The sequence below is a fragment of the Molossus molossus genome, unplaced genomic scaffold (assembly GCF_014108415.1).
Source record: "Molossus molossus isolate mMolMol1 unplaced genomic scaffold, mMolMol1.p scaffold_m16_p_20, whole genome shotgun sequence".
NCBI classification, from domain to species: domain Eukaryota; kingdom Metazoa; phylum Chordata; class Mammalia; order Chiroptera; family Molossidae; genus Molossus; species Molossus molossus.
Genome location: NW_023425356.1, coordinates 45,267,175 through 45,338,490, shown reverse-complemented (window position 1 = coordinate 45,338,490; position 71,316 = coordinate 45,267,175). Strand labels below are relative to the sequence as shown.

General features: G+C 47.2%; 1 protein-coding gene across 1 annotated transcript; it reads left to right on the top strand.

Annotated features, from left to right (window-relative positions):
* The first annotated feature begins 31,682 nt into the window (after positions 1 to 31,682).
* Positions 31,683 to 70,762, top strand: FAM20B (FAM20B glycosaminoglycan xylosylkinase). Its single transcript, XM_036273322.1, has 8 exons — positions 31,683 to 31,805; positions 45,025 to 45,536; positions 53,674 to 53,760; positions 58,831 to 58,940; positions 62,820 to 62,991; positions 63,167 to 63,358; positions 65,213 to 65,272; positions 67,042 to 70,762. Exons 2-8 carry the CDS (start codon positions 45,160 to 45,162, stop codon positions 67,271 to 67,273), a joined length of 1,230 nt encoding a protein of 409 aa, XP_036129215.1. The 5' UTR covers positions 31,683 to 31,805; positions 45,025 to 45,159; the 3' UTR covers positions 67,274 to 70,762.
* Positions 70,763 to 71,316: the final 554 nt, after the last annotated feature.

The window sequence follows — 71,316 nt, the reverse complement described above, 5'->3', positions numbered from 1 at the left end:
ACAGTGGCCACCACACTTTCCTGGGCTCCTCCTGTGGGCCCCATACTCGGGGGTCAAGAGGAAAATGAGAGATGGCGCCCTGGAGAAGACAGGCGGATCAGGCTCAATCCAGACTGTGGTGTAGGTGACAAGGGCAGGAAGCAAGTCACTGAGGTCTCAGAAGAGGAGGATTTTGACACAGGAAGAAGAGCTCAGAGCGAACTGAGTGACCTGGGTGAGGCCCATGTAGGGAGGCAGGATGCTCTAGAAGAGAAAACACGGATTTTGCAACCTGGGTGTAGATCCCAGCGCCATCACTTACTACCCAGGAGCAAGCTGTTAACTTCCCCATACCGTAGTGTTCTCATCTGCGAAATGGGCATTAATGATCCCAACCTGAGCATTCATTCTTCGGAGGCCAAGGAGCAGTGTCCGCCCATGGCAGGCATTGACCAAGTATTGGTTTCCAACGTGTTGATGGAGCCGGAGGGGAACCCAGGGCCCATGATGCTCCCCCTGAACCACAGGATGGGAGGGACAGAAAGAGGCTTGGAAACCCCAGGCAGTTTGCAGGGTGTGTGCGGCCCAGAAACCCTCTCTGGGTATGGTTCTAAATTTTTACTGTGGAGTAGTTCCCATCTTATCGTCACCATCTGTATCGGTCTCAGTATCACGACATCTCTAAATCTGCCCCCATGGTGTTGGGGTGAGTCTCTCAGGACTTTGCCCTTTGGGTTTGATAAAGGTCAGGGGAGGGGAGCGTGCTCCATGCAAGCTTTCTGATCAAAATCAAGATGACCTGTAACCTCTCCACCAAAGGTGCTGATCTAACAGCTGAACTGTGACACGAATGTCTGGGAGGTGTCTCCTTGTGTGTTGTCTACTTGCTGTGATAGAAAGGGCATCGAATTAGGACTTGGGACCCTGGAGCTGGGTTCCCATCACGTCCTTAGGCAAGTGCCTTGACCTCTGGGGCTGCAGGTTCCTCGCAGGCAAAATGAGGACTTGGGGCTTGATCAGAGCTCCCATCCCCACGCACAGCAGGACCCTCAGGGGATCTGTCAGAATCAGCCCAGGTACCCAGAGTCAAAGTGGAACTGTTTGGCTGGAGGCTGGGGCATGGCGATTTCTTCCACATTCCCTAGATCACCTTTTCCAACGCGGCTGCCCTTGGAGTCACCCGGGCGTTTGAAGACCACTGATGGAGTCTTCACCCCCGACTCCTCTGACGGAGCTGCCGTGGGCTGAAACCTGCGCACTGGCAGTTTCAAAGCTCCCCAGGTGGTCCCACCATGCAGCCAAAGCACATCTCACCTGAGCCATCTGCGCAGGAAGCTGGCATTGGGCTGGCGCGCTTGGGCGGCTTTGTCAGACTTGATTCCTGCTCGGAGGGGCCTGGTGGGCGTGGGCTCAGAGACAGAGGGGCCAGCGGCGCTGAGGTCCCCACCATGGGCAGACAGCCCAGGCCAGGTGAGTGTGCTGGCCGTCAGAGGTGGTGGGGGGCCATGTGTCTGTGGCCTCATCCCTCTGGGAACAACCACAGAAACCCAGGAGAGAAGGGCAGGAGCTCCAAACGCAGCCCATGCTGCAGACCTGGGCTTTGGGTCTTGGTTTGAACACTGGGGGGATTCCTGGGGAGCCCCTCACGCTGTCCAGTAGTCATTTTTTCATACATGTTTTCCACCACCTGTGAAGCACTCTGCTGGGCCCTGAAAAGAAAGGATGAATTGGTGTGGGGCCAGGAGCAGGAAAGGCTTGGGGGTGGGGGAGACATTGTGGCAGGGGCCACAGGGGCAGAGGCTTGGGCTGTAGGGGGTGGGACCCAGCCACGCCTCATGAGCCCTGCTGTGGAGCCCCGGCCTTGCCCTGGTGACCTTGCCTCCCATGCACCGAGCCTCAGCACGCCAAGTAGCATCATGGTCACAGGGGGAACAGTGCTGCTCTCTCTGCCTCCGCCTGCCATCAGGGGACCCCCACTTCTAGGTACCAGAATTCTGGGAGTCCTCGGGGTGTCTCTGTGGGCTAAGATAGCAGTGTGGGCCCGCCCCACTCTACATGCCTTTCTCCCAGCCCCTGTGCAGCCAGCCACCGCCAGGGTTTCCCAGAGCCCGGGAGGGGACCCAGGGTCACCATGGGTGGGGTCTCCCTACAGCACCTGATCACGTGGACCTCTGTTGGAGTGGCTGGTCCTTCCGGTCTGATGGACTGTAGGGACATCGCTCCATCACCTCGAGTCTATGGGCCTTCCTGCTAGGACGCCACCCCAAGTGCCTCCTACCCTTTATTCCATGGGGCGAGTTCTCCCAGGGAGGATCCACAGGCCGCCCTAGCGTCCAGAATTCCAGGACCCACAGGCGCTGCTGGTAACGGGAGCATCCAGGACAGGAAAGTAAGCCAGAGGTGCCATCTACTTTCTGTTGTAGGAAAAACACCGAAAACTGAAAATTCCTTCGACATTGTAGGGCAGGGGTGGGCTATTGAGCATCAAGACTTGAGCGTGGGCCCTGGCTAGTTTGGCTCAGCGGTTAGAGCTTCCGCGCTCGGACCAAAGGGTCTCTGGTTCGATTTCAGGTCAAGGGCATGTACCTGGGTTGCAGGTTCAATACCCGGCCTGGTCAGGGTTGTGTGGGAGGCAACCAACCGATGTCTCTCTCACATCAATGCTTCTCTCTCCCTGTCCCCCCTCCCTCTCTCCCTCTCTCCCGTTCCCCCTCCCTCCCTCTCTACCTAAAAAAACCAACGGGAAAATATCCTCAGGTGACGCCCTGGCCGGTTTGGCTCAGCGGTTAGAGCCTCGGCCTGCGGTCGGGAGAGACCCGGGTTCGGTTCCCGCTAAGGGCACGTACCTTGGTTGCAGTTTGTCCGCGGCCCTGGTTGGGTCGTGTGGATGGCAACCACTCGATGTGTCACTTTCACGTCGATGTTTCTCTCTCTCTCTCCCTCCCACTCTATCTGAACAAAATATCGAAAAATGTCCTCGGGTGAGGATTAAAAAAAAAAAAAAAAAAAAAAATCCTCAGGTGAGGATTAACAAAAAGAAAAAAGACGAATGTGGGTGAGATGAGGTGTCAGCCCCGCGACCCCACCCCGTTAGCGCTCTGTGGTTTACAAGTGTGTTCGCTGTGTTTGTCAGGAGGCTCACAACTAGCGTGGAGGCAGGGGTCATGCCTGTCTCCATTTCCCACAGAGTAATTCGAGGCTCAGAGAGGGTTGGTGAGTGCCCAGGGTTGCGCAGCTAGAACAAAGAATCCCAATCCGCGTGCTCTGGCTCCAAAAACACTGGCTCCACCAAACTGCTGACAGCATTTCTTAAACTATGAAGTGTTACACAATGTCAGGCATTAATAATTATCACTTCCACCACGAGGAGCTTGGCTCCCCGCCCCAGCGCCGCCTGTGCTCCAGCCCCGCTGCACTGCATGCTCCCCTCCAGGCTCCTGAGGTCTAGCCCCGCAGCACCGCACGCTCCCCTCCCCGCCCCTGAGCTCCAGCCTGCAGCACCGCATGCTCCCGTCCCCGCCCCTGAGCTCCAGCCCTGCAGCACCGCACACTCCCCTCCCGGCTCCTGAGCTCCAGCCCTGCCCCACCGCACGCTCCCCTCCCGCCCCTGAGCTTCAGCCTGCAGCACCGCACGCTCCCCTCCCCGCCCCTGAGCTCCAGCCCTGCCCCACCGCACGCTCCCCTCCCCGCCCCTGAGCTCCAGCCTGCAGCACCGCACGCTCCCCTCCCCTCTCCTGAGCTCCAGCCCTGCCCCACCGCACGCTCCCCTCCCCGCCCCTGAGCTCCAGCCCCGCCCCACCGCACGCTCCCCTCCCGGCCCCTGAGCTTCAGCCCCGCAGCACCGCACGCTCCCCTCCGCAGCACCGCACGCTCCGGCCCCTGAGCTCCAGCCCTGCCCCACCACACGTGCTCCCCGCCCCACTCCCTGTCCCTCGTCCCTCACTGGCCAATGAAAAGCCCCCATCAGGAGTGAGCCATCTTGGGACTCAAGTCCAAGGCCCTGTTGGAGTCCCATGTGGTTTCACATAGTCTCTACTGCCTGGCTATCCGGTCTCCCAGGGGGTGAAGAGATGCTGAGGTCCTGCCCGCTGCCTCCGCTGTTCCAGACGCAATGCTCAGGGCCTGGGACCCGCGGAGAGCATGGCAGCCTGTCTGAGCGTGAGGCCGAGGTGACAGGCTTGGGGGTGCCCACAGGCATCTGGGGGCTCAGAGCCATGCAGGCATCTCGGGTATAGCCTTCGTGCTTCCCTCAGGGTTTGCTTTTGCTGAAACACGACTTCCTGTTTGTCAAGTGCTGGGAGAGCTGGGTACCGTGGAAGACAGGGAGCGTGGGGGAGGCTCTGAGGTCCGGGAAGTCAGATACTTCCCGGAAACATTGCAATGTATAGAAGCCGAGGAACGCATGGACCCAGTTTTTCCAGAGTACACATGGGCTGAGCAATTAAAGGGCAGGGATGGGGGTTGATATTTTTTTTTTATAATTGGGTGTTTCTCTCCCAAAGCATATTGGGGGGAATTTTACTGGCAACCAAACCACTTCAAACATCCTGAGATAGGAAGCAGACATGGACCCATCCCAGTGACCTCTCGCCCAGCTTGGCAGGTTAGCTAGTTGCCTGCCCCTCTCAGTTTCTGAACACTCATTCCCACCTCGGTCACCCGGGACCGCACGTATATGAGGACATGATGATGGCAGGTATTCCCACGTCGGTCACCCGGGACCGCACGTATATGAGGACATGATGATGGCAGGTATTCCCACGTCGGTCACCCGGGACCGCACGTATATGAGGACATCATGATGGCAGTGTTCCCTGCCCACTGGCCCTCTCTGGCTATGGCCTATTGGGCCTGGGTTCATCCACCATGAGCGGGAACCAGCAGGTCTGGCCTTAACCTCTCTGATAAATGGGAATAATAAGAGCACTTAGCCCATAGTAAACTATGGAGAAGTAAATGTAAAATCTATCAGTAAAATGTACCAATACAAGAATAAACAAGGCAGTCACTGCCCTTCAGAAGCCTGGAGGACAGTAGGAAAGACCATGTGTGAGCAGATACACGTGAAAGTGATCTTGATCGTTACAAAGCACAAGAGGGGCCTGAACTCCGGGGTTCCCGGCTGCCCCTGGAGCACCGTTAAGGCGGTGCAAAGATGACACTTGAATGAAATCTGAAAGAATGTTTCTCAAATAGACAAAGGAAGGGGGCCGTCTAGGCAGTGGGAATAGTTCCAAGATGAAAGACACAGGGTACAACAGAAAGGCAGCGGAGGGGTATTTTGGGCTCCTCCTAGGAACCAGGCACTCTGCTGAGATTCTGCTAGCTGCCCTGTGAGCTGCCCTTGTCATTAATTCAAATGTCGAACAGGAGAAGGCCGGGCCATGCATCCTGTGGATGTTAGGTATGTGCTGATCCCTGCAGCACCCCGGCATAGAACCCCATTAATAAACACCTTCCCAGGACTTCTGTTGAACCCGCTCAGACTGTCTTAACAAAACTCCAAGGGCTGGTGGCTGACACCACAGACTTTGTTTTTTTCTCATTCTGGAGACTGGCGGTCCAAGGCCAGGGTGCCCGCCTGGTCTGGTTCAGGTGAGAGCCACCTTTCTGGCTTGCCACCTCCTCTGTCCCCTCACATGGTGGAGAGAGGGCTCCAGTGTCTCTGCCTGTTCTCGTGAGAATGCCAATGCCATCCCAAGGGCCCTCCCTCCTAACCAGACCATCTAACCCTAATCGCCTCCCAAAGGCTCCATCCAGCTCCATAAGGGTTTCGACATAGGAATTTGGGGCGGAAACACCCAGTCCAGAACACCATCTACTGAGGTTATCATCTGGATGACATTTCTCCGTCTTGACCTTGAGGCTATAATGAGAATCTTCATTATAGATCATGTTTCAATCCAGAGGATAGCATGCCATTGTCCCCGCACCTGGTGCCCCCATTGTTAAAGCTCACGAGACCATGTCCTCCACTAAAAGCTTACAAATTACGCGTTTAACAGTCTTTTCAAAGGTTTTTATCAAGGTTCAGGTCTGCCAAACTAGAAATTCCATTTGGTTGTCTCTTTCTGGCATTGGCTGAAGAGATTATGATAAGTTTTTTTTTCTTTATTGGTTTTAGAGAGAGAGGGAGGGAGAGGGACAGAGAGATAGAAACATTGATGAGAGAGAACATCGACTGGCCACCTCCTGCATGCCCCCCACTGGGGATCGGGCCCACAACCTGGGCATGTGCCCTGACCGGGAATCAAACTGGCAACCTCTTGGTGCATGGGTCGACGCTCAACCACTGAGCCACACCGGCCAGGCAATTATGATAAGTATCTTTAACAGCAACTGGGAAAATTACAGAATTCCCATTAATGGAAGGGGGCGGGAGCAGAACTGGGTAGTGCTGAGGAAGTGGTCAGAGCTGGGTCACTGGCTGTGTGGTGACCTTGGAGAAGCTAGGGCACAGGGACCAGGGTGCCCCACTTCAGCAACAGTTTCCACCCCCCATGCATGGCTTTGAAACAGAGAGGAACTTCAAGGGACCACTCTGAGTTCAGACCAGGAGGGTATCAGCCACACCCATAGTGACCTAGAGCTGTGTGACCTTGGGGGGAAGTTCCCTCATCTGTAAGTTGGGGGCACTCCTATTCCTTGTCTCAGAGTTGTTAGGAGGACGAGTGAGTTCATAGATGTCAGTGTTAGAACAGCGCCTGGCCTGAGGTTGTGCTGATGGTGATGATAACAACGGATTGTTCCAAGTGTGGCCCCTGAATTCTGGGGAAAGGACAAGCCAGGGTAATAATTTAAAGTGTTTCCTGCCAAGGTGGCAGGGTAGGAACTTGGAGTCAAGTTGAAGTCAGTTGGAAGAAAATAGAGAAGCATGACCAAGATTTCTTGCCCACTAGAATTCGGGCCTGAGATGTTTATCATCTGCTATATGATCTCACCCCAGGGCAGGCAGCAATTCCCTCTTCCAATGGTCCGATTGTCCCTTAATGGAGCAGATAGCATCTGAGTGAGCTCTGGCATCCACTAACATTTACCACCTTCCCCAGGCAGGGGGTCTGCCCCCTTCTTATTCATCTTTTTTATTAATCTTCCAGATAAAACGAAAATAAAAACTGTGACAGAATGGCCCCCAAACTGTGACATCCTAGTCCCCAGAATCTGGGAATGTGTCCTGTTGCATGACAACGAAGATGTAGATGAATTAGGGTTGTTAATCAGCTGCCCTTAAAATAGGGGGATGAGTCTGTGTTGTCCAGATGGCCCAGGATCATCACACGGGTTCTTAAAGGGGAAGCAGGATAGAAGAGGCCACTGATTTGATAGAAGCAGGACCCCACCAGCCATTGCTGGCTTTGAAGATGAGGGGAGGAGGGATGTGGGTGCCTTCTAGATGTGGGAAAAGCAAGGAAAAGAATTCTCCCCGAATGTCCCCAGAAAGAAACAAACTCTTTAGAGACCTCAATTCTAGTCCAACGAGACCCGTGTCAGACTTCTGATCTCACAAGATTATGAATTTGTGTTCTTCTAAGCCACTGAATTTGTGGTACTTTTTTTATAGCAATAATAGGAATATACAAACAAACAACAATGCTGAATAAAAAACAATCAAACACAAACACTTGCTTCTTGCAAAGCTCGGCTTGAGCTTCCTGGCACTCTTCAGAGGTGTTCGTTCCTGCCCCTCTCTCGAGCTCATGCTGTTTCTCTGCCCCTCATCCCAGGACCGGTGCGTGTTCTTTTACAAAGAGCACCTTGTTCCATCTCTGCAGACACGTCTCTCATCCTCAGCGAGGTTATTCTTGATTTCATACTCAGAATTTCCCTTTCGAGCATCCTATTTCTTTTTCACGTCTCTGGGCCATGCCTGCCTTTCCTCTGGACTTGCTGAAATCCTTTCCTAAGACCTGGTACATGTGACTGACTCATTAAGACGCTGTGCCAGGTGCCGAGAACGCCAAGATGCAAAGTCACAAGCAGCTCATATTCTAATGGCTGGGACCATATGAAATTGTCATTTTTTTTTTTTTTTAGATCTAAACAAGTCAAGGTCAGTAATAATTCCATACAGTTAAACTGAAGGAGAGGGAAGAGTGTAAATAGGTACCGGTGTGAGAAATACACAAGAAGCAGAAACGAGGGGAAGAGGAGTCCTGGTGCAGGGGGACAAAGAAATAAGAAAACAGGAACAAGAAGCACTGTGAAGACAACAGCCCTGTCCTGGAGGGCTCCCGGGCGCCGCTTAGATTGGGTGGCCGGGGAAGGTTCCAGTGTGCCTGGCGCAGGAACCAGGACAGGACCGGGGGCGGGGACCTCACTGCACCTGCTCCCTCTGAAGGGAGTGCAGCGAGGTGGCAGGGGACAGTCGAGGAGCCTGGTCGGTTAGAGGGGTGCCCGTGGTAGCCCAGGGAAGGGATGGTGGTGACCTGGAGAAAGACCGTAACAATGGGCTGGGGAAGAGTGGAGATGTTTAGGCTACAGAACAGGCAAAATTTGGTTGATGCGGTAGGTGGGGGGAGGGGCACGGGAAGATCAGGGAAGAGTCTGGGTTGTGTTAGGCGACTGGATGGTTGCCACGGCTCAAGGAACCCAAGAAGAAGGGCAGAATGGGCAGCCAGACACGTGGGTAGAGGAGAATGGCTTAATGCAACCCTTTGGGGTTGGCTTCACAGGTGCCTTGTGTAGGGAACACCTGGAACTCATCCTTCAAGGTAAAAGGTTTTCAGGCCATTGCTGGCCACCCACACGCACCTTCATAGGCATAGACAAGTGTCCAAGCATGTGCCCCCTCCACGCTCCAAGGCCTTGCATGCTTCTTCACACGTTCAGATATCTTTTCGCTCCCTTCCACATTTGGGTTCTTGAGTACAAGGTCAGACGTTACGGACAGTCATCATGGAGCAGATGACAGTCAGCCAAGGGTAGTCTGTCTGGCTGCCCTGGACCCTCAGCAAGCCTGAGCGCTGGGAGGAAGAGGTGCCAACCCAGGCAGAACGTTCGGGGCACTGGGCTCATTGGGAGGGCCTTCACAAGCCTCAACGTTCAGGCCGCTTCTCGTGCCAAGTACACCAATGTCTGGCCAAATAACTCTAGTAAAAGACCTACAGGGTGTGGCCCTGGCCAGTTTGGCTCAGCGGTTAGAGTGTTGACCCGCAGACCAGAGAGACCTACCTCGGTTGCAGTTTGTCCCCGGTTGAGGTCGTGTGGGCGATGTGAGATGTTTTTCTCTTTCGATGTTTCTCTTTCTTCCTCCCCTCTCTCCCTCCCTCTCTATCTGAAGATAAATGCAAAAATGTCCTTGGGTGAGAATAATAAAAAATTTTTTAAAAGATCTATAGGGTGTGGATGAGGGGTGAGCCCAAGGAACTAGAGCCCCCAAGGAGGTCTTCAGGTGGGAAGGGGGGAAAGGGTTCCACATGGGAACAGTTTGCAGTAACAGACACACAGTGTAAGGGCACAGTGAAGGGGACCCCTTTGGCCTGGCCTGTGTCTGCAGCCTGTGTCTGTTGGTGAGTTAGCTGATGGACGCTTGTGTCTTGTGTTCTGGGCTCCTTGTGTCCCAGGAGCTCTCCAGGTTTGGCCACGCTTGGCTCCCGCAGTGAATCCTGGGACGCGCTCAGACAGACCCCGCCTCACGCAGGGTCACACAAGTGGAGGCAGTAAATCACTGGCTGCACAGGCAGCGCCTGCAGCTGCAGGAAACCTGGAGGTGTGGATGACACTTCTGTTCAACTTCCAGGAGATGGCTTCGCATCTCGTGTGCATGTGCGTGTACGCGTGCACGAGTGTGTGCACTCCAACGTGCACCCTGGGAGAAGCCCACCTCGACCTCGAGATGGTGTCAAGTGAGACTGGGGGCGGGGCGGTGAGGTGCAGGGAGGGCTGCCGACCTGAGGCTGAAGAGAAACGGGGACACAGCGCTGCCCTCAGCTCTGGCAGGCCGCCTTCACCTCTGGAAACGATGCCGAAATATTCAAGCCTCGCTCTCCTAGGGCTTCCTGTTTCCTATTTGGTCTCTGGTCTCCAGGCAACCCGTGAATACCCCTGAACTCCTGAATCGGCGGGGTCTCCAAGTGTCCCTCTGACTCTGAAGCTCACATCTGTAATGAGTTTCCCATCTGCAGGGTCTCCCAGGGCGACCCATCTATTCTGCTCGCTCCAGAGGACGATAGCAATTGTGAGGATGCCTTGTGGTTTGGGGGGGGGTCCCCCTTTGTAGCTTAGGCTCCTCCAGTTGAAGAAATCCTGCAAAGTCAGTTTGGCTGGACCTGGGGAGGGGGTGGGGCAGGAGATTTAGGGTTTATTGCTTTGATTTAGTGAAGAACCAGGTCTTGGCAGGAGCCCAGCAGCTGGGGGGCGGGGGATTCCAGCAGAGCTTGACCCGCTGGTGTGCTGTCGGCTGGACTGCTTTCTCTCACAGAGGAGCACAGGGGTGCTTTTGCAAGTCTGGTGGTCTTTGGGGGGACATGAACCTCTTCCTTAGATGCCTGGAAACCTGGTTTCTGAGTGCAGAGGGCCTGCGGGGGTGCAGTATAAAATTGAAGGGGGCAGAGATTTGGGGAATTGCCATTCATTTTTGCTTTTAGCATAATAATATAGGATACATGGTTTTCAAAGTTAAATAGTACTTCAAGGCCTCTAACCAAAAACAGGAGCCCTCTCCCATTGCCCTCCAAGTCCCAACCCCAAGGCAACCACCGTATTTCCTTTAGCTGGTCTTAAAATTTTACCTCCATATTTAAAAGGCTATTCCTTAATTTCTTTTTTATTTTGTTGTATTTATTTATTTTTTTCATTTTGTTTGTTTATTGATTTCAGAGAGAGAGGAAGGGAGAGGGAGAGAGAGAGAAAAACATGGATGAGAGAGAACATCGATTGGCTGCCTCCTGCATGCCCCCGGCACTAGGGATCAGGCCCAGAGCCTGGGCATGTGCCCTCTTGGTGTATGGGTTGATGCTCAACCACTGAGCCATACCGGCCAGGCAATTTCTTTTTCATTTTAGACATACTTATTGACTTCTACCATGAGAGACAGGGTTTATTTATCTTACACTTCATACACACGTGTGCGCACACACACACACACACACACACTTCTAGTCTCCCACTTCACAGTAAGTTGTGTGGCAAGATTTAACAACCAGGACTCAGTATCTGCATTAGTTCGGGTGAATGCTCCTCCCAGCGGCCTCCTCGCCAGGATTGCATGGCCTCTGCTATTCCTTCTTCCCTCTGCCCACCCCCACCTGAGAACTGCCTTTCTGGTTTGCTTTATTCTCCAGGTACCTATCATTAATTTCCCTCCCAAATCCCTTCTCTGTGTGACCTGACGCTGAGTAATGGGACATTTTTGTTTTTCTCTGGGCCCTCTGTCCCCGCTCTCGGCTCCCTCCTGCTCTGTCTGGGCCCCAGAGCCCAGGGCTGTCACCCTGGGTGGCCCTTCCATCTCCTGGAGCGTCCTCCTCCTGAGTTACTTGTAGCCCCTGACTTTCTCTTTCTTGGTTTATTCCCTCTTTTTTTGTGGAGCTGCTGCTCCAGTAGCTTCCTGAGAAAAGGGAAATGGGAGGTCCATTGTCTGAAAGTCATGCATGTCCGAAATGCCTTTGGTCGGTCCTCCTCCAGGGATTTAGTTTGGCTGGAAACAGAACTGGAGAGGGGGGGGGGTTGGGGGGGGGGTTGGGGGCGTTTCTCCCATGACTTGGAAGGTGTCCTTCCTGGTCTCTCAGCCCCCCGGCTGCTGGTGAGAAACCTCATCCCCAGCAGTGCTGGTCTCGGCCTGTGACTGCCCCTCTGCCTCACGGGCTGATAGGATCTCCTCCCCAGGCTTGGCCGGCTGACCACTGGAGACACAGTGCCTGGGTGGGGGTCAGTTTCTTCTCCTGCTGGTCCTCCGGGTTCTCTCAGCCAGTGATTTACGGCCTCAGTGCTGAGAACGTTTCTTGCATCCGTTTATTGATTATGGCCTCTTCTCAATTTCTCTGGTCTCTCCCAGTGAAACTTCTTTAGTGTATTCGACTTTGTTTTCCATCTTTCTGTCTTTTTTTTTTTTTTTTTAATCCTCATCCGAGGACATTTTTCCATTTTTTGTACAGACAGTGTGGGAGGGAGAGAGAGGAAGAGAGAGAGAGGGAAACATCGATGTGAAAGGGACACATCGAGTGGCCGCCACCCGCACGACCAACCAGGGCCGGGGACAAACTGCAACCAAGGTACATGCCCTTAGCGGGAACCGAACCCGGGTCTCTCCGGACCGCAGGCGGACGCTCTAACCGCTGAGCCAAACCGGCCAGGGCCATCTTTCTGTCTTTTTGTTCTATTTGGGGGAAAGTTCCAAGAATTTGTGTTCCATCCCCCCCACTGAGTTTATTTTGACTATCAAATGTTAAATTTCCAACAGCTGTTTCTTTTTCTCTTGGGGTTTGTTCCTTTATATGTAGCATCTTCTTCTTTTAAAAATTCAACGTGATTTCTCAGAAGATCATTGTAAATGTTCGTTTTCTTCAGCACCTTACATTTTCCTTGTTTCCTGAATTTCTTTTTTTTTTCCTGTTTATTTTTGTTGGCTTATTTTGATCTCTGTCTTTAATGTTGCGGGTTGTCTGGTATGAATAAAAAAAAATACATGAGCAGAAAAAAAAATATGAACAAAATCTAATGACAATATATAAGCTACCTTCTTAAGGAAAAAAATCAGGGCGGGGTCTTTTGTTTTCTTTTTAGTCCTCACCTGAGGATACTTTTATTTTTCTTTTATTTATCTTCAGATACAGTGAGAGGCAGAGACAGAGAAACATCGACGTGAGGGCCGGGGAAAAACCACAACCGAGGTACATGCCCTTGGCCTGAATCGAACCCCCGATTCATTGGTCTGAGGGCCGACGCTCTACTGTTGAGCCAAAGCTGCCAGGGCTTGTTTTTTATTTTTTTCCAGTAAAATGCTCACTGGTATAAAATTTAAAATCCCAGCTCTGGCCGGTTTGGCTCAGCAGTTAGAGCGTCGGCCTGCGGTCCAGAGAGACCTTGGTTCGGTTCCCGCGAAGGGCACGTATCTCCGTTACAGTTTATCCCCAGCCCTGGTTGGGTCGTGTGGGTGGCAGCCACTCAATGTGTCCCTTTCACGTCGATGTTTCTCTCTATCTCTCTCCCTCCCACTCTATCTGAACAAAAAATGGAAAAATGTCCTTGGGTGAGGATTAAAAAAAAAAAAAAAACCCAAATCACATTGCATATACTATACGCTGTTTTTCTCTGTTCTTAAAAACTCCTGACACCCAAGGAATAAAGAGTAAGAAATTTCATTTCCATTAAAACTTGTTTTTTTTTTATCCTCACCCAAGGACATTTTTCCATTTTTTTGTTCAGATAGAGTGGGAGGAAGAGAGAGAGAGAAACATCGACGTGAAAGGGACACATAGATTGGTTGCCACCCGCACAACCCAACCAGGGCTGGGGATGAACTGTAACCGAGGTACATGCCCTTAGTGGGCACCGAACCCAGGTCTCTCTGGACCGCAGGCCGACACTCTAACCGCTGAGCCAAACCGGCGAGGGCGAAACTTATTTTTAATAAAACAAATGCATAGTAAACATCCCTGTTCTTGAAATAGTTACCTGTTTTTAATAAAACAAATGAATAGTAAACATCCCCGTTCTTGAAATAGTTACCAGATATGTGAAAACTTATTGATCATTGCATTCGTCATAAGTCGGCAGCTATGTGAATATTAGTGATTCAGATGATGTAAGCCCTTTTTCATTAAGAGCATGGTTTTTAAAACTCAGTGCAAACTCCTAGCAGATAAGAATTCTACTTATTTTAGAGCTATGGTAGAGCAGTGGTGGTTTTGGTGTTTTCTGAGCATTTTCCCTAAAACATGAGCAGAAGGCAAAGTCTGTCTTTGTTACTAGTGATTTTCTCCCACTCTGGTGACCCTGGGCTGTCTGTGGGTGGTTGGTGGGGCCCCTCTGAGTGTAGGGCCAGGGTATGGACTTGCTTATTTTGTTGGGGTGACCCAAATTTCAGTAGCTATAAGTCTTTTCTCTTTGGGCTGGTCAGTTTTGTTTTTTTTTTCTTTACTGATTTTAGAGAGAGAGAAAGGGAGAGAGAGAGCGCGCGAGAGAAACATCAATGAGAGAGAACATCGATCACCTCCTGCTTACTCCCCACTGGGGATCGGGCCTACAGCCTGGGCATATGCCCTGACCAGGAATCGAACCGGCGACCTCTTGGTGCATGGGTCGACATTCAACCACTGAAGCACACCAGCCGGACTAGGCTGATCAGCTTTTCTAGAGAAGAATCTTCAATCTCCCCCCTAGAAAGTCGCAGCCACGCTGCTTGGAACAGATGGAGGAGGGATCCTGAGTCTCAGGGCACAGGCTGGGGACTTGCACTCAATGGTCTGATTTCACTGTGTGTCACCCCCCGAACCCACACTTCCCACCCTCCCCGGGCCTGCTGACTGGGCTCCTGTTTCTGCAGAAAATGACCTCTCAGAGGAGGGAAGAGGAGGGGATCCCCACTGGCCCTGTTCTCTGTCCCACCTCTTCCCTCCTTCTGAGGAAGCTGGGGTCTGCTGCTGCCTCTGCCTGCTCCACCCTGACAGTCTGGTTCAACAGCTGTTGACATCTCTTATCTTTGTCCTTGGGAATTCACACCTTTTAAATTGCTTAATGAAATTTCATTAAGTGGAGTTTGGGGAGGGAGGAGAGAGGTTTTCAGTCTGTCTTGCTTAACCAAGAGTTCTCATTTTTCTCTTGTGATGACCAGAGATTGTGCCTCCCGGGGGCCAGCTCCTTCCCAACTGCTCATTTATTCACGTATCTATGTATTTAGGTAACTAGTGTTTTGTTTTATCCTCACCCGAAAGTATTTTTCCATTTATCTTCAGATAGAGTGGGAGGGAGGGAGAGAGAGAGAGCGAGCAAGAAATATCAATGTGAGAAAGACACATCAACTGGCTGCCTCCCTAAGGACCCTAACCAGGGCCCAGACGAACCACAACTGAGGTACGAACCCTTGACCAGAATTGAACCTGAGACTCTTTGGTCCACAGGCCAACGCTCTAACCGCTGAGCCAAACTGGCCAGGCTGCTAACCAGTGTTTTTCAGTGCCCCAGCCGGGCCCCAGCCTGGTGGGATGCTCCTGTACACAGACCATCAGAGACCAGCATGATCGGCTTGTAACTGACAGATGCGGGACTCAAATGCGGGGGTTTTGAACCAGACTCAGAGCTGTTTGCACAGGAGAAGCCAAGTTAAAGAATCATATGCAGACGGTCCCCAACTTAGGATGGTTTGAGTTACAATTGTTTTTCCTTTCATGATGGTGTGAAAGTGATGCACGTTGAGTAGAAACCGTACCCAGTCCAGTGATACGCGGCAGGATGCTCTCGCAATGCTGACAGTGGTAGCCAGCGCAAGTCCTGGCCAGCCACATGATCAGGAGGGCAAACGACACTCTACAGTGTATCCATTGTGGGCGATGATTCAAAAACCCAGACTTGAGTCCCACCTGTGTCAATTATAGCCACTCAGACACAATGCAACCTTTATTATTCCCCGGGGAAGGGGGCCTACCGGGGAGCAGTTGGGTCCCCCAACTCCATTCTGTTGTTTATAGTCAGCATTTGTTGAGCACCAGCTAGATCCCAAGAACTATGCTAAGTGCAGGGATCAAGTGGGTAAATAAGACACAGCCTCTGCCCTCAAGAGACCTGGTCTCATCCAGGGAACCACTCAGCATAGAGTCTGGAGGGACCAGGGGGAGGAGGCGGTGACCCTAGCTTCAGCCACCGCTGCCCAGTCATACCCATCTTGCCAACCCCACCTCCAGGGATCAAAGGCCCAGGATATCCCCAATCTGTTTTCCTCAGAAACGTCATTATTCACTTCTACCTTCTGACCCCAACTAAAGGTGCATCATGGACCCCTGTGTGGGACTTTGTCTCTCTGGGACACCCAGGTGGCAGGAAGGTAAAGGTATATTAGAAGAATCTGTTTCAATCCCTATGTCTGAGCCGCTAGCCGGCAAATCAGTGGAGAGCTTAGAAGGGCCGTGTGTCTGCTGGAAGGAAGGGCGAGGTCCAGAGAGGCTGGGGACGGAGACCTGCTCCATCTTCCATCCAGAAGGGGAAGGAATCTCTCCCACCGGAAGTAACAAGCTGGAAGAGGAGCTAAGCAAGCCAGTTCCGGGAGAGGGAGGAAGGACAGATGGGAAAAGAGGGAGGGGTCCCAGGCAAGGGTGGATTTAAAATGAAGCTAATGAAGCATAGGCTTCAGGACCCCTTGCTGGCAAAAGTCTCAGCCAGGTTCCTGGGAGAGGCCCTTAGCAATTGCTTAAAATTCATAGAAGTTGGGCAAGTGAGATATATTAACTCTAATCGATTAAGACTGGTCTCCCCCTCTGATAGCCCTTGGTCAATCACATTTCCTTTCATGTTGGTGCTGGGAGGGGCTGTGGGCATTTTTAGCATCTGCTAAGAGGAAATTGATTGAGTACATTTGTAAGTGGGGTTTGCTATCACTTCTAGTAAAATCATCCCAGCGCCCTTGCCCCATTGTAGAAATGGCTTCTAGGAATATCCCTGCAGTGTGAGTGTGGCCTGCGGCACCTGGCACCAGAAGTAGTGGCGGCTGGGAGAGAAACAAGGTCGGAAAGGCAGAAGCAGAAGTTGTTTGTGGGCGATTCTTTCCGTCCTCGTGAATGTAAAAGGCAGGGTTTGGTTCGATGTCCAAGCTCTCTTCTGCCGGGAGGTTCTCTCCCGTCAGGAATAGACAATGTTGCAGCGTATACCATCATAAGCGCACCCTATTTTTTCCCTCTTTGTCGGGATTGACAGAATAGAATGAATGTTCCTGACGGGCATGACACCCCATCTTCGTAAACTTGCCTAATTCAGACTTCTCCCCTGTCTGGCGGACATTCCTGCCAACCCCTGTCAGTCCCGATGAGTGCACTGGGGTTTGAATGAGTCAGCCTGGAGCCAGCGGTGCGGGGCATCTGGGCAGGGCCCGGGGCTGCTCTCAGCGAAGCAGTGTGTGACTCTGCAAGTGATCCACTGTTCTTCCTCAGCCGGACCATTGGGTCCCTCTGGCCTAACAGCCACGTGGCTCCCAGCCTTGGGGAAGTTTTTTCACAATCAAACAGAACTCTGCAGGACTCGGCAGGGAGACCACTGGGGGCCTGCTGCACCAACCGAAGCATGAAGGGACACTGACCCCGTGTGGCCGCTTATGGAGGTGCAGCACCAGGAGAGGAATGTTGGGCACCAATGTGGTCCCCTGACCCTTTGAACTTGGCCAAATTGCCCCTTCAGGCCCTCCCTGATCAGCCCAGCTCTGTCCCTCCTCACAGCACAGGACCTGTGGGGAGGGATATGGTCCCTTTAGAATCTCCTGACTTCTCCTCTGGTGACCTGCCCCCATCAGGTACCCTCAACTCCGTGCTGTTATTGGGCTGTGGCTTCTGGACCACCTGAGCTCAGCGTGGGCATGAGCCCACAGAGCAGGAAGGATTTGAGGGGAGGAGAGTGCTGTTCTTCACCCATCCTCGGGCCCCCAGAGCATAGAGCACAGGGTCCCAAATACAGTGAGCGCTCACCTGGCAATGCAGACTAACCAGATGTGCACACACCTGCATTCCCGGTGAGGGAAAGGGCCTGAGCAGACCCAGCAGGCAGCCACGGGACACGCACGGAGGGCTGGGCAGTGGGCCTGCCTCTCGGCGAACATTCCAGATTCAGTGGAGCCCTGAATTGAATTCTCTAGACTCTGAGTCCCCACCTCCAGTTCGGTGCTCTTTTCCTGACAACAGAATTTTCTGGAAGGGAAGGGGCCTGAAGGCTGCAACCTGGGCGAGAGGCAGGAGTAGGAGCATAGCCAGGCAGTTGTGGCATTTCTGATTCCATTTAGGTTCTCTCTCTAGACATTCATTCTTCATTGCCACTGTGATCAAGGTCCCATATAAAAAGTGCTGTGTGGGGGACAGACGAGGACAGAGAGGCTCAGAAAAGTTGGTTATGTGTCAGATCAAAGCCACTCGGTTTGTAAGAAGCCACACTGGGGTTTGAATAATACAATAAAAATGCAACGCGGGCCAGGCTGTGGGGCTCCAGGGCCACGCCCAGCCCCTGCACCCTGTAGCTTCTAAGGGAACAAAAGCCCCGCTAGTCTCCGAGGCACCGTCTCCCCATCTCAGTCCACTCTCTCCACCACAGCCCAGTTGCCGTCCAAAAGGCAAATCCGGTCACATCACGCCCTGCTCAGAACTGTCATGGCTCTTCTCTGTGTGCAGGTGAAGCCAGAGCATTTGTCTCGTCTTTGCAGGCCTTCCTAATCTTGTCCCTTGCTCGGGCCACATCACTACACCTTTCTCTCCCCATCCCTCCCCCGTCACCTTTACCTGGCTGCTCACCCTACTCCTCCAGGCCTCAGTTTAGGTGTCACAGCCCCCAGGAAGCCCTCCTGCCCCATTCGAGACTGGCTGGGGCATGCCTCCTCTGTTAGAACCGCAAAGAGACGTCTGAAATGGGCGAAATGATCGTGCTGGGGTTGGTTTTCACATGCTCAAGGAGAAGACGGCACAGGAGATGGCTGGCATAAGGGCAGAATGTTGTTATCAGTAGTTGAAATTGGGTGATGGATACCTGAGGGTGTGTTGTACTATCCTCTCGACATTTGTATGTTTGGAAGGTTCCAGGAGAAAAGGTTTTAAAAACAAAGCCTGGGAGAGGAGCCTCTGCCAGGTGCCTCCTTAGCGCTGTCCCTGCGTGTCCCCTCCCTCACTCTGTCACCTACCACCTGCTTTGAGCTGCATAACCAAAGGGCTGAGACTGGCCTGTGTTTTGTTCACTTCCGTACGCTGGCCTCCAGCACAGTAACTGGCACAGGGTAAATCTCAACGTTCTTTGTGCACGATAGAATGAAAATCTCTGCAGGTTGCATTAGGGCGCAGAAAAGCAACATTGAGAATGTGTGTTGAAACAGAACAATGCACATTGTCCTGCCACGTAGAGCCGTGCTGCGTCTCCTCCTGGGATTCTCTAGGAGGGCCCTGTGTCCGAGAAAGGTTTAATGGCACTCGAGAAAATCGATTTAAACGGTGAAGAAGAAAGCAAATTTAGACACTGGGACCTCTTCAGCGTATGAGAGAGAAGGGAGAATGGGTATGATTTAAAGCCATTGGAGCGTAAATACTGTAGATTCATTCATTCAGTCACCAAGTGTTAGGGTTCAGTGCCTGAGTGCCGTGCTGGAGACACCGCTTCTCCAGAGGGCTTCTTGCGTGAGCTTATATGAATGAAAATGTTAAACAAAAACATAAAATGCAACTGAGTAATTTTTAAAGATCTTTTTGGCTTTATTCGAGCATCCGATGTGGCAGCTAGAAAGGAGCTCTGAGGAGCTGTACAAAACAAAATACCTTTATAGGCAGGAGGGAGCAGGAACAAGGAATTTGTACTAGGCCAAAAAATGGGGTAGTTATTGCGAAATTACTTTCCTTTAGGGGATGGCAGGGCCGGCAGGCAGATGACCTAACTAGTGTTGATTAGGCGATTCCTGATTGACCGGTTTAAGATTCCATTTCTGGGAGAACTGAAACTGTAATTTATGTAAGTCTCGGTTGGTGATGTCAGGCTTAGCATAAGCAACTCCATTTTGAGCCTGTCTCCTTGTTTTAACAGAAGCTGTGTTTGTTGGCCAAATGAAAGATGCAGAGTGGTTTTACACTTAAGATGTTGCGCTTAAGATGACATGTACGTTATACTTTAGTAAACTTTTAAAAGAAAGAAAGAAGAAACAGAAGAAGGAACGTATAAATGAAAGGAAGATCAACCAAACTCTACCCTCTCAAATGCAAAATCGTACAGCCATTCTGGAAAACTCAGGCAAGTTCTTAAAAAGTTAAACTTTCACCTACCATGTGACCCAAGAATCCACTTTAGAGATTTAGCCTAGAGAAATGAAAACTTATTTTACACAAAAACCTGTATACAAATGTTTACACCAGCGTTATTCATAATGGCTCCAAACTGGAAACAACCCAAATGTCTTTGAATGGTGGAGGGATAAGCTGTTAGACCTATGCAACGGAATACTACTCGGTAATGAAAAGGAACGGGCCACTGATCCACACACAGTCTGGTGAAATCTCAGGTGCATTATAGAGCAAAACCCCAGTCTCGAAAGTTTACAGACTACATGATTCTGTTTATATCACATTCTGGAAAAGACAAAAATATAGGAAGAGATAACAGACTGGTAGTTGCCAGAGTTTAGGGCAGGAAGAAAGGTCGGAATACAAAAGGGGCAGCATGAGAGAAATCTTTGGGGTATAAGAATTGTTCTGTCTTGTCTGAGGCAGTGGCTACAAGAATCTGTATGTGTCACTCCTCAGGACATGTACTTCTTTGAGCCCCTACTCCAGTGCCATCTCCTCTGTGACACCTTCCCTTCCCACCATGCCCTCCTTCCACCTCCCCAGGAACATCCACTGAGTCACACGCAGTGACTGCACACCCGCCTAGGAGGGGCTCCATTCTCCTGGGCGAGACTGTCATTGCAGGGAAGCTGGGGTGCAGGGCTGCTCACGGAGGCCTCGACAAGGAGATGCCACTTCAACAGGCACCTGAAGGAAGTCCTTCTCCCTCCATGTTCCTCAGTACTTTGCATCCTCCTAGGAAGGGTAGCCAGACATTGCCAATCAAAATACTGCATAAGACATACTAAAAACGTGTGTTTTCTCTTTCTGAAGTTCCAGTTTAACTGGCCATCCTGTATTTAATCAGGCAACCTCTACCCCGAGGGTCTCCCTGCCTGATGAGTTCCGGGAACAAGAACTCTCATGCTCTCAGGCCCCAGGACTGTGGCTAGCTCACAGTAGGTGCTCAATAAACAATGAAAGAATGACTCAGAAAATCGATTAATGAGTAGCACTCATCACCTTGTATTGCTTTTATTTTTATTCCTCACCTGAGAATGTTTTTCCACCTATTATCAGATAGAGTGGGAGGGAGGGAAGGAGGGAGAGAGACAGAGAGAAACATCGATGTGATAGAGCCACATCGACTGGTTGCCTCCCACACGACCCCACCAGAGCTGGGGATGAATTGCAACCAAGATACATGCCCTTGACTGAATCGAACCCGCAACTCATTGGTCTGAGGGCCGATGTTCTATCCACTGAGACAAACCGGCTGGAGCATTGTATTGCATTTTAAAAATTTGTTTGGTGACTCCGTGACACAGCAACGTCCTCCACAACAGGGACAGTATTGGATGCCACTCTTGGTGCCTAATGTGGGGCCTGGCTAGAGACAGCCCGAGGGGGTGGCTTGGAAGAGGCTTTCGCTGCCTCCTACAATTCCACCAGCAACTCCCCCGCCTCCCCACATAGTAAAATAAAGACATTTTTAAGTGTACCTAAATATGTAATATGGAAAACATATTTTCTCAATCTCATGCACATGAATAAGAGCATCTTTGGAAATTTTTGCTTTAGTTATTAGGGTGCAATCTAAGAAGACACTGCTCCATCCAGTTCCTTGGCTACCTTCTCCTAACCAAAGGGGCTCCCCTAAGCCCCCCTTCTGTTTGACTGGTGCAAATAGCTGGCAGGTTGGTGTTTGTTATCGGAGCCCGTGACATGAGAAAGTCTCGTGATTCTGAGCGCGAGTGTGTCTCCTCACGGGACTGGTGCCTGTCCCCAGGCCTGGCCCATGGCAGCGTCTTGGGGAACGTAGGGTGAAGCCTATGGAGAGTGACAGAGCCCCTGACTTAAAAGCTCTCAGCTCGGGGCTCCTCCTGAGGAAGGCGGCTTCAGAAGCAGACCCCACACTGCCCCCTAGAGGTCAGCGACCCCATCAGGGCCCGCCCGAGCCCTGGTTCTCACGCAGAGGCCCAGAAAGGGTGTGGTCTGCAGCCCAGCAAGTCCATGAATGAGCCCAGTCTTCACTCGCAGTCATGAAAGGAGCACTGTCCCCCGCCTCAGCCCGTCGGTTTCAGCTCAGAAGGAGAATGTTGTTGCTTGAGCCTCTTTGGAGTTTTCAAAGGACAAGGAAAGGCACTGTATAGAGTGCTTTACTTCTGACTTTTTTTTTTTCATTACTCCGAACGGTTGGATGTTGAAAACCTTGCATTGACTTGTGAACTGCCGGTCTGTGTTTGTGTACAGAGGCGGGAAGGTCCAGGTTCTCTGCACGCTCCCTGCACGTTTCTCCAGAACTCAGCTTTCTGCTGAGCAGCCTCTATTTATTTCGGTGTCCTTATGCCATTATTTGGGGCGTTTTATAACCGGAGATGCCGAAAGCTTGTCCCCCACTCATGGGCTGACGTCAGATGAGCCGAGATGGTGGAAGGGCAGCCCCCAAAGCGCCGGCCTCATTCATCGGTGGCAGGCGGCATTGTCTGAGCACACTGGTTCCACTGGGCCCACACACACTGTGTGCCATGGTGTCAGAGACCAACTCAGGGACAGAAAGTGAATTAGCACACCCCTTGCTGACATGCAAGGGAAGCCAGTGATCGGTTCATTTCATATATTGAAGGCAAAGTTAGGAGTTAAATTCAAAATAGGGGAGAAGAAAAAACTGAAGACACGTTGAAAATAATGAACTCTGCTTTCTTGGGTCAGCTGCCACTTAGGAGCGAGTTGGAAGGCGGCGAGGACGCTCCGCCCTTGGCAGCTGGATGGGGCATCAAAGAAGATAAACCCAGTGGTTTGTGGGTTCCCCAGACTGTGTATGTGACAACCTGCCTGTTGACACTGGTCTGCCCATGACCCTTATATAAATTTCTCAGTGGCAAATGAATACAAACACCCTAAATGTCCAACAAAGGGAAATATGCTACATAAACTACAGTAGATCTTCAGCATAGAACACCAAAGAGCTTTGTAAATGTGGCAGTAGTTTAAAAAAATGTTGTTGTAAAAGAGTAAGTAGTAAAGGGGGAAGTTGTTCAAATAAACATGTGTGCTTTTTTGGTTTCTCCCCAAGCCCCACTGAACTGACAGTAAAAAGACTTTATTCCTAAATAAAATAATTTCTTTATTGGAACCTTAATAAATACAGATTCTCCACAAAGGATAACAAGTTAATGAAAAGTTGCTTTAGAGCAAGACTAAAGAAACATAAACCTGGGCCTATAACTAGGGCCTCAGAGGTTTTGTTTTGTTTTGTTTTGTTTTGAATCATCACCTGAGGATATTTTTTCCTTTTATCTTCAGATAGAGTGGGAGGGGGAGAGACAGAGAGAGAGAGAAATATTGAAGCGAGAGAGACACATCGACTGGCTGCCTCCTGCACGACCCCAATCAGCGCCGGGGACCGAACTGCAACTGAGGCACATGCCCTTGACCAGAATCAAACCCATGACTCTTTGGTCTGTGGGCCAACACTCTAACCACAGAGCCAAACCAGCCAGGGCTCAAAGGGTATTATTTTACTTAATTTTTTTTAGGGAGAGACAGAAACATCAATGTGAGAGAATCAGCTGCCTCCCGCAGGCCCCCCACTGGGGATCGAGCCTGCAATCCAGGTCTGTGCCCTGACCAGGCATCAAACTGGGACCTCTCAGTCCATGGGACAATGCTCAACCCACTGAGCCACACCAGCCGGGCTCAAAGGGTATTTTTTAAAGAAAGAAAGAGGAGACAAAAACAACAAACTTTAGAAGCACGTGGATGACTGATGCACACAGGAGAGTCCAAGGAGATCTCCACCGTGATGTGAAGGGCAGACCAGGTATGAAGGGCAAAAAGGTCTGTAGGGAGCAAGTCGGAAAGCTCCAAGGAAGGATTTCGTAAAGAAGGTGAAACTGTTGGAAATAATATGTTTCAGTGTGTGGAGAGGAGATAGGGTCAACTGGCAGAGCTTTTTGTACTGCAATAATAATAACAGAGAAAACTAAACAAATAGAAAAGAAAACCAATAAATGGGCCCGGCCGTTGTGGCTCAGTGGTTGAGCATCGACCCACGCACCAGGAGGTGGCCAGTTCCATTCCCGGTCAGGGCACATGCCCAGGTTGTGGGCCCGATCCCCAGTGGGGGGCATGCAGGAGGCGGCCAATCGATGTTCTCTCTCATTGATGTTTCTATCTCTCTCTCTCCCTCGCCCTTCCTCTCACTCTAAAATCAATAAAGAAAAAAAAAAGATAATCAGAAAAGGACTGTATCCATCAGGGTCTAATGGAAAAAACTAGACAGTATTTGAACAGAGAAAGTTCAATACAAAGAATTATTATTATTATTATTTTTAATCCTCACCCGAGGACATTTTTCCATTTTTTGCACAGATAGAGTGGGAGGGAGAGAGAGGAAGAGAGAGAGAGGGAAACATCTATGTGAAAGGGACACATCGAGTGGCTGCCACCCGCACGACCAACCAGGACCGGGGACAAACTGCAACCGAGGTACATGCCCTTAGCGGGAACCGAACCCGGGTCTCTCTGGACCGCAGGCGGATGCTCTAACCGCTGAGCCAAACCGGCCAGGGCAATACAAAGAATTATTAACTGCCCTGGCCAGTTTGGCTCAGCGGTTAAAGTGTCAGCCTGCACACTGACAGGTCATGGGTTCGATTCTGATCAAGGGCACATACCTGGGTTGCAGGTTCAATCCCCAGCTCTGGTTGGGGTCGTGCAGGAGGCAGCCACTCTATGTGTCCCTTTCACGTCGATGTTTCTCTTTTTCTCTCTCTGTTCCTCTCTCTCTCCCATTCTATCTGAACAAAATAGGAAAAATGTCCTCAGGTGAGGATAAAAAAAAGTGAATAGAACTTTCTAGAATACAAAAATAGCAGCCACCACCTGCTTCAGCTGAGACAGAGCTCCAAGGAAGCCCCTCCCCTCCCAGAGCGGAGATCCAGACTCCTAGAGAGGGCACAGTCATGACTCACTGAGTAGCAAAGAAGTCGTGATGGTACCATAATAAAGGGACTTGCTAGAACTCTAAACGTGCTCAAAACCCACCCTCTAGGACGCTGGGAAAAGCCATTTCTGGAGAGATGTCTCACTGGAGGCGCCGGGAGGGGTGGTGGGGAAAGCAGCTGGCCGCTGTGCACTGCAGCAGCCGGGTCAACTGCGGAAGGGCACCCCCTGCCCCAACAGAAGAAAGCTTCCTCCTCCTTGCAGTGCCTCTCCAGCGCCCTCTACTGGCTTACCATGGTGTCACCCAGCAAAGGAAAAACTCTTGAGAGGTCCAAGATGATTTCCACGGACCAAGCAATGAAGGGTGGATTGGCGCTGAGAGCCATGAATTGATAATTGGCACAAAGATCTCCTAAATATTATTGTAAGAATAAAATGAAATAATATATATGATGCCCTTAGCACAGGGCTTGGCAAACACAATGAGTTGTCAGTTAATGACAGTTACTATACTAGTGATTAGTTGGCTATTAGCAAAGAAGCCTTTCAGTGTATTCTTGGGAAGCTAAAGAGTTATCAAAGAAAACAAGTTCAGTTGTGTTTAGATTAATCCGATGACCTCAGGAGTTCAAGTGGCAGTTAGTACTGTGGGCAGGATGAAGGATATAATGAAGTGGGGAGAGACTCAGATAAGAGTACCCAGTGGGCCCTGGCCGGTTTGGCTCAGCGGGTAGAGCGTCAGCCTGTGGTCCAGAGAGACCTGGGTTCGGTTCCCGCTAAGGGCACGTACCTCGGTTGCAATTTGTCCCCGGCCCTGGTTGGTGGTGCGGGTGGCAGCCATTCGATGTGTCCCTTTCATGTCGACGTTTCTCTCTCTCTCTCTCTCTCTCTCTCCCCCTCTCTCTCCCTCCCACTCTATCTGAACAAAAAAATGGAAAAATGTCCTTGGGTGAGGATAAAAAACAAAGAGAGAGAAAGAAATACTGCCTACACCTTCTCACAAGTCAGAAGTAGCCAGTTCCAGGTTTGGTTACTTCAGTGACTCAGAAAGAATCCAGGTGGCAAGAATGTGGAGCCACTGCCATTCATACGCGGCTGGTGTGAGTGTAAACTGGTACCACCCCTTTGGGAAACCGGCACCATCTACTAACGCTGAACGTAAACACAGCCAGTGTTCCGGCAGCTCCACTCCTAGGTAAACCCAAACATTCTTCATCCTGCAATGCTCATGGCAGGACTATTTGTAGCAGCCCAAATGGAAACTACCCACATGGCCATCAAGAAGAAAAATCGATAAATTGTAGCATAATCTCCAAGTGGAATTCTACTCCATAGTGAGAATGAATGGCCTGCAACTACACACAATGTGGCTGAACCTCAGAAACATAATGTTTAAAGAAAGACACCAGACACAGAAGAGTACTATGTACTCAGAAAATGACTTACCAGGCAGGGTCCAATCAGGTTCTATCTACATTAGGTACAAAAGCAGGCATAGATGTCGGGATAGTGTCTATACTTGGGGGCCGGTAATGATTGGAAGATGCTAACTACACAAGTGTGTTCCACTGGTGAAATTTCATGGAGCTGTATGCTTGTCATTTTCTCTATATATGATAGTTCAGAAGTTTAAAAAGACAAAAACAAAGTGTCTGATACTTTGTTTTTCCTTTCTGCCTTCTTCAGTGTTGGCCTTGTTTTTAGGCTTCTGCCCTCATGGTTGTAAAGTTGCTGCCAAACTGCATACACCACTGCTTCACAGCGCTGCATCCAAAGGCAGGACATTGGACGTTTTTTGCTTGGTATTTTCCCTTTCGTGAAGAGCACAACCCTTTCCAGATGCCCTCGGGGTGATTTCTCCTCAGGTCCCGTCAGTTGCGGTTGGTCATAGATGTTGCAGCAGGATGGAAGACTGGACAAACAAGTTCTAGCCCGGCCAGCCCCTGCCAGAGGCTAAAGGAGAAGGAAGGGTGAGAAGCCAATTGTGTCTCCCCATATAGTAAGAGCCATGCATGCTGCTGAAAGTTAATCACTAGCCAGGTCCAGGGAGACACAGCTCCTTTCGAATAAGGGCTGGGTGAGAAGGCGATCCTAGGTTGTCAGAGAGCCCATCCAGTGGGTATCAGGAGGCAGAACTGGACTTGGAATCCAGTCTCTAGTTCTCATTCGACTCTAACCAGCTGTGTTTCTCTGGGCAGGTTACGTCAACTCTGGACCTGTTTCTACATCAGCAACACGAGACTGGGCCAAGTCCAAGGTCAGTACATCCTTATAGGAGACTTCATTACTCTGCGTTCTTGAAAGAACATTGAACTGCTTCTGTTGGTGTTTTTGAGGTTGGTTTGTCTGTAAGTACTTTTTAAAAGCAACATTCTTCACCCCTGACAATAACCTTTCCCACCCCTCCCTCTTCCTCCCTCCACCTGTTAGACTTAACCAGGGAGTAATCCATCCTCCACTATCCCCACCTTCAAAACACCACATGAGTACCAAGTAGGGATAGGAAGGGCCAGAATATTCAATTTTTTGTTGCTGTTAATCCTCACCCAAGAATATTTTTCCATTAATTTTTAGATAGAGTGGGGGGAAGGGGTGGCACATGAGAGAAAGACAGACAGACAGACATGGATTGTGAGAGAAATACATGGATTGGTTGCCTCCTACACAACCCCAACCTGGCCTGGGATTGAACCTATTACCTAGTTATGTGCCCTTGACTGGGAACCAAACCTGAGACCCTTTGGTGTGCAGGCTGACGCTCTAACTGCTGAGCCAAACCAGCTAGGGCTCAAATGTTTTTTTGTTTTTGTTTTTGTTTTGTTTTGTTTTTTATCCTCACCCGAGGACATTTTTTCCATTTTTTGTTCAGATAGAGTGGGAGGGAAGAGAGAGAGAGAGAGAAACATCGATATGAAGAGACACATCGAGTGGCTGCCACCCGCACGACCAACCAGGGCCGGGGACAAACTGCAACCGAGGTACGTGCCCTTAGCGGGAACCGAACCCGGGTCTCTCTGTACCGCAGGCCGACGCTCCAACCGCTGAGCCAAACCGGCCAGGGCAGGGCTCAAATGTCTTTTTATATAACCAATGCTTTCCTCAAATTTCTAAAGAAATGAATTGTCTGAGAATAGCTTAGCTACTACTAGCTGACTTCGCTCAGTAGGTACATGGGCATCCCAGCTAATGATGCTGTGACTTTAGTTCAACCACCGATGCATCCTTACTCAGTGTTCCTAGCAGGAAAGGGACAAGTGTGCTCCTTTACTCACGAATGTCCTGTCACTATCTCCCAGGCTCCTGGCACATTGGAACAGCATGAGCTCTCCTCCAGCTCTCTTCATCTTTCAATTTTTTTTTTTTTTTTTTTTTTTGGTACGTGCCCCTAGCGGGAACTGAACCCAGAACTCTCTGGTCCGCAGGCGGATGCTCCAACTGCTGAGCCAAACCGGCCGGGGCTCCCTTCATCTTTCTTGATGTAGAATTCACTTCATTGGTTTCAGTAGGATCCATCATTGGGGTGTATTGTCTTAACAGAAGGAGGGTGTGTGTGTGTTTGTGTCCATGTGTGTGGGCACCTTGAGACAATAGTCCCCATAGACCTTACCGATCGCTGGGCTGTTACTTGAGTACCAGGGCTTGACAAATTGTCAGAAACGTGGACATTCTGAAACAGTTTAAGGAAACCGCTTACAATGATTCAGGGACCAAGAAAGAAAAGTCCAGTGCTCCTGAGTTCCCACGTCTGTGGGACCTGTTCTCAAATGTCTCTTTTGAGTATTGAGTGTCTCGCACGGGCCACGTACAGTGTTAGTGCTACCGAGATACAGATGAATCAAACAAACCTGTCCTCAGCCTGGCAGTGCTTATGGTCCAGGGGGAGGGGTCAGACACATCCCCAAGATGTCAATACAAACCATACTGCGAGAGGTACAAAGGCAGGGGGCTCAGAAGCCAGGAAAACACCCACAGTTAGAAGGGTCAGGAAAGGCTTTGTGAGAGAATGTCATTTGAGAGAGATGTAATGTTTTTCAGAAGTGGAGTTGGGGGTTTCCAGAAGACTCCATCACAACCATGGGGGCAGGGAAAGGGGACGTCTTCCGAGTAAGTGAGCCCTGTAGGGTAAGGACTTTGCAGAAAATGGGTCTGGAAAAGTGGACCGGCACCCCAAATGCCAGGTAGAGGAGTTGCCATTGAATTCAGCAGATTGTGGACAAGCCCCTGGAGGGCTCTGCACTGGATCCTCTGCTGAGGACATGTGTACACTGCCCTTGGCTGGAAGGGGACAGCCAGATTCCTGCTCTGGGTCAACTCCATGCACTTCAGCACATCAGAGCGGAGAAGGTACCCTGCATGAGGCACACCACAGGTGGAAATGATGGTGAAGTGACATCAGACCGTGTCTTTAAGAGCCTTGCAGTTTGGGGACAAAGAAAAGAGAGGCAAAGGGGGAGATTAGACAAGGATAGCTTGAACCACAATACATGACATGAGCTGTGAAGGAAGCATCGTGGAAGTGTTAGCGAAGTGCTCAGACCTTCCTAATGGGGCTGTGCCTGGCCTTCCATTCTGTTTGTCAACACTAGACCGCAAGCTCCTCGGGATGAGGGCCAGGCCTTCCTTGTCTTTGCATGGCCTGGGTCTGTCTCAGTGTGTGGCACTTGGTAGACAGTCCCTAAAGGAAGGGAGGGAGTGCAGGAGGGGGGAGGAATAACTCTCTCATCATGTATCATCTGCTGAGTTGTCTGTCTTTAAGTTCACCTAGCACTGCCTACCTTTGGTTCATACTGTCCCTCTCTTGTCCCACCCATATTTGCTCACCTCAGTCCTACCTCCCTGGTAGTACCAGCCCACACTAGCTCCCTGGACCCGGATCCTTCAGTGATCACAGGGTCTGTGCTGCATAATTTAAGCCCCCATGTTCCTTACAGCTGTCCTGTAAACTCCTTGAAGGCAGAGTCCCCTTCTTAAATGATTGCATCCCCCGCAATACCTAGACTACCTTACGGTTGATTGGTTGGGAAATAAGGCCCATCACAGGAGGAGAGGGCAGAAACTGACATCCTGGAGGTGGGGCCCTGTGCCTGCTGTGCATGCATTCACAAGAGCCTGGAGAGTGTGGCTCTGGGGGACAGCACTGTTTTGCTCTCTGAAAGCAGAGTCAGAGGCCCCTGTACTCATGGCTCTCCTCTGAACACAGAAGAGGGGAAAGCGTGTCTGTCCTGCAGTGTGTGAGGCAGATGGAAGGATGTGACGGATATGAATTAAGCACTGGAGTGGAAGCTGTGAACCACCCTCTCCGTGCATCCTTAAAAGGGGATCGCTAACCAACTCAGGCTGCGGGATACGCAGGCCTCCTCCCTGGCCTGTCTTTGTCAGGGTGACAGGCAGGAAAGGAGAAACCTTTGGGTGTAAAGTGTCTTAGAGAAAGTGTGAACTTGCTCTTCTGCTCTATGATTTGAACATCAAGTGAGCAAGGTTCAGGGAGATTAGCTGACGGTAGGGAGACCAATGTTCCTGTGTAGAAAAATGAGGGACTCTCATTACCATCAGCTCCTTTCCCCAAGAATTATGTATTCTATGGACAAGAAATGGACTCCCAAACCTTTTCAGACCTTTCAATGAAAGGCTGATGCAACTCCTGCCTTTGACTGTGTACTCCTCACAGTAATTAATGTGTTCTGCAGAGGGGCTGCCTCCCTAACTGGATTGTCTGCGTTGGTGTCAAGCCCAATTATTCCTCTAGGATCTCCTGAGAGTAAGTGGTCACATTTCCTAATTTAGTCATTATAACAACCCTGTAAAGTAGGTGCTATGATTACCTCCCATTTTCCAGATGAAGAAACCGATAACTCTGAGTGGGTAAGATGCACACCCAAGAACAGACAGACTGTAAGGAGGAGTTCTTTCCATGACATTCTGCTGCTCAAATGAACTATGTAGGCTGAACAGGGCGTCTGCTCAGTCTTTCCCAGTCGCACATCTTATCCCATGGAACAACGTGCATTTTAGTATTTCAGGGGCAGGCACACTAGGTCCAAGCTTAGTACACGGTGAATAACTGTGTGGATGCATTCATTGTACAGCGAATGCTCTGTATGGAGTCAGTGGGAAAAAACAACTTAAGGGCAGGGAGAATCTTTCAGATCATTCATAGGGCGCCTACTGGGTGCATGTGGCATTGAAGAAGCACGACTGCTCTGCCCTCATGGGCCTTACAGTCCATTGCAAGGGACAGGCGTTAAACAACTAATACTACAGTAAACTAATGACAGTTTTGTTACATGCAACTACATGTAGCAGGAAGAGCCATCTGGCCTCCCTGGAGGAAGGCTGGTCTCTTTAGGCCCCGGGGATACATTTGGATAAGCAGAAGCAGGAGTTGAGGCAAATTAAAAGGGCAAAAGGAGGAAGAAAACTGCATCTTACAAACAGAACTTGACCTGAGGGCCCCCAACTCTCCAGTCCCACTGCCTGCTTAGGGAAACCGGAAAAGAAAAAGCCAGCAAAGTGAGAGGTCAAGTTCCCTGCCCAGGGCGGGCCGGCTGGGAGAAGGAGAGATGTGAACCAGCAGGGAAGGAGTTAAGCAGCCCACTCAGACCGAAAGGGTTAAAGAGAGGCGGTTCGGAGCTCATAGGCCCGCCCACCGGAGGACGGGGGCGGGGCCTCGCGGAGTGAGCCCTGGGATTGGCCGCAGGGCCGGCGTTACGCTAGGACCGTACCAACAGTGGGGCGCCGCGGAGGCGGGGGTGGGTGTGGGACAGCCGGCTCAGTGCGGGGAGAGGTGGCCGGGAATGGCCCGGCTGGGGGTGGGTGGGAGCCCCAGAAGCGGTGGCAGTGGCGGCTGGGAGCGGTAAGCACCGCGCTTGTGGAGTGGCCCCTCCCCGGAGGTGGCCGGGGTGGCCTGGCCGCACCGCACGGCGCAGGTGGCCATGGAGCAAGCGTAGAGCCCCGCAGGTGAGCGGCTGGGGGTTGTGGAGGTTGCGTGACCCCCGCCAGGGCGCAGCAGGCGGGAAAGTGCGGGAAAGTGCGGGCAGCGCGCGGGGGGCAGGGTGCGGTGCGGTGGCGCTCTGGGCTGGGGCCGCTTGGGGGCGGGGCGCCTCCCTGAGGAGAGGAGCGGGCACCGGTGCCCGGAGCGTCTCCCGCGGGGGCAGGTCCCGAACGTAGAGCCGCCCGGGCCTCCTGGGGTGGTGGGCTGAAGGGACCTGGCCTCCGCCAGCCAGCGCCTCCTCGGCTCGCCTCGGGCGTGGGCCTTACCTGGGGACGCCCGGGTCCACCCGGAGTCAGCTAAGGACCAGCCCTTGCGCCTGGCTGTGGCCGCTTGTGGCGGCTGGCACCCGTGCCGCCCTCGTGTCCCGCGGGGCGCCCGATGCCCTGGCCGGGGACGGTGCGGTGCCCGCTGGCCCTCTTCGGGGTGGGAAGCACCAGTGACCTGCAGGCCCCAGGCGGGAGGCGGGGTAACCGAGCCCAGGGCCGTCTCCTCGGGGTCCTGCGCCCTGCGCTTGCCGTCGGAGTGGCTTCAGGGAAGGATGCGGTGGCTCCAAGTGGGTTGCGCTTGAGATTTCACTTCCGGGTGTGACGGCCCTGCGATTAAGAACCCAAACCCTGCCGCTGATGATGAATGCCAGTGCCCGTCAGGCTGCGTCCCTGGATGCGGGTCCGAGGAGACTAGTTCTCATCAGACTGCTGTCACCTGCAAGTCCCCCGGGAGCAAGAGGCCGGGCAGAAGGAAGTTGGAGGGAAAGTGAAGAGCTCGGGGCATGATTGGTCAGGACGGAATTCTTGGTGCTTTAAGTGTCCGTCTCGGCATTTGGGTGGCTGGCGAGTTTATCGTTTGGGAAAGTGAGGGATGCCTGGTACCCCGACTTGAGTCCAGGGCCAGGTATCCGTCTCATCTCCACCCAGCCAGTTTCTCTCCAGCGGTTTGATTTCTCACCTTGAAAGTGGGGATTGTGGGATCTTTTGGCTTTTAACTTGTAGGACTTTATAAGCCTGTAATCTAGTCATTAAGGTTGCCGTTTAACAATTATTCCTATTCTTCGTGCGTTGGAAATTAATGCGTAGATTTCATTGGAGTTGATTTGTTTTAATCGCGTTCCAGACTTCATTGTGCTTGTGTTTTACAAACACTCCTTGAGTTTTGCAGGACCTTTGAGCGGAGACTTACAGCGCTCCACATATGGGGGTGGGGGCAAAGGTAGCTTTGCAGTTGTTGGTATGGAAAAGAATACAGTAATTAATAAATAATAATGCAAGAGTAAACTCTGCGTTTCCTGTGCTCACAACTGTAAACCTATCCTGTATATTGTCATTTATTGCCAAGACATGTCTTTTGGGAACTGAGGTGCAGGTGTAAAGATGCCAACTTGTTCGCCCAGACTCGGAGCTGAACTAAGGTAGATTTAAAATTAAATGAATGTTTTGTTTTAAATTAATAACTTTTCTAAAGTTTGTGAAGGTGTTGGACTTTGGCCCCTAGAACCATACAGTGGACTCAGTCAACAGGCAGGCCTTCCGCATTTGAAAGTGCTTATCAAAGAATGAAAAGGCACAAGCAAGTAATTCAGACTCTTAGCCTCACAGTAAAGAGCAGTGATAGAAATGGATGGAGGTAAAAGATGGTGGAGAAATCTTGGAGCTCATGGCATTCCTTCAGTGTGGCTGGTGACAATGTGGCTGGTGACAATGTGGCCTTCATTTGTTCTGTTCTTCTGGGACCAGTGGGAAAATAGCTACGATTTGGTTAAGAATGAAATCTTGAAAACACATGCTCTTTTCTTTCTGGGCACTTTGAATTTTGGAACGAACAAGTCGCTGTTTACTGTTTCTATCATCTAATCCTTTATGTCATAGAATTACTTTATATTGAATTGATAATTCCTTGACTTTCAGCCTGTTCTGTTCTCTTAATTCCATTTGTAGTCTCCAACTCTTTCACACAGCCTTAAAGCTTCTGCTCTTTATCTTTTCTGAATTTTTAATTTCTAAATGAAATTTTCTTTCTTTCCTTTACTTGCAGGGTAGACTTCAGCTTCCCACACTTTGTGTGACCCATCATTTTAATGGTGTCAACCCTGAAACCAGGTACTTCAGCTCGTGAAATGATAACTTTTAAAAGAATTCTCACCTGAGGATATGTTTATTGATTTGAGAGACAGATGTAAGACAGAGAGAGATCGATATGAGGGAGAAAAATCCATCAATTGCCTCCTGTACATACTTTGACCGGGATCGAACCTATAACCTAGGCATGGGCCCTGACTGGCAATTGATCCCGCAACCTTTTGGTGTACAGGATGATGCTCCAACCAGCTGAGCCATCTAGCCAGGGAAAATTGATAACTTTTTACAATAGTAACCACAGTGATTGTCTCTTGGTGATTGCTGCAACCATACAGAATCAGGAAGCTGCTCTTTGTTTTCTGTGGCCATAGTTACAGTCATTAAAAAGGAGACAGTCTTTTGAAGCTGATGTCAGGTCACTCGGGGACCAAGATCTGTGGTTTTGTTGTAATAGTGGTGATAACTGAGGTACTCTTCTCTCTGTACCTAACTGTGCATATAGCACATAGTAGATGTGCAGGAACTATTTGGTAGTTGAACTAATGAATGGAAAATGGTATGAGGGAAGGGAAAAAATTTGAATGCATATACTAAATTGTTTAGTTTCTCTTTTTGTGTAAAAAAAAAAAAAAAGCCAAGAAAATGTGTTTCAGATTCCTGTTGAAAATATGCTGTTGAGGTGGGTATCTGTAAAGGGTGGTACTTGCCGTAGCTGCCCTGAGACTAGATTGTGTGACTGTATGATGTTATAGCCACCTGCAGCACAGGAGCAGCCTGTGTTGCTCCCAGCAGGTGCAGCTTCACAGATCTGACTGCAGCCTTCTCTACGTAGGCTAACTGGGTAGTTAGATTGGTAGTCAGCATTTTTGCATAAATAGAAGACCTATAGCTCTTGGTAATGGCCACACCAATAACATTGACCCTGACTGTCCAACTTCTTGTCCCTTATATTGGGAGGGAGTAGGAGAGAAGATGTTATACCTCCCTGAGTACTTCTCCAGCAGCTCTTCATGCCACACCTATCTTTCTTTTCCTTCCTTGAACTGCCTCTGTAACCCCCAAGGACTAAGGAATTCATTAGCACAGACCTGGGGTACAGAACAGGAGACCTTACTCTGCGACTGAAACTAGCTTCTGAACAACTTATAATGTCAGCATGACTGCTAGAGGCATCTAGGAGAGAATATAATGCAGAGATCTAACGTACAATTTTATCTTTCTTACCCAAAAGTAAAAAAGGAAAGACCTAGCTATGGACCTGATAAATCTTAGGGGTGCATCGGTCATCCCAGTATAAGATAAGAAATGGAGGCTGATGTAGAAAAGAGATAGTAAGCTTTGGTGTGTGTTTGGGGTCTGTACTTTCTGGGAAGGTGGTAACAAACGACCCTATGGAGGGGAGGGTGTTAATTTGGGTACATTATGAAAGGAGGGCAAGGAATCTGAAATTATGAAAGTGTAACACAGCCAAGTACAGGTGGGGCAGTGAAGTATCATTCCATGCTCTCAAATGCTGACTTTCTGCTTTATGTGTACAGCAGGTCCTCGTGTATCTACTGTTATTAGCGAATAAGGTATTATGTGCAAAAATTATTATTTTAACTTTACTTTTTGTGGACAAAATTTTTACCATGTATTATATGCTTTGTTTGCTTTTTAAGCAATATAGTTTAACCTTTGTTCTGTTGACTCAAGGTCATTACTAGCATCCATTACTGACAGTAATGGAGTGGGGCTTTGAGGTGCCTGCAAATATGCAGGTTGTTTGCCCCGTCTGCCTTTTGAATTCTTGAATCTGCTTTTTATAGTCAATCTGTCTCTTCTTTCAGAGGTGGGAAAGCTGTGCTTTTGCTGTTAGTGTCCCTGCTGCTCTCTTTTTAGTTCACAGCTTCTGATCTTCTGTGGAGTAGCAACCCAGATAACTCGGCTTCCTAAAATTGAATGTAAAACAGCTAAACAGGTTTAGTGAGGATCTGCAGCCTCTTCCCTGTTAATGGGTGAACTTTGTAACCACTACTTTGGCTGCCCAAAGACCTTTTGTTTATTTCTTGTTTCTTATCCTCGATTTAGACAGTGAACTTGAACTGTGTATAGGTGCGTTTATGTTCCTGTAGTCCTTTCTGTAGAAATAGAAAATGATATGGAAGTACTGGTGTTGGTTCTCATTTCAGAAAGCATTGCCAATACTACTGGAATCTCTGGTTCCAGCCCTGTCTTGTATCACTCCTGGGCAGTGTCTTGGACCATCTCCAGTCTTCCTGTTAGCATTTCTAGATCATCTTTACTCCCAGTCCCAACCAGTGCCAGGGTCCAGGTTGACAATAGCATTGCCTTGAAAGCTGGGAGCAGAGTATACAGGAGGCAGCAGTTTCAAATTGAGTGTATAAAATTATATACATACTTACTGTTACTGCACTTTTTTTTACTGTACTGTGTCTGGATTCATTTTAGGACTTAGTTTTCCTATGTCTGTAAAAAGAGGCCATCTATAAACCAAAGAGCCGAAGAAATTCTTATAACCATTAAAGTCTCTCCTCCTTGCTCTTCATTCCTTTTATTCAGCAAGCTTTTATCGAATACCTCTCGTGTGCCCTGCACTGTGCTAGCTTACGTGGAGGTACAAAGAGAATAAAACTTACCCCGTGTCCTTAAGGAACTCACAATAGTAGAGATAAGCATACTAAAAAAGTGTGTGTGTGTGTGTGTGTGTGTGTGTGTGTATTCAAGGGATCATGGCTGTAGCTACTCAGCCATAACTCAGCACAGACCTGCTTGAGATTCTGTTTCTAAAGTGATTTGTGGCCTGTCAGCTTGACCCCACCCCAAAACATAAGTTTAAAAAATATGAAGTGTTATTATTGCATAAAGTTTATATACTTTCCAAGAACTGTAGTGAACTGAATGGTAAAGATAGAAAACATGAAAATCTAAGGGAAAATGTTATATTACCTGAAATTTGATATTTCCACACTGTATAGGAATTGCATTCTATAATATAGCATTCAATGGTTATATGCCGACAATATCATGGTTCTGACAATAGAGCAGTGAAATACCTAGAACTTAGGAAGGTTCATTGTTCGGGCCCATTTGAAACAATGCAAATTCTTAGGCATTTCCAGAGTTTCTATATCAATGAACACTGCCCATGTTGGTTTTTAAGAACAGATCTTACCAACAGTATGAGCTAAAGACTTTGTTTTTTCTTTTCATTTTTCAAGGAAGATGGTTAGAGGGTTGGCCCAAATCAAGGTGTAAGTGGGACAGATTGCAGGAATTGAATTTTTCAGAGGGAACAAACAGCATTGCCTGTTTCATTTTCGCTCTTACCCCCAGGAAGAAAGGCTACCTTAGTGCCTCATTAAATGCCTAGTGATGTTTCAAGTTCGCTTCCTTCACAGGGAACTGTTAGAGGATTTCACCTACCGGATTATGAGTTTACAGATAGGAATAGATGTTTAAGTGGAAGTGAAAACAAGGAGGAAAATCTAACACTCGGGCCAATTTGGACTATATGGGAATTAGATTTTCTAGACCTGTAACTTTAAGCTACTCTTAAGGCTTAAGAGTTTAAGGACATGCAAAGCTGTCACCTTTAAAGCACAGAGCTAATTTTCCAAACTGAAGAATATTGTGAAAGGCATTCTTCCAACATTTTTTGTGAAGTAGAGTAAGTTCATGCTTCCCATCTGTTTCACTTCAATTGAATGTGGAAGAACTGAACTTTGTAGAGGAGAGAAATGGGTTGGTCACATGAGTGACAGAGCCTCCCTGTCATGTACCTTGTCATGTACCTACTCTGAACGTACCTACTTGCTTACAGTCTTAGCTGCTCCTCAAATTGAGGGAAGGATTTGGTTCAGGGATGTAAGACTATTTGAAGTCTTAGTAATGCTTTAGTAATGTGACAAGTGTGTTTAGCCCCTGACTAGCCCAGAAGACTACCCATCCAGTGGGGGTTATTTTCTTTGTCGTTCTTTCTCTCAGGAAGTCAACTTTGGGTTGTTGATATGGTAATAATGACTAACATGCGATTACTATGGGTTGCCCAGGCACTAATTTTAGAACAGTGCATGTGGTAATGTCATTCATTTTTAACAACTCTGTGAGTGAGGTAACGTGTTCCCTTTTTTTCCCCCTCCCCGTTAATCCTCACCCGGGGATATTTTTCCATTGATTTGTTTAGATAGAGTAGAAGGGAGGGAGGGAGAGAGAGAGAGAGAGAGAGAGAGAGAGAAAGAAAGAAATATCAATGCGAGAGAGATACATCTATTGGTTGCCTCCTGCATGTCCCCAACTGGGGACAGAGATCGAACCTGCAGCCTCGGCACATGCCCTTGACTGGGAATCAAACCAGTGACCCTGTGGTCTGAGGGCCAACACTCTAACCCCTGAGCCAAACTGGCCAGGGCAACAGTGTTCTTTTTTTTTCCCTTTATTGATTTTTTTTTAGAGAGAGGAAATGAGAGGGAGAGAGAGACAGAAACATCCATGAGAGAAAACATCAATTGGCCGCCTCCTGCATGCCCCTCACTGGGGATTTGGTCCACAACCAGAGTATATGTCCTGACCGGGAATCGAACCAGCGACCTCTTGGTGCATGAGTCTGTACTCAACCACGGAGCCACACCGGCCAGACAACAGTGTTCTTATTTTATTTTTCGTATGAGGAAACTGAGGCCCAGAATGGTTAAGACATTGAATCACTTTCACAAGCCCCACAGTAGGGAATACGGCAGACCTTCAGAATCCAGAGCACACACCCTTAACTCCTCTGCTGCAGCTGAGTTTATAGTTAGAATAAGAAAGTGGATTTGGAAGCCATTTCTTAAGTGGAGAATTAGCAGGAAAAGGGAAACTATATGCAGATATGGATTGTTATTATTTGGTGTAAGTTGTTTCAGTTGATGACTCCCATTTCAATACGAAAAAGATATGAATATGCTGTGGTGGTGGGCAGCTGGTGGCAGTGCGGGGTGGGCGGGTTCAGGTGATACACTCTTGATGCCATTGATTATCGGAGGTTTTGACTTCCTGGATAGAAGACACAGTGCTAAGTAGAAAGGTTTCTGAGTGCTCTGGACTTTACTTATAATTTCTACTAACAATCAGGAGAGACTGCTTTGTTTCTAGAGGGCTGCTGATAATAATATAGCACAATGCTCTAATGTTGCAACCAATTTAAAACAAAAGGACAGTGTATCAGACTTAGCCCAGAGTGAAAGTGTGTGTGTTCCTACATATATTTTTTTATTAAAGGATTGTGATATTTGCTTTTATGTATGCTTTGGCTGAAGTATAAAGGTTAATCTTTATAAACTGGGCACAAGTTGTGAGAGTTTGTGTGTGAGGTTAGCCTTAATTGTTCTAAAGTATGTAAATGGATTTAGTGATCCAGTTGAGATTCTGTTTTTTTCTTGTTACCTTTAAGATTGTGTATCTTCCCAAATATCTGCAGTGAAGACAAAAGAATTAGAAATGACATATTACTTTCATAATGAGTTTACTATTCTATGAGGCATTAATAATAAGTTACAAATATGACCTAACAATTTATTTAGTCTTTATTTATATTTAACCGTGAGTTGAATGTTTCCTTTCTCCCTGAGAGGATTGTTTTTTTGTCACATAATCTATTTCCATGTGTCTTCTCCCCCCATATTTTTAAGGTCCCCCAAATAGTAGATATGGACAGAATAGATATGAAAATGCTGACTTTTACAAACTACCCTAAAATTAGTGGCTTAAGATAATGATTTGTTATTTTTTGTAATTATGTAGGTCAACTGTGCTCAGCTGTGTGGGTTTTCTGCCCACCAGGTATAGGTTAGGGTCACATGTGTGGCTATATTCATTTGGCATCTTAACTGGAACTGTAATATCCTTGATGGCTTCACTTCTGTCTGGCACCTCAGCTGGGTGGCCAGAGGACCTAGGGGCTGGCCAGGCCTCTCTCCATACAGGTCTGTCATTCAGGAGTCTGGCCCAAGCTGCTTTTCATAGCAGTTCGGTCCCAAGTGGAAGCTGCCAGGTCTCTTAAGGCCTAATCCCAGAACCAAGTTATTTCCGCAGCATTCTGTTGATCAAAGCAAGTTACAAAGTCAGCTCAGATTCAGGGGGAGGAACACCACTTGATGGGAGGAGTTGTTTGTTGGTCTATCTTTGTAGACAATAAAAACTCAATTAAATTTAGATCTGACCTCTTTTGCTCACCAGACCTTCAGAGGTTTGCTGAGATGAACAATTACCAAAGAAGTTTGTAAAAGGGTCCTTGTAATTCCTACTCAGGGTCAAGGGCAGGCAGCTTGTGAGAGTAAATATGACCGTATACTAGTTATATAATAAATCCCACCCCCTTTGCCACAACTGCCTGTGTCAGTAGCCCTCTCAATGGAATGTTCATACCAAACGCTTCCCTTGTGGTACCTACACTAACAAGGCATGTTATGTTCCATTTATGTGATGACTTGACTTGACCATTGACTTGGAAACAAAAAAGGATTATTACTAAAGCTTTCATTTTCCTTTTGCTCTGAGCAAAGTTTCAGATTTCTTCTCTGTGACCTTAGGAGAGGTAGTGCGAAGCTGGTATTTGACCAGAGGGAGACTCAAGGGGCACTGCTAGGAATAAGGCTCGGAACCTCACTGATAGCTTATGGGGGCCCCTCTAAGGTAGTGAGTCTTCTCAAGTTCCTCAGCAGCCCCACACATTGAATTTTATCCCACGATGACTTAGAGACCTCTGCATCGATGTTTTTCTATATATGTTTCTCCAGGCATCAGCCAGATTATTAAACAGAGGACCTCACTTTCTTCTGTTATTGCTCTTCTCTCAAACCACCTAACAGTCCTAAGTTTGTCAAATGTGTAGGATGGTGAGAGTGTGTGTGTGTGTGTGTGTAGAATGAAAGTAAATAGAGCCTCCATAGCAAGCCTCATTTAGATGATAGAGCTGAGAGTGAAACCAGGGTTCAGTAGGAAAATTCCTTATAAAGGTCTGCCTTCCAGAACTGGAATCTGGGAGTTTATGCCAACTTTCAGTGTGAAGACTACCATTTGCATCGCCTCTTTTATATTTAAGTTTTTTGAGTTATGTTATTACCTTTAGTCTATTTGTTCTTTTTTTTTTTTTTTTTTATCCTCACCTGAAGACATTTTTTTCCATTTTTTGTTCAGGTAGAGTGGGAGGGAGAGAGAGGAATAGAGAGAGAGAAACATCGATGTGAAAGGGACACATCGAGTGGCTGCCACCCGCACGACCAACTGGGGCCGGGGACAAACTGTAACCGAGGTATATGCCCTTATCGGGAACCGAACCCAGGTCTATCAGGACCGCAGGTCGATGCTCTAACCGCTGAACCAAACTGGCCAGGGCTAGTCTATTTGTTCTTTGAAGTAGGCTCTGTTCCACTTAACCGAAACACTAAAATAAATGACCGTACTATAACTGGATAGTGTTACACTGTTGGAGGCATTTACAAAAGGAGGTGAGGACATGAAGTAGACTGGGTGGAGGCTTCTGGGAATGTAGCCGAAGTTTTCATGAATGATTTGGAATATACCCAGTGATATTGCTTTAATTTCCTTAATATTTGAAATGGGGATCTTAGAAACACAGTTTGTAGAGTGTATAGTACTCTGTTGTCTCAAATAAAAAAAAAAGATAATAGACCATGGAAACCCTGTCTTGGGCACCCCCCTCCCCAAAGGATACAGGAGTGAAGTATACCATCATTAGAGGATGGAATTAATCCATATCATACTTTTAATCCATATTTTTTGTGGAATAAGAGTCTTGTAAACTCATAAACTTGTATAGAAATTCCAGTATAATCTCTACATTGTCGATTTCTTAAATACCTTTGTGTTTTCTGAACTTTCAGTGGTGTTGGTAGAGAAGTAGATGCCAGAAAAGGGAGGATAGCTGGTTAAGGATAGCCAGCCCTGACGTGCTAGTTGGTACACATTTGATACTAAATACCAAAGAAGATGAACACCAGAGTGTTGAGATATTTGCAAAGCCTCATTGCAGTAGTTTGTTTGGTTTAGATACTATTCTAGGTACCAGAGGGAATGCAAAGATAGTCAAGATTGCTAAGGAGCCAAGATTCTGAGAAGGGAATTAGGAACTATATATAAGAAGATACTGGACAAGGCAAAACATAGTTGAGCAATGATCTACAGGAGAGAGAGGTTTGTATAGAGTATGAGGAAGAACCAGAAATGGCTTTGGAGATGACCCTTGAAAGACAGGTAAGGCTTAAACAAGAGAAGAGGGGAAAAAGGGTAAGAGCAGGAGGAATTTTGAGGGAGGTCCAGTGTGAGGAGTGATAAGGGCAGAAGTCAACCACACATGGAGAGGGAGGGTCCGTTTAAGTTGAGGCTGAGAAGAGAGTGATGCCTAGCCACGTAGATTGGATAAAGCCATGTTGGGTGGGGCTTTAATGCCTTGCTAAGGAATTTGTGGTAGTGTGTGATTAGAAAACTGATTTTGCTGCATTATCTAGTCTGGATAGGAGAACTCTGTGGCCCAGGAGGCAGCTCTTTCAGTGATCCAGTAGACGGTGGTAACACTGAGTTACGTTGGTGGCTGTGGGGCTAAAGGGCAATTGGAGAGAAAAGTGCCACATTGTGATCTTGTATCTACCCCAATGTGGTGACTAATCACAGCATGAAAACTTGTTTAACCTCTTCTTTAAACCCGCCCTCACTGCTAATCTGCAGAGATAAATAGTAAAATAATCTGACAGTTGAACTCTTTAGCTCAATTGATAGAAATTTCTATCCCAATTGAATGGGTGAATTGTTTGCTGCCCTGAATTGATAAATGTGTTCTTCTGAGGCCTTTTCCAAAGGTTAATGAGATTGCAAAACTTAAAAGCACACACTCAGATCGCAGAATTAGACAGTTGTTTTGTATTAATTTTGGAGCTGCTAGAACTTCCTATATTGGTGATTAAAAAAAACAACAAACACCTCAATATCCCTAACCATTATTCTAAATGTTTACATGTGAGCCCTGGCCGGTTTGGCTCAGCGGTAGAGCGTCAGCCCGCGGACCAATGAGTTACAGGTTCAATTCCGAACAAGGGCAGCCCGCGGACCAATGAGTTACAGGTTCAATTCCGAACAAGAGCATGTACCTTGGTTGCTGTTGGTCCCCGGCCCGGGTTGTGCAGGAGGCAACCAGTCGATGTGTCCCTCTCATGTCCATGTTTCTCTCTCTCCCCGCTTCTCTCTCCCTCCCACTATATCTGAAGATAAATGAAAAATATCCTCAGGTGAGGATTAAAAAATAATAATAATAATAAAATAAGTGTTTACATGTAATATGTAAATGAAACAAGCAGCCTCATTAGAAGTTTATGGTTAACCAGACTAGTTGTGAAGGATGTTTCATAGGAAGTGCAGGGCCGTTCACTGACCTGTGTGCCAGACTTGTTACCACTGTAGGTGGTTGCAGCGGAGGTGCTGAGGAAGCCATCGCTGACAGTGAGGTTTCCATACTCCCTTCTATCACTGCAGCCTGAGATGTGTACTGTTGAACAAATAACTGAAGATCTTGTGTGGTTCAAGTCATGTTGCAACTAGCAAAAACCTGCAATCTGCCCTCCCAGCATTGCTGTTATCAGTAATCACAGGGAACTGTTTTACTGAGTTGCATACCAAACTTGATACCGTCACAATTACATTTTGGATGTGCTTGAATTGCCTTTGTTTCAGCTAATAGTGTTATGTACTCCCTGGGAAATGACGATGATGAAACAAAACAGGTGGCTGGAGATAATTAGAACTTGCATTTGACCGTGACTTTCCACTTCTTGAAAACTGACGTGAAGAGAGTGGTTAATCATTAAGAAGACACTGTATGTCAGTGGGCTCAACTCAAGGTGGTTCTTAGAACACTGCTGCTCCTGTAGGCTGTTGTGGGTGTGTTTCAGCTGTTATTAGGGGAGCCGTCTCCAGCTGGGTTGGGAGTGTCTCAGGTGCAATCATTTGCCCTACCTTTTGTATTGGTTTTATTTCTTCGATTAATGGTTTGCACTGTTAAATGAATTGGAGAGTGAGGCAATACCCCATTATCTTCTTGTCATCTTTATCTTAGCCCAGTCCTGTGCTGTTTGTAAGCACACGCAGAGCAAGCCTGTGCATGTTTTCAAATGGCCCTATGGGGTGGAAAGTAACCTGTCAGCATGCAAATGAGACTGGATTGAATGCTCTTGACACCCTTACACAAATCTTGGATCTGTAATATTTTAGCTTGAGAATTGACTGGCTGTGGTTGGCCCCACTCTGCAAGCTGCACTTCTGTATGTCTGTGGCATCAGTATCTTTGTCTGTGCCTGACCAGTCCAGACTTAGTTGTGTTGCTATAGTACCAGGTGTCATTAGTGTTCTAGTCACATTTTACTAATAGCCTGATGGTATAGGGATGTTTTTCCTTTCCTTAATTTATCCAGTTTTGATTATCTATATTTTACAGGGGTTTTAATTTCTAAAAATAATTAGTGGGAGGCTGTTTAAGTAGAGATATATGTCTGGGTGTTGTATATAAGTAAGTACGTGATCAGCAGATATGACATGTATCATATAACAGATCTCACTGCTGGGAACTTGGATTTGGAGACGGAGTTATTAGTTTCGTTTGTACTCTTGTTGGCATTTTTTTAGGAGTTCCTATCTTACAGTGTGTCATAAAACTTATCTTTGGAGAAGAGAAGAACTGGAAAGTTACCAAATATTAGTGGTTTAGGATGTTCAACCGTCCTTTATGGATTTTGAAAGTTAAAAAAGAAGTTACACAATTCTTAATGTTTGTCTTTTATTGTGCTTTTCCTCATTGTTTTGATTTTTAGGAATTTGTATCAGTCCAAATGCTTCCTAGATGGCTCTGCATCCCATTAAAACAGGAGTATTTGCTTTCAAGTTTTATTGTACCTGGTTCTTACCTATTAAGTTCTCCCCAGACTAGTTAATTTTAAATTATTAGGTCTTCTTAAGCATAGGATTAGCAAGGCTAGAAGGGTAAGTAATGTATTTGAAGCTTGCAAAAGCTTCAGGGTGGGAAGGACAGGATTTCTGATTGAAATTTGCTTTATACTTGGTCTTGCAGGAATTGTGGGAGGCGCGTCTGTAAAGAAATGGACCAGTGTGCATAATCATGGAATCTCCTTGCTAACCATCACCACCTGCTCTCCCTGATACATGAGCGAGAGAGTGGGTCAGGGAAGAAGGAAAAGAGGTCACCATGAAGCTGAAGCAGCGAGTCGTGCTGTTGGCAATTCTCCTTGTCATCTTTATCTTCACCAAAGTTTTCCTGATTGACAACTTAGATTCATCAGCTGCCAACCGGGAGGACCAGAGGGCTTTTCACCGAATGATGGCTGGCTTGCGGGTGGAGCTGGCACCCAAGCTGGACCACACCTTGCAGTCTCCCTGGGAGATTGCAGCTCAGTGGGTGGTTCCCCGGGAGGTGTACCCTGAAGAGACGCCAGAGCTGGGGGCGATCATGCATGCCATGGCCACCAAGAAAATTGTTAAAGCTGATGTGGGTTATAAAGGGACACAACTGAAAGCCTTACTGATACTGGAAGGAGGACAGAAAGTTGTCTTCAAACCTAAGCGGTAAGTCTTCATCCTAGAAGTTACCTGTGCTAGTTGGTCGATGTGTGTAACTTGGGGTTTTATAAGAGGGTCCATCGCCTTCTCTTGGTTTTCTCCTCAGTAAAATGAGAGGGGTAGACTGGAAGAGCTCTGGAGTCTGCTCGAGTTACTCATGGTCTGTGAGTCTTTGAGTAGGGAAATTTATGGGAACATGATTTGGTTCCATAGAAAACTGAACTTTTTACAATTAGAGTTATCCTTCTAAATTTATTAACTATCTACCGTGTGCCAGATGTTAGAGATACAAAATGAGTTGGTAAGGAAATAGCAACTTGTCACCAAAAGTGTGCAGTTAGAAACTAGGTAACTACATGCTATAGAGGAGTTACCCAGAGTTGGAGTGGGTTTTGGATCAGCAACTAAATAGTCCCTCTTAGCATTGAAGCTCTAATTCTTTCACCTAGGTTTTGTTGTTTCAGACTTTGTTCAAAAGGCAATTTTAGGTTTACAGAAAAATCAAAGGGGAAGTACAGAGAGCCCCTGTGTATTCCCTCCCCCCTCTCCCCAGTTTCTCCTGTTATTAACACCTTTCATCTGTGTAATGCATTTGTTACCATTGATAAGCCAACATTATTTTATTAACTACCGTTCGAAAGTTTACATGAAGGTTCACTTTGTGTTGTATGTTCTGTTTGTTTACAGTATCATACAGAATAGCTTCCCTGCCTTAAACATCCCATGTTCCACCTATTCATCCTTTCCTCCCTTCTTTCCTCCTCCCTCCTCTCCCCCTCCCCCAGCCCCTGACAACCACTGATCTTTTTACTGTCTCCATAGGGTTATCTTTCCCAGAATTTCATGTAGTTGGACTCATACCTTTTCAGATTGGCTCCTCTCACTTACAATATGCATTTAAGGTTTCTCTGTGTCTTTTTGTGGCTTGATAGCTCATTTCTTTTTATTGCTGAATAATATTCCATTGTTTGTATGTCCCACAGTATGTTTCTTTATTCACCTACTGAAGGGCATCTTGGTGCTTCCAAGTGTTGGCAGTTATGAATAAAGCTGCTATAAACGTTCATGTATAGATTTTTGTGTAGATGTAAGTTTTTAGCTCATTTGGGTAAATACCAAGGAGCACAATTGCTGGATCACATGGTAAAAATATGTTTAATTTTGTAAGAAACTGCCAAATTGTTTTCTAAAGTGGCTGTACCATTTTACACTCCCACCAGCAATTAATGAGAGTTCCTCTTGCCCCACATCATCCTCGTCAACATTTGGTGGTGTCTGTTTTGGATTTTGGCCATTCTGTTAGGTGTGCACTAGGTGCTCATTGTTTCTTGTACCTGTGTTAAGCAGAGAACTGGGCTGTTTTAGTTCCTTCTGTCTAAAACTCGAACTATAGAGAGGACTGTATGTTGTTAAACGGTGACCCCTTTGGACTTCTCTAAGGATCTACAGAGATAATTTGTGTGTCAATTCCATAGTATAAATTAGCTTTTTAAAAAGTTTTTTTTAGTATATGAATTTCAAATAGGTTAACATGATGATTGATATCCATTTGCCAGGAACTAGTTACCAGTGCATTTTCTCAAAGTTTGTAATGTCTAAATTTTTCTGTGTACTAACATTTTTTTCATTCCTCAGTGAAGCTTTTGAAAGGATCAGAACACATACTTTGGGTCTTTTGCTGGAGTGGGAGAAGAAATCAGGGTAAAGATGGACAAAATTCAACTGTGATGAGAATAGTTGGCCTTGCTCCCTTAATTGCCCAACTCTTAGTAGATAGTAGGCAGCCAGAGAACGAATATATTGGGATCCTAGAAACTGAAGGGATCTGTGTTTACCTGGAACTGGGAATTATGATGTATGGAAGGTGTAGACATTAGGAAAGTTAAAAAATATAGTAGATGTTTGGAGAATAGAAAAGTCTGATTGGCAGCTAATGTGGAAAAAGTATAGTTATATGAGCCTTAGGGTCTAATTTCCACTGAATGCACACCATTTGCCAGGCATTGTACCAACTACCTTTGTATCTGTTAATACCTTTTAACCTACATCACAACTGTGGGTAGTTACAGTGCTTATTTCCAGAATAAGAAACTGAGGCTTAGAATGAGTACCTGACTTGACAAGGTCACCCTGCAGTAATGAATGGAGTTGGCGTGTGGGTCTGTCGGTGTGCGAGCAGCTAGTGTTGCACCGCACACATGTGATTCTTTTTCTTTTTTTAAATTAATTAATTTTTTTTGTTACAGATGTTTCTCCTTTTTCCCCCACTGATTCCCCCCCTCCCCCCAGCCCTGTCCCCAGCTTTGTTGTCCATGTCCATTGTTCATGCATATATGCATATAAGTTCTGTGGTTTATCTCTCCCCCACCACCCCCTCTTCTGGGGATTGTCAGTCTGTACCCCACTTCCACGTCTCTGGGACTATCCCATTCCTCAGACTGTTATGTTCATTATATTCCACAAATAAGTAAGATCATATGATACTTGTCTTACTCTGTTTGGCTTGTTTCGCTTAGGATAATACTTTCCAGGTCCCTCCATGTAGTCTCAAAAGATAAGAGATCTTTCTTTCTTACAGCTGCATAGTATTCCATTGTGTATATGTACCAAAGCTTTTTTATCCATTCATCTACTGATGGACACTTGGGCTGTTTCCAGATCTTAGCTATTGTAAATAGTGCTGCTACAAACATGGGGGTACATATATTCTTTCTGATTGGTGTTTCAGGCTTCTTAGGGTATATTCCTAGAAGTGGGATCACTGGGTCAAATGGCAGTTCAATTTTTAATTTTTTGAGGTAACACCATAGTGTTTTCCATAGTGGCTGCACCAGTCTGCATTCCCACCAGCAGTGTACTAGAGTCCCCTTTTCTCCACACCCTCGCCAACACTTGTTTGATGATTTGTTGATGGCGGTCATTCTGACAGTTGTGAGGTGATACCTCATTGTTGTTTTAATGAGGTATCTCATTTGCATCTCTCTGATGATTAGTGATGTTGAGCATTTCTTCATATGTCTTTTAGCCATTTGTATGTCCCGTTTGGAGAGAAGTCTATTTAGTTCCTCTGCCCATTTTTTAATTGGGTTCTTTGTCTTCCTTTTGTTGAGTTGTATGAGCACTCTATATATATTGGAAATTAACCCCTTTTCTGATATATCATTGATAATTATGCTCTCCCATACAGTGGGTAGCCTTTCCGTTACATGTGATTCTCTTAGGTTTGTTTGGCTTCCAGTAAGTGTGATGACATGATGCATCCATTATCAAACATTGATAGATTAACAGGACACCTACTACAATAGGCCACCCTATGAAGCCTAGGAGACATAGCAACTCTACTTACTACACAGAAATAAATATAGGGAGGCAGCCAAAATAAGGAGACAAAGAAAAATGTCCCAAATGACAGAAAAAGAACAAAACTCCAGGAAAAGAACTAAACGAAATGGAGATAAGCAATCTTAACAGGTGCAGAGTTCAAAACACTGCTTATAAGGATGCTCATTGAACTTAGTGAGAACCTCAAGAGTATAAAAAGGGGCCAGTCAGAAATGAAGGATGCACAGTCAGAAATGAAGGAGGCACTAGCTGAAATAAAGAATAATTTACAGGGAATCAGTAGTAGAGTAGGTAAAGCCAAGAAGCAAACCATCGGTTTGGAATGTAAGGAAGCAAAAAACACCCAATCAGAACAGCAAGAAGAAAAAAGAATCCAAAAAAACTAGGATAGCGTAAGAAGCCTCTGGGACAGTTTCAAGCATACCAACATTCGCGTCATGGGGGTGCCAGAAGAAGAAGAGAGAGAGCAAGAAATTGAAAACCTATTTGAAAAAATAATGATAGAAAACTTCCCTAACTTGGTGAAGGAAACAGACATACAAGTCCAGAAAGCACAGAGAGTCCCAAAGAAGATGAACCCCAAGAGGCCCACACCAAGACACTTCATAATCAAAATGCAAATTTATTAAATTTGGTTCTCAACCTTTCTAATGCCGTGACCCTTTAATACAGTTCCTCATGTTGTGGTGACCCCCAACCATAAAATTATTTTTGTTGCTACTTTATAACTGTAATTTTGCTACTGTTATGTCTTAGGCGACCCCTGTGAAAAGATCGTTTGACTCCCAAAGGTGTCATGACCCACAGGTTGAGAACCGCTGGTTAAAGACAAAGAGAGAATCTTAAAAGCAGCAAGAGAAAGCAGTTGGTTACCTACAAGGGAGCTTCCATAAGACCGTCAGCTGATTTTTCAAAAGAAACTGCAGGCCAGAAGGAAGTGGCAAGAAATATTCAAAGTGATGAAAAGCAAGGACCTACAACCAAGATTACTCTATCCTGCAAAGCTGTCATTTAGAATCGATGGCCATATAGTTTCCCAGATAAGAAAAAGCAAAAGAAGTTCATCACCACCAAATCAGTATTAATATGAAATGTTGAAGGGTCTTTTTGAAGAAAAAGAAGACAAAAAATATGAACAATAGAATGGCAATAAATACATATCTATCAGCAATTGAATGTACAAACCAAATGAACAAGCGGAACAGAAACAGACTCGTAGATACAGAGAACATTTTGATGGTTGCCAGATGGAAGGGAGGTTGGGGGAGGGGCGAAAAAGGTAAAGGCATTAAAAAGTACAAATTGGTTGTTAGACTGAGAAACCTCAAAGTGGGGGGTGGGGGGAGATAAACCAAAGAAAGACCTTGTATACATATATGCGTAACCAATGGACACAGACAATAGTGTGGGGAAGGCAGGAGGAGGTCAATAGGGGAAGCGGGGGGCATCTGTAATACATTCAACAATAAAGATAAGTTTAAAAGAAAATGGACATGGACAACAAAGCTGGGGCCAGGGGGAGTCAGTGGGGGGTGGGGAGAAACATCTGTAACAAAAATTAATTAATTAATTAAAAATGTATTTTAAAAAAGAAAAAGAAAATCCATAGATTAGTTTTGAGATGTGGTCCTAGACCTCTTGGTTTTGTAGCTTGAAAGATCAGATGAGTTGTGGACATTTAGTGTTTAAGTAAGAAGATATACGCCCTGGCCGGTTTGGCTCTGCGGTTAGAGTGTCGGCCTGCGGTCCGGAGAGACCCGGGTTCGGTTCCCGCTAAGGGCATGTACCTCGGTTGCAGTTTGTCCCCGGCCCTGGTTGGTCGTGCGGGTGGCAGCCACTCGATGTGTCCCTTTCACGTCGATGTCTCTCTCTCTCTCTTCCTCTCTCTCCCTCCCACTCTAGCTGTACAAAAAATGTCCTCGGGTGAGGATGAAAAAAAAAAAAAAAAAAGAAATAAAGAAGATATCCTCTCTACCCACTGTTTGTACACCAGAGAATTGAGGGTAAGATGGGACAGCAGGAAGTGTTAGAAGCCTGATAGTCCTGGTAGTGTGCAGGTGCTCTGCAGGTAGCCGGGGTGTTCAGATGAGGTGTGAGTGGTGGGACGAGAGGCCTGACTGGTGACTAGGGAGGTGGCCGCAGATGAATGCAGAAACTAACAGTCACTATTGCTTCATCTCACATCTCTTACAGTAGTCCCATTACCTTCCTCCTCCACGCTGAACACCACTTTCATTCTTCCCCTAAATACCCATATGATCCCTGTGCTGCCCAGCTTTCAAACATCCAGGGTCTTCCCATTGCTCACCAGACAAAACTCAGCATCCAGAGCCTAGTCCTCCTCTTTGTCCCCAGCTCTCTATTGCTGTCGGTCAGGCCCCTCTTCCCTCATCACCTCCTGAACAGCCCATGTCTACTCCAGCTCCTGGGGACTCCTCCCTGACCCGGCAAGCTGGACAGTGCCCCTGCAGTGGTGGTGGCGCTCTGAGACACTGCACACACTGTGACCTGTGCTGACTACCAGCACTGTTGCAGGCTGGGGAAGATGGGTGTATGTTTAAGTGCCTGTAGAAATTGACTCCGGTCCTGAAACACCCAGCACATTGCTCTTCTGACCTGGGGGTCTCTGAGGCTATTTAGTCCTCGTGTAAGTGCAAATTAATGTCGTTAGTCAGACTCCTGTGTCCTTCACCAGAGGGTCGGAGTGATTTATTGGCCGTTACTGTATGAATTTTGCTGCTATGTCAGGGACCTAAGATGGATCACTGTGCTGAGAGGAGGAACTGAGCCCTTACTGCTAATGCAAGACATGCCCCTTTCTGTAACAGCCATCTGTGGTTCCGGCATTGCCACCTTGCTTGTCCACGTGCTGCTCTGGGAGGTGGAGGATGGAAGATCTATGACATGTAGGACAGCAGTGATGCTGTTACTTTCGCATCTTGCCTTACATTGTAAAAGTGATTTTTTTTTTTAACGTAGCTGTCTCCATTCTGGAAGTAAATTGTCACAGGCACACTGCAGTTACAGTGAGAAGGAACAAGGGGCTGGGGAGAGGGTACAAGTGAGGGAATGATCTTAGGAAGTGCTGAAAGGGACCCTGGAGCTCAGCTAGTCCAGCTCCTCACTTCATGGGGGACGTAAACGAGACCCAGGGTTCTGACCTGCCGTATTTCACACAGCCGAAACATGAGCTAAGGGTTCGGACCCTCCGACTCCAGTGCAGCTCTTTGCTTCTGATTCCGAGTCCTTTCCCCTGCCTTCCTTTTCCTTCCCTTCCCTTCCTCTCCAGACCATCCGAGTTCCCGAATTCCCCTAGGGTCTGACATTTCCCTCCGAACAGCCTTTCAATATCATGGAAAACTCTCTGTTTCACTGAAAGGATGGACTGCACATCACACATGAGTTCCTGTGGCTTCTCTGGCGTCTGAAAGATAAAGTACTAAATACTGTCCCCCAGCTTCACCACCAGCCACAGCTGCAGTAGGGAGAGAGGTGGTGGAAGTGACAGCTTGGCTGCAGTCCTGTTTAACATTGAGGCTTTTAATTTGGAGGGAGCCAGTATAATCTAGGTAGCCTACATAATGCTTCAACACTAGAAACACAAATGTATTTGAGTACATTGGCACTGCTAAGGAGAGCTGGTGTCTAGCCAGGTGCTGATGTGTGGCTGTCTTCTTGCGCAAATGTCTCATCACTTCTCTTGATAAATGTGTTTTGTGGACAGCTTTCACTTTATATTCTACAGTCATTTATGTTGAAAGTCACTGCCATTCTAGTACTGTTTCCCACTTCCCCGAAGCCTGTCAGCGTTGGCGATCCAAGTGTCCTCAGCAGAGCAACTCCTCTTAACGTCAGTCTCAGTTTATATCTATTTGACAGTTCCCTGTACAGCCTAATAGGTCTCCTTTTGAATCAGGAAATGCAGGTGAATAGTAGAGGTCATAGGTGAATTATGTATCTTTTTCTTCCCAATTAGCAGATTTACTTTGCATCTCTTTATGTTTAGTAGAGAGAAATATGCCAGTTTTCATTATCCTCTGTTTATGTCACGCATATGATGTAGAATGGAGTTTGAAATGAAACAGATCTTAGAAATGACTCCTAGTCAAGCCCCTAGTATTTCAGATAAGGAGTCTAAGGTCCAGAAAAAAGGGTTTTCCTCAAGGTCATTCAGGTAGATAATGACAGCTCTACCTGGCTCTCACTCCAGTCCAGTGTTTCTTCTACTACATCATGAATGTTAAGAGAAAGAGAAGGGTTATTCTAACATTCCTTTTCAAATACACCATTGCCTATTTATGAACAAAAACCGAGGTGTATCAGGGCCATTTCCCAAGAAATTTAAACATTTCTTATAAGCCTTTTGCCATAGCCATTCTGGTAAACATTTTAATTACATGTTTTCCTTCATTTCTTTAGTTGTCTAATAAACATTGTAGTAAACATTTAAACACCAACTATAGAGTTTACCACTGTTGTGGAGATACAAAGATGGTCCTTGCCCTCCAGAAAATTACCTTATAGTTTTACTTAAACTACGTTGAAAGCCTTTTCAGTGGGGTAAGAACCACATCCTCATAGAACGACTGCTAAGGTGGCACTAGAACGCTGGCTTCTCCACTGCGTCCTCATCGCGTCTGCCAGTGACTCGTGTCATCCACGGTTGTCTCAGGTGACAGGGAAGATGTGACAGAGCAGAACCAGGCTCGCCAAGGTTTCTGTCTCACTACCCTTGTGCCCTCACTGCCTGTGGTACTGCTGTGACTCATGTCTCCGTCTGCTCTTCCCGTTCCCTCTGCAGGTACAACCGAGACTACGTGGTAGAAGGGGAACCCTACGCTGGCTATGACAGACACAACGCAGAGGTGGCAGCCTTCCACTTGGACAGGTGTGTGTGATCATCGTGGGTTACTCAAGTTTTGTTTCCTTTCCAAAATGTCCTGGGAGAGGGCTTGTGAACTCCTCCTAAACGCTGCTACACTAATAACTGACTTGTTACCTACTTTGGAGCTGATTGACTGGTTCCATTAAATTTGTATGAGTCCCTCCTAATTCGGGTGGTACAAGGAATACCAAAGTACATTTCTTTCTTTCTTTTTTTTTTTTTTATCCTCACCCGAGGATATTTTTCCATTTTTTGTACAGATAGAGTGGGAGGGAGAGAGAGGAAGGGAGAGAGAGAGAGAAACATCGACGTGAAGGGGACACATCGAGTGGCTGCCACCCGCACGACCAACCAGGGCCGGGGACAAACTGCAACCAAAGTACGTGCCCTTAGCGGGAACCGAACCGGGTCTCTCCGGACCGCAGGCCGACGCTCTAACCGCTGAGCCAAACTGGCCAGGGCCCAAAGTACATTTCTTAACTCCAGGATTTTTGGGGTCATTTCATTCTGGTCTGCCCTCTGTCACTATCATGAGTGAAGATGAACAGTAATTGGTAAATAAAATGGCAGTATGAAAACCAAAGTTGGAACTCAGATCCCTAAATTGAACTGGTCATTCATGGAGCCTGGCAACATTGTTTTGTTTTTGTGTTAAGGAAGTAATACAACTTATCCCCATATGTTAGAAACATAGAGCATGACATATATAATGAATTTTATTGTCCTTCATATAAAATATACACAGCTCCAGTAACCACAATAATTCCAAAAGAAAAATAGGCATGTATTCTGTATATGTAAGTTAGCTAGGGAAATTGACATGTTCCAGCAGGAACCTTGTGAGTAAACTGTCTAGTATCCCAGTTGCTCTTCTGATCAGCTTGTTTATCAGGGAACAGGGACAGACTTTTAAAGAAATATTCACAATATTTTTTATTTTTGGTTGAGCCTCACCTGAAGATATTTTTTTCATTGATTTTTAGATAGAGTAGAACAGAGGGGCGGGGGGAGAGAAACATTGATGTGAGAGAGACACATTGATTTTTTGCCTCCCATGCACAAGCCCTAACCAGGGCCAGGATCAAACCTACAACTGATCCAGAATCGAACCCAAGACCCTTTGGTGGTGGGCTGATGCTCTAACTGCTAAGCCAAACCAGCCAGGGCTCACAATATTTTTAAAATAGATCTGTAAGGAAACCGCAAGAAAATTAAGGTGAATTTTTTTCTTTTTCTAGATTGAAAAGGATTTTCTAAGCAAAAAAGCAATAATCTAAAAAAACTCATAAAGATAAAGCTCAATAGACTCAACTAAATAAAAAAATTTAACTCACATGTAAAGGAACATCAAGCAGAATTTAAATGCAAACAAACCAGGAGGAAGTACTTGAATCTAGTGTAATCTAAGCATTAATAACCTTAATATAAATAAATATATAAATCTATACATATACTCAAACTCTAGTAGAAAATGGTCTAAGGACACAGTTGATGGAATAGGAATTATTGATTGCTAATGACTGTTGGGTGGGGGCTCATCCTCACCAGCAATATAAAAAGTCCAGAGGAAACAATGGGATGCTATTTTTCTCCTGCTGAAAATGGCAATAATTTTAAAACAATAATATTTCATTGGCAAGAGTCTGTGGAGATTCACATGCTGCTTCTGGCATTGTTAATGGTTCCATCTTTCTTTTAAGAATTTTGGCCTTACCCTGGCCGGTTTGGCTCATTGGTTAAAGTGTTGGCCTGCAGTCCAGAGAGACCCAGGTTTGGTTCCCGCTAAGGGCATGTAACTCGGTTGCAGTTTGTCCCCGGCCCTGGTTGGGTTGTACAGGTGGCAGCCACTCGATGTGTCCCTTTCACGTCGATGTTTCTCTCTCTCTCTCTCTCTCTCTCTCTCTCTCTCTCTCTTCCTCCCACTCTATCTGAACAAAAAATGAAAAAATGTCCTCGGGTGAGGATAAAAAAAAAAAGAATTTTGGCCTTGCCCTGGCTGATTTGGCTCTAGTTGGCCCGCAGACCAAAGAGTCATGGGTTCTATTCTGGCCAAGGGCACGTACCTCAGTTGCGGTTCATCCCCAGCCCTGGTCTGGGTCATGTGGGAAGCAACCAGTCGATGTGTCCCTCTCACATCGATGTTTCTCTCTCTCCCTCCCTCCCTCCCATTCTATCTGAAGATAAATAGAAAAGAATCCTCGAGTGAAGATTAAAAAAAAGGAATTTTGGCCCTGGCCGGTTTGGCTTAGCAGTTGGAGCGTCGGCCTGCGGTCCTGAGAGACCCGGGTTCGGTTCCCGCTAAGGGCATGTACCTCGGTTGCAGTTTGTCCCTGCTCTGGTCAGTCAGTCGTGCGGGTGGCAGCCACTCGATGTGTCCCTTTCAGATCGATGTTTCTCTCTCTCTCTCTCTCTTCCTCTCTCTCCCTCCCACTCTACCTGAACAAAAAATGGAAAAATGTCCTCGGGTGAGGATAAAAAAAAAAGACCTAGTGGGAAAGAGTTGGGTAAATCCTACTCCTCACTTGATGGTACCCTAGAATCAGTCTTTCCAAGACCTCATGTGTTTCCTGATTTCCTTCATCCCCAAACCCCTTCCTGTTGCCCTGTCGTGGCCACCAGTGTGTGAAATATTATCCACACCCGTATTTTGTAGTTTCCAACATACCAATTTTTGTTCATCTAACATGTAAAGTTATTTTGTATTTCCCCAATTATTGGCAGAATTTAGTATCTCCTTATCTTTTCACAGCACAACACCTATTTGTTAACTTAGAGTGAAGTAGTCTTTGTACAGAAATTACTCTTGATGTTAGTTAAATATAATAATGTTTCCCTTTATGACTTGTGCTTTGGGAGGTTTTGTATTTGAAAGTCCTTGTCTGGCCCTGGCCAGTTTAGCTCAGTGGTTAGAGTGTCAGACTAAGGACCAGAAGGTCTTGGGTTCGATTCCTGGTCAAGGGCGCATACCCCAGTTTCAGGTTCGATCCCCGGTTGGGATCGTTCAGGAGGCAACCAATTGATGTGTCTCTCTCACATCGATGTTTCTCCCTCCCGTCCACTCTCTCTAAAAACCAATGGGAAAATATCCTCAGATGAGGATTAACAACAACAACAAAAAGAGTCCTTCTCTGCCTCAGAACTCGAAAGATGTTCTCTAGCCAGTCCCTCGACCTGTGTGTCAACGGCCCCCTCCTTGACACGTCCCTCCTTGACACGTCCCTCCTTGACACGTCCCTCCTTGACACGTCCCTCCTTGACACGTCCCTCAGCACCGGGTGGCTGTGTCTTTGGCCTGGCCGTGCTCATTGGGAAGAAAACACACCTTCCAACTTTCTTCCCGTCTGGGCTCCTGACACTGCTGCTCAGGTTGCTGTATCTCCATTTCGTTAGGACTTGACCACCTTCCCTGGCCTCAGGAGGTTGTCTGTGTTCTTATGTTATTTGGACAAATATGATGATCTCTTTGTTTTGGTGGCTTTTCTAAGATTGAGTTTAGGACAAAGTCACTCAGTGGCTATGAACAATGGATCTGGATTGCACAGCCATTTAAAATATTTTTTATTTTATTAAATTTATTGGGGTGACATTAGTTAATGAGATTATATGTGTCAAGTGTACAATTCTGTAACACATCATCTATATATTGCATTGTGTGCTTACCACTCAAAGTCAAGTCTCTTTTTGTCACCATACAGGTGCCCCCTGTTCCCCTCTCTTCCTCCACCCAACCCCCTTCCTCTCTGGTAATCACTGTACTACACAGCCATTTTATTTTTAAATACTCACCTCAGGATATTTTTCCATGTATTTTCAGACAGAATGGGAGAGGGAGAGAGAGAGAGAAACATCGATGTGAGAGAGACACATTGATTGGTTCCTTCCCACATGACCCCAGCTAGGGCCAGGGACTGAACTACAAGCAAGGTATGTGCCTTTAAAGAGAATTGAACCCAAGACTCTCTAGAGGGTCCAGAGGCCAATGCTCTAACCGCTGAGCCAAACCTGCCAGGGCTACTCAGCCATTTTGAAAGGTTTTGTGATGATGTGGTAAAAGGCTCATGATGTAATGATCATTGAAAAACAGGACACAAAACTGTATATTGAGTATGTGTTTGTATATACTTGTAAAGGAAAAATGCTCACATGCCAAAATGTCAGTAGTTATTTCTGGGTTATGGAGTTATACATGATCTTTATTTTCTTCATTATACATTTTCTGTGTGTTCCAAACTGTCCCTCTGACTTTCTTCAGTGAATGTGTACTTATAAATTTTCATTTTAGCCCTGGCTTATTTGGCTCAGCGGTTGGAGTGTTGGCCTGCAGACCAGAGAGTCCCGGGTTCGGTTCCCGCTAAGGGCATGTACCTCCATTGCAATTTGTCCCCAGCCCTGGTTGGGGTCGTGTGGGTGGCAACCAGTCGATGTGTCTCTCTCACATCAATGTTTTTCTCTCTCTCTCTCTTCTCCCCTCTCTCCCTCTTGCTCTATCTGAAGATAAATGAAAAAAAAAAATGTCCTCGGGTGAAGATAAAAAATAAAATAAAAAAATAAACTTTCATTTAAAAAAAATGACTGTGCTCAACCATATGGTTATACTTTTAGACCATTAGAGAAACATATCTATGTTTAATTTGTCCTGTGGGTTTATCCTTTTAGTTTAATCCGTATTTTTTGCTGTCAGTGTGCTGCTTTATCCAAAGCTTGGAACCCAACTATGGATTTAGACCCAGTTTTTTAAATGCTTTGTTAAAATCTATTTTAAAATTTTATTATGAAAACTTTCTAACAAAAGTAGAGGGGATAGTATAATGAACCCATATACCCACTCCCTGGAATAAACAATATTCACATTTTGCCGGATTTGCCTTATCCTTTTTGTTGAAGTGCATATTAAAGTAAGTTATCTATATCTTGATATTAAGCTCATAAATATATGTACCTTTAAAAAATACTTACCTACCTGTCAACAATTCCTTTTCACATCTAACATGATTAACCATAATTTTTAAGACTGCTATTTAAAATATTTCCCCCAAAGATTTTTCTCTTTTGTTCTTAAACCTTCCAAACCAGGATTCTGGGTTTCCGCCGAGCCCCCTTGGTGGTTGGCAGATTTGTTAATCTGCGGACAGAGATCAAGCCTGTTGCCACGGAGCAGCTCTTGAGCACCTTCCTAACCCTAGGTAAGAAGATCCAGAGGACATCTAGATAGGGGAATAGTTAGCACGTTAAAGAGGGCGCCACCCAGCAAGCTGGGGAACCGGGTCTGAGGTTGTGCCCGTGGAGTAGGAAGTGAGATCCTTGACTGGTCGGTTAAGTAGCTGGTAACTTCTGCTTGCTCTTAAGCTAAACCTCAGACTTAGATTTTGACCTAAATCTGTTTTTGTCTGTATATCATTGGCTGGGTAGTTTTTTATATATACATGTACTTTCTTGGGAACTGTCTCCTGTCTTCTTAGAATTGAAGAAACCTTAAGGCAACTCTGTGAGAAAATCAGAAATTCCCTCGCAGGGCTGCCTTTGGGCCTGGAAGGTCACCCTTGCCGCCTCTGCTCTGTGAGGGGTGGCCTGTCACTCACCCGCGCTGAACTGGCCATGGTCCCTCTGGCCTCTGCCCTGTTATCTCACTCCGAGGTGCAGGATCTGAGCTAAAATTCTCACTCCTGTTCTTGGGGCACAGTGAGGACGGGAAGGATTCAGAGGTGCCGTGGTCTCTTGTCCTAGCCTCTTCATGGTGACATTTTCAGTGACAGTGCTTCACATGATGACTTGAAACAGTCATTGCAAGATGAACTTCACCTTGCTTTGCTAGAGTGAATGGGGTTGCATTTAAAATGAGGTGAAACCGAATATTTAAAAGACTTGTGACAGATTTATCATTCAGAGTTTAAATGTATAAGGCTAGGTCTGTGCTGTTCTTAAAATAACCAAAAGCATACAGTGTCTCTGATTTGTTTCATATATTTTCTAATCACTTTTGCTTGTTCAATTTTATGTTCAGGCAAACGTGAATTCCTGATGGATGGGAGGAGGTCAAGAAGACTAGGCCAGCCCTGGCCAGTTTGGCTCAGCGGTTAGAGCGTCGGCCTGCGGTCCTGAGAGACCCGGGTTCGGTTCCCGCTAAGGGCATGTACCTCGGTTGCAGTTTGTCCCCGGCCCTGGTTGGTCGTGTGGGTGGCAGCCACTAGATGTGTCCCTTCACATTGATGTTTCTCTCTCTCTCTCTTCCTCTCTCTCCCTCCCGCTCTATCTGAACAAAAAATGGAAAAATGTCCTCGGGTGAGGATAAAAAAAAAAAAAGAAGACTAGGCCAGAGTCCCTGCTTTCTAGAGACTCACAGAGGTTAACTCTCATGCATTGTCTGAGTGTGGGCAAGGGAAAGGCCAGGAAAGGGTTGTAGAGGAGGCTGTTAACAATCGGACTGTGTATTGAAGAATCAGTAGGAGCTACCCAGGCAGCCAGGAGGAAAGGGTGTTGGGCAGTAATTGGAAGTAATAACAGAAATGGGAGCATAAAGACCTGAAAGTACACAGGATTGGTGCATTTGGGGAATAAGCTCCTTTTGGATACACCCACCACGTGGGGCAGTGTCTTAATTTGGGCTGCCAGAAGTCCAAGGCCACGGTACCAGTAAGGTTGGGTTCTGATGAGAGCCCTCTTTCTTTTTTTTTATCCTCACCCGAGGACATTTTTCCACTTTTTGTTCAGATAGAGTGGGAGGGAGAGAGAGAGAGAGAAACATTGACGTGAAAGGGACACATCGAGTGGCTGCCACCCGCACGACCCATCCAGGGCCAGGGAAAAGCTGCAACCGAGGTACGTGCCCTTAGCGGGAACCGAACCGGGGTCTCTCTGGACCGCAGGCCGATGCTCCAACCACTGAGCCAAACCGGCCAGGGCGAGAGCCCTCTTTCTGGTTTACAGTCAGCCACCTTTTTGCTATGTCTCCTTATAGCAGAGAGAAAGAGAGAGTGAGCTCGTGAGAGAGATCATCTCTCTCCCTTCTCTTCTCATGAGGACAGTAATCCCATCACGAGGGTTTCTCCCAAAAGCCCCACCTCCAGATACCACCATATTGAGCACTTCAGCACATGGATTCTAATTCTAAGGGGCACAAACATTCAGTCCATAGCAGTAGGTAGAGGGATTTGACTGGAGGTTGGTTTTAAATAATGGGCTGACCTTAGCACAGTTTTTAAATGTATTATTAGATAACTGGGTATAATAATTAAATTCTGTAGCCCTTACAACTTGACAAAGCACTTTTACGCAGTTACGGTATTCGGTCCTCTTGACAAAAGAGAGCAGTGAGTAGGGAGATTCATCCACTTGTCTTACCTGAGAAAGAGGCTAAAAAGAGTTAAATGACTTTCCCAGAGTCACAAAGCTATGAATTGTTAGCCAGGATTCCAACTCAGATTCTAAAACTCTAAAACATTTCATTTGTTTATTTCTTTTATATTTATTCATTCATTTAGCAAAATTCTGTTTCACTTCCTTGTGGCAGGCTCTGTGCTAGGTGCCAAATATACAAAAATGAACACTATCTCCCTACCTTCAAGGAGCTTTGTTTAATGGGGAGCCAGGCATGTACAGAGGCCGTGGAGGTGAAGGAGAAGGGGCCTAGCGGTTAGGGCCAGGGTGATAGTTACTCAGTGAAGGTGCTGTTGCAACCAAGTCTCAAAGGGAGAGTAGCATCCCCACAGGAGGGCACAGTGGGAAGGAGCATCCTGGGTTTGGACCCCTGACCTTTTTGTGCTAGAGACTCCTTTGGCAGTGATCCTTTCTCAAAGTAATGTTTTTGAAAACATAAATTAGATGCATAGACTTATAAATGTATCCAATAATGTTGGAAGTGTTTTGTTATCAACAATTATAAAAAGCAAATTTGTGATAATCACTTGTGCCTTATTTAACACATTAAATAACAAGACCTAGCACATCTAGTAAATACCATAATTTGAGACTATAAATACTTTGTAATATTGCAACAATACTACTATGATATGAAGAATCTGTGATTTCTTCTAGTGAAAAAGCCACAGATAATGTTAATACTGCTATGGTTTGCTCCCTGCCATAATAGTTGAAGGAAATGCCAAGTTTCAGATAGAAGTTAATGAAAATAAAAATGTGGTTTTGTTCCCCTCCAGTTCCGGGCTGAGCTAACCCTGTCCCAGGGGAGGACAGAGCACAGGGCAATGACGAGAGCGTGACAGCTCAGAACTGTAATTTAGCTGAAGTTAAGGCTCCATGTGGGGCTGAGGACTGAGCAAGGCAGGTGGTCAGGACAGTGTCACCGGAGGGCCTGTGCACCACCCTACAAGGAGAGACTTCCTCCATAGGCACCGGGAGGCCACTAGAGCCGGCTCTGGAAGGGCCAGGCTCCTAGTCTGGACAGCGCATCTTGGCAGCACTGCGGAGAATGAGTGGGAAGGGGACAGTCGGGAGGTGAGGGCACGTGGGGCTCCTGGAGTAAATTCATGCGCAGTGAGAGTCAGAAGTAAAGCAAGGACGGGGATAGAAAGACTTAAGAGACACTCAAATGGAAAGAATTTGGTGAACATATTAAATGGAACATTCCAGAAATAAACAATTCACAAGTTTTCAGCCATGCACCATTCAAAGTAGTGTGATGAAATCTCACCCCATTCGCCCGGGCCGTGAACCCTCCCCTGGCAGTGCACCCACGCCGTGCCCGCTCCCCACCTGCCTGCCTGTCTCTGCCTACTCCGGCGCTCTGACGGGGCAGAAGAGGGCGTTCCTTTCCTGTCCTTAAAGTAGTTCACGAAGACACCGGCGACAGTAGTGGACTCCTGGAGAGGGACTGGGTAGAAGGGACACAGAGAAAGGGAGACTTGCTTTTTCATATATATCCTTTTGTACCTTCAGAATTTTTTTACACCTTGTGCTTTTATTACCTATACAGTTTTAAATTAAGTTCAGGATCTTGGTTTTCACAGTATCTGTTTACCTAGCTGCCCTGTTCTCCATTGTTTGGGGAGAATTTGGACTCTTCTTTTTCCCCCTATAAGTGTATTTGGCTCCTTTCTCTCTTTTAGGAAATAACACTTGTTTCTATGGGAAGTGCTATTACTGCCGAGAAACGGAGCCGGCTTGTGCCGACGGAGACACCATGGAGGGGTCTGTCACACTCTGGCTTCCAGATGTGTGGCCTCTGCAGAAACACCGACACCCCTGGGGCAGGACTTACCGAGAGGGCAAACTGGCCAGGTAAAGGCTCCTGTGAGCACTGCCTAACCCTCTCCTGTGCCTGGCCCCGTGTCAACCCGCGTGCAGCCAGGGGGTGTCCAAGACGAAACAGACGGTGGAGGGTCAAGGGCACAGCTGCTAGGCAGGGACAGTGTCGGCTCTCCGTAATAAGCCTGGCGACGCTGCTTGCCTGCAGGTGGGAGTATGACGAGAGCTACTGCGACGCCGTGAAGAAAACATCCCCTTACGACTCTGGCCCCCGGCTCCTGGACATCATCGACACGGCTGTCTTTGACTACCTGATTGGCAACGCTGACCGCCACCACTATGAGAGTTTCCAGGACGATGAAGGCGCCAGCATGCTCATCCTTCTCGATAATGCCAAAAGGTAGGGCAGCAGGACTGCCCTGGTCAGGCAAGGGTTTCCGTGTAGACAGGGCCTGTTCTAGGCTGTCCCGGGAAATCCAGAGCACACCCGACAGCATCTGGCCTGTTTCCGCTCGGAGGCTCCGCTGTCGGCGAGCTCCTTTTCCCACCGTGCTCAGGTGCACTCCTTCCTCCTCGGGTCGGAGGACTTTAAAACTGGAAAAGGGGCTTTTTCCCAGGAGTCAAAGAGGATGAGTCTCTTCAGACAGCAGGAAACCAAGGCCCTTGATTCATCGCTGCTCACACCGATCTTTCTTAACTATGATGCTGAGAAACTTGAGAAATACATAGTTAATAGAACATGAAATGTGATTACTGTTAAGCTCATTTTATCCAAAGGCTCATGCAGTTTAAAAGATTAAATTTTTGGTAGGCTGTTTGGCTATTTTATAGCAGTCTGGGCCCAGGCTCTTTGCTGTCATGAGAGTAAGAGGAGCTGCCTAGTGATTGCATATAAAGACAAGTTACTTTGAGTCAATGAATGTCCTTATGTTTTTAAGTCTGAGCTCTGAAGAACACATTGTATTGCAGTTTGCACTCTGCAGCCTCTGTGGTGCCCAGTTCAGCACCACACTTTTAGGTACCGAAGTGTTTATTGAATAGAGTACTTCTTCGGGCCCAGAATTGTCCAGGTCACTACTGTTCACGTTGGTTGCTGAGAATAAGCTGAGACACGGGTCCTCAGCAAAGAATGCTGGGGCAGAATTTGCTCATGATGCACCGTCTTGCACTGAGAGCCAGGTGCCTCGTGCTCTGTGAAAGGCAATGACAGCTACAGAAAGTGAGAGGCCAGCAGGTGGCAGCCAGTGCTGATTATGTTCCTGAAGGTCTTCAACCTTCCTTGTGAAAATGATCCTTTTTTGAAAGATCATGTGAATTGTGGAATTATACACCGAAATAGTTGCCTTTCCCCTTAATTACTTGAGGCCTGCAGTGTGCTTCAGGCTTCCAGGCCCTCCACTGCCAGGGTGGGCTTCCCGGAAACAAGCGGAAGGTTAACAGATTTTCCAGAATCAGCTCTCCTTTTCTAACTCCGAAGATCATTTTTACATCTGCTTTGACTTAGCTGTTTTCTCAGCTTCTGTGAATAGCGTTTCCAGTTTGAATCTGTCCGTATGCTTGTAGGGAATCGGATAAGCCAAATCTTTTCTGATGGGTCATTGTGGAGTAGAACAGAGTAACTTCTCCTTTTTTTTTTTTAATCCTCACCCGAGGACATTTTTCCATTTTTCGTTCAGGTAGAGTGGGAGGGAGAGAGAGAGAGAGAAACATCGATGTTAAAGGGACACATTGAGTGGCTGCCTCCCGCACAGCCAACCAGGGCCGGGGACAAACTGCAACCGAGGTATGTGCCCTTAGCGGGAACCGAACCCGGGTCTCTCTGAACCGCAGGCCGACGCTCTAACCGCTGAGCCAAACCGGCCAGGGCAGAGTAACTTCTTTTTATAAGTAACGACCATCTGCTTGTTGGCGGGAACCTGATACAAATAGCCTGTGTTTCTGCACCCTCACTTAACATTTCTTCAGGTTGAGAGGTCTCAGGTTCTTGTCCGGTCAGTGTCCCCATTGGGGTGCCTCAGCACCCTGCTGTAGCTCATCAGGAGAAAGGGTCCTTACCCATGTGTCTGCTGTTCGACGCTGCAGCACAAGCTGTTAGGAATCTGTGTCTGATTGGTCATGCCCTGTTTATTTTTCATTGAAGTGACTTGAGAGCGTGCAATTATTCAGGATCACATTTGGGTTCTTACAGAATCTGCCCTGATCGAAGAGGGACCTGGTGCTTCACCTCATTCACTTCGGTTTATTTCATTTTCAGCTTTGGGAACCCCTCGCTGGACGAGAGAAGCATTCTCGCCCCCCTCTATCAGTGCTGCATGTAAGTGGCGCACGTCCGTGCCAGGCCCAGGTCACAGACAGTGAGCAGCGTCCTTGGCCTCAGGGATTCCTAGTCCCCGAGCAGTGCTGTTCATGCTGTTCCGACCCTGAACCCGCAAGGCCCTGCGGTGGAGGATCAGGAGACGTGGAGGCCTGTCGTCCAGTACTCAGAATTCATGTCGCGTTTTGTACGCATAGAACTTTGCAGTCTGTTCAGTAATGTATATCCATGCTTGTTTTATTATCAGAATATAGCCCCCCCCGCCCCCAAAAAACCTAGTAGACTCTGTGTCCCTGGTCACTGCACTGTGTTTACCTGGTGGTTTCATGTCCTATCACTCAAGAGATAGGAAAGACATAGTGGGTTAAATGGGAAAGTTTGGTATAAAGAATTGTTCACTCTGATACAGGAATGAATATAAAAGAAAACTAGGGCCGAGGGAGAGCACCCAAGGAGGGACAAACTTGGAGGGGGGATCCCCGTTTGTAGTTCAGCCCACTGGATGGCAGGCGCTGGGGAGCAGGATGCAGCCTCCAAGGTGCAGGCAGTCAGTAGCTGACCTCATGGCACACAGAGGGAGGGACAACTCGGTAGAAGCCTCTGGGCTGCAGGCAGCACACATCTGTGGGTCTGCAAAGGGAATTAGGGAACCAGAATGGGCAGGGGCCTTTGGCTTTGGTTTGCAGGTCAGGGGGGCCTCAGGACGGTTTACACCAGGCCAGGCCTAGGCTGCAAAGTCACCAAGTCCCTGCCCGTTCTGGGAATGTAGCCGGGGCAGAGCTACACTTGGTGACCTCCCACACTGCTGACCCACTGTGCCTTCCTTCTGTCATATTCCTCGAGCGCCCTCTACTGAGAAAACTCAGGAAAGGGAGGTGCTTAAAGGAAACCTGTCCTATAATAGCAGGTCATGTCAAGTGATACCTTAGTTGAACATGAGAAGCTCAGGTGCTTGGGGCATTTGTTGTGTGTGTGTATGTGTGTGTGTGTGCGCATGTGTGTATGTATATACGTGTGTGTGTGGTTTTTTTTATTTCTCACCTGAGGATATTTTTCTATTTATTATTAGATAGAGTGGGAGGGAGGGACGGAGGGAGAGAGAGGGAGAGACAGAGAGAAACATCGATGTGAGTCTCAGGTTCAATTCCAGTCAAGGGCACATACCTTGGTGGCAGTTCCCGGCCCTGGTTGGGTCGTGTGGGAGGCAGTCAGTGTGTCTCTCTCTCACATTGATGACCCCCTTCTGTCCCTCCCACTCTATCTGATGATAAATGGGAAAATATCCTCAGGTGAGGATTGAAAAAAAAGATGTAAGGATAATGTCCGTTCACATAGTGACGTCATTCTAAGTGTGTGTGTGTGTGTGTGTGTGTGTACATGTACCAGTACACTTCCCCACAGAGTAAAACGCTGTTTTACTCCAACGCTTACCCCGCGCAGCCTCATGGACACTGTCCCATGCCACTCCGCCTTCTTACCGCTTTACGTCTGCCTGGTGTTGCCTCGAACGGATGTGCCATCATTTGTTTACATTCAGATTGGTTTGCATTTTTCCTACTGTAAATAGCACTGCAATGAACACATGTAGATCCTTATATTATCTCTCATTAATTACCTGTACCAAAATGTGCTAATGTGACTTACTCATAAAGGTTTGTTCCGTTGAAGTATTTTACATAATTATTTCTTTACTTTTGTGCACTAAGCAGGCTTTAAACTCCATTTGGTAGTGAGATTTCATGTAACCTGCCAAAATGTTTTTCTTCCAGCATTCGGATTTCCACCTGGAATAGACTGAACTACCTGAAGAATGGGGTCCTGAAGGCCGCCTTAACGTCCGCCATGGCCCACGACCCCATCTCCCCCGTGCTGTCCGCTCCCCACCTGGACGCCGTGGGCCAGCGGCTGCTGAGCGTCCTGGCCACCGTGAAGCAGTGCACGGACCAGTTTGGGATGGACACTGTGCTGGTGGAAGACAGGATGCCTCTCTCCCACTTGTAATTTGCAGCACAGAATAACTGAAACTTCTTTTTACAAAGATAGAGAAACAGCACAATCAATTCCAAATGGTATGAGATGGATTGGAAATGGCCGGCAGCAAGTTCTGGGGACTGGGGACAGGGTGGCCGTGGATTTCTTTGGTGTTTTCCGTCGTAGAAACTGAAGCGAGGACTGAGTTTCAGACGACGGAATGTTCCTGCTGAGTCACCCACAGCCTCAGCCCTGGCCCATCTCACAGTGGGCGTTGCAGTTGGTCGGTCTTACTCCTCATGCCAAAGGACGCACAGGTGTGACGTGTGGCTAGGTTAATGCTGGGATTGGTTCTGGAGTTTGAGTTCATCCTTATAGTCCTTTCGCCACACCTGTGGATTTTCTGAGACCACTTTGCAATCCCGAGTCCTTTTTTTAACCAGGACTGGTCAAATCGGCGTTCTGTGGAGCCAAAGGAGCAGGCTCTGTGGAAGGAGCTGCGTCTCAGCGGGAAGAACAAGAGCGGAAGGGTGTGGGCTTGTCAGTGATTGGCAGTAGCGCTTCTGTTGGGTTTAGGGAGCGAAGAAGGGAGGGAGAAGGTGACTGGAATCTGGGAGACGCCTGAATTAGTGAAAGCAGGTTCCCCGGGGTTTTATTTAAGTTCTTCAGGTGTGGAAAAGCTAACGTGATTTGTACCTAAGTAAAGTCTGCATTCTCACAATTGTGTTTAACCAAAACATTGTCTCTGGAGAACTTACTGCTACAACCCAAGCACGATTCTCTTATGAGACTTTTATTTTTTTATCCTGCCCGAAGGAGACAAACCCTTTCCAAATTAACAAAGCAAACAAATAATACCTTGAATAAGAGTTCAGTTGCCTGTGACCTCTGCCATCCTGATTCCTCTTCTGAGATGAATTTCCACCTCTGCCTTTAAGGCCTTTGAAGCTGCTATTCCCAAGAGGTTGGCAGACCTGGTTGTGCCTTTCTTGTGAGAAAAACCAGCTCGCTCTGGCTGATGGAAGTACACATCCTGGGGGTGGCTGGACCCGCATGATCGAGCCATGCGGATGCCTGGAAACAAAGGTTTAAGCCTCTGAGCCTTAAAACCAAGGAGGTTGTACCAGGAAGAGCCTTAAGATTTGGATCTATGTCAAACCCCGATTTCATCATTTAATCTTGTTTGGAGTTTCGAACCCATGTTCTTCCGTCTCTTGTTAGCACTCTCAAATTTCAGCTTGCTCAAACACAGGCTCGGTTCTGGGCTCTGGCAGAGAGATCGTGCCATGTGAGCGGTCGCAGTAAAACGTAGGCCTGAAGACGGCAGGCCTGTGTGCCCACTCACTGAGGCCTCTGAGCTGGGCACTGCCCTCGTGTTGTCTGGGTGCTGCTCCAGGTCTGTGTTTCTGTCCGTGGGGATAATATTCAGCAGTGTGGTTGAACAAATTCAGTGCCAGCCACTGGGGACCAGTCTTAAGCAACCACCCTCTCAAAAGCAGTTTAGAATTGATGCCCCAACACCCTCACATTTAAAGATAACAGCATCCTGTGACTACTTTCAACGAGCATGAAATTAGGATACTTTTGTATTGTACTTTGTATGTACACTTTGAGATGTTCACAAGAATGGGCCAAGTTACTTTAAAAGGTATTGTAAGAAGACAGATATTAGCACAGAACTCTAAAATAGTGTTAGCAAAAGACGGCACGGATTCCGGTTGAAAGGCCCTGGGCCGTGCGCGTGCCCAGAAATTCACAGTTGGGCTGGAGGGCACCCCGGAGCGTGCTCCCGCGCCAGGGTCCGCGAGCTGGCCGGAGGGAGACGGAGGGATGTCAGCCACGCTCCCCTGGGTAAATGTCAGCTGAATTAAATTATGGATTAGTGTTCTCTCACCACGTGCACCTCTTAGCATGCCACATCGGAATGCATGAGAGTTGTTCTCAAACTGGGAGCTTTGTTCAGACTAAGACAGAAGATTCTCCTGGGGAAAAGAGCAGGAGAGAGAGCTGGTCTGGAACGGTCTCATCCTTTTTAAAACATTGCTGAAAATGAACAATTTCTTTCTCTTTCCCTATTTAAAAATCCATGTTTTTAAAAGGTGTTCAGGTCTAGTGGTTCAAGTTAGGATTGTGCTAATGACACGGCATAAGACTATGTGCGAAGTCAGGATTGGACTAAGCAGGAAAAGTATGTGTGCGTAAATCTTGGAGAAAGGCAACCATAAACATAGCCCTAAAATTCACAAACACTAACTTTGTTTGAAAAAACAGGTAGATATCTTTTCAAAAGTTTTCTACCACTGTTCTCTTTGCAGTTTGTCTATCAGAATCTGGGACTAGCACAGGCCCCGAGGGTGGGGGGTGGGTGTCAGCCGGCAGCGGCTGCTTAGCCGACGTCTCGAGGCAGATGCGCGTACTTTTTAATATTATAAAACTGGGAAAGTCAGAACTGACTGCTATTTTCTTTCCTCCTTCTACTTAAATATGTTTATTCCAGAGTTTGAGTGGGGAAATATGAGGAGCGAGGTTTCATTCTAAACTGTTCTTTAATGAGTCTATATTGTGGGTTTGGCCATAAATAATTTTCTGTGCAAAACAAATTATAAATGGAATTGGATTTGCTCAGAGTATTTGTTCAGTAATCTATTAATAAGGCATCTGCACTCAGGATTAATGTGTCAAATAAAATTTAAGAAGGAAATGGGAGAATTTGGGTACATCCACTGCATATTATATTGGAAAAGATGGATTCTCTACATGATAGTTTTTCAATGTTCTTCCAAAGAAATCCATCATTTATTTTTAAAAAAAAAAAGGCTTTTGGCCTCCTCTTCCCATCTACCATATTCCTTCAGCCTCCCTTCTTGATGGTCCCTGTGTCTTGACCAGTGAATGCCCTCACCTCCATGATGGTGACACAGCATCTGTCAGTGAGCCGTCGTGTCTGAGTCATCCTGGGGCTTGAGCTTCAGGACACGCGAGTAAAGGTATATGTATGTATATAGTCATATATGTATTCTAGCAAGAAAAAGCATATTTATTTTGACACAGGAAAGCAGATTTATGTTGCTGGAGAACTTAAAGCTAGTTAAACGGTTCTCTTCTGAGTCTCTGAGCGCGGACCCTACACCATAAAGCTCACTCACTCGGCGAACACCGGCTAGCCCGCTCGGAGCCCGCCGCTCGGCACACGCGCGAGCAGACACGACTGTGAGACCTCCTGTGCAGGGGAAGCCAGTCTTTCTCCCTCCAGTCCCTGAAGTCTGGGTTGAGGTGGGAGCTGGGGACTAGACTGCCACAGATTTTTAAGGGGTGAAGGTGTTACAAATACAGAATGTGCGGGGGGCTGGGAATGACTCACTGGAAGCTTATTTATTCGCTCAAAGGGAAGTGTGAGCGCCACCACCCTGCCGATCCACCATGGACTTCCTCTCAGAGCTGTTGCAGACAGAGGTTGTGCTTGGTAAGTCACCAAACGGCACACGTGCACCTCAATTTCTAATGCGTTCTATTGGTTTCAATTCTGGAAAAAATGAATAAAGATTTTAATAAGTATTGATGTCTCATGTTTTCCTCTAATCCCCCCCCCACACACACACACACTTCAGGATATTTGCAGTGTTTTCTATTCCAGTGTCATCTGTTTATTAGGAGACAAGGTTACACTGTACACTTTCACAGTGTCTGATGGATAAGACCTGTAGCTTCCCCAGGAGTCTTCCAAAGGCCCCTGCCAGGCTGTGACTGGACCAAAACTTTCCACAGGATAATTCTTGGGTGCTTTTTGTTTATTTAGTAGTTAACTCAATTCTTGCAGCTTCTTTGGAGGGAAAGAATTATGGATACGGCCCGGCCGGTGTGGCTCAGTGATTGAGTGTTGACCCATGCACCAAGAGGTCGCTGGTTTGATTCCCGATCAGGGCACATGCCCAGGTTGTGGGCCCGATCCCCAGTGGGGGTCATGCGGGAGGCTGCCAATCAATGTTCTCTCTCATCGATGTTTCTTTCTATCTCTCTAGTATCAATAAAGAAAAAATAAATAAAAAAGAATTATGACCCTGGTCGGTTTGGCT

Excerpts from the sequence above, each read along its gene's own strand:
- FAM20B (XM_036273322.1), top strand. The coding sequence starts at position 45,160 with ATGAAGCTGAAGCAGCGAGTCGTGCTGTTGGCAATTCTCCTTGTCATC. Across the intron at positions 62,992-63,166 it reads CGAGAGGGCAAACTGGCCAG|GTGGGAGTATGACGAGAGCT; the intron begins GTAAAGGCTCCT and ends GCTTGCCTGCAG. Across the intron at positions 63,359-65,212 it reads CTTCTCGATAATGCCAAAAG|CTTTGGGAACCCCTCGCTGG; the intron begins GTAGGGCAGCAG and ends TTTCATTTTCAG.